The sequence below is a fragment of the Sorex fumeus genome, unplaced genomic scaffold, assembly GCF_029834395.1.
Source record: "Sorex fumeus unplaced genomic scaffold, SorFum_2.1 ptg000007l, whole genome shotgun sequence".
Lineage (NCBI taxonomy): Eukaryota > Metazoa > Chordata > Mammalia > Eulipotyphla > Soricidae > Sorex > Sorex fumeus.
In genome coordinates, this window is record NW_026606064.1 from 21,077,497 (window position 1) to 21,132,401 (window position 54,905).

General features: G+C 49.0%; 1 protein-coding gene across 2 annotated transcripts; it reads left to right on the forward strand.

The window, feature by feature from the left end:
- The first annotated feature begins 12,304 nt into the window (after positions 1-12,304).
- On the forward strand, positions 12,305-51,818 carry ELF5 (E74 like ETS transcription factor 5). 2 transcript variants are annotated; one of them, XM_056137158.1, is made up of 7 exons: positions 12,305-12,392; positions 20,400-20,524; positions 34,294-34,527; positions 40,931-40,981; positions 49,444-49,512; positions 50,711-50,906; positions 51,539-51,818. In XM_056137158.1, exons 2-7 carry the CDS (start codon positions 20,404-20,406, stop codon positions 51,633-51,635), a joined length of 768 nt encoding a protein of 255 aa, XP_055993133.1. In that variant the 5' UTR covers positions 12,305-12,392; positions 20,400-20,403; the 3' UTR covers positions 51,636-51,818. The 2 variants fall into 2 exon arrangements, with proteins under 2 accessions (XP_055993133.1, XP_055993142.1); XM_056137167.1 differs by lacking the exon at positions 40,931-40,981.
- Positions 51,819-54,905: the final 3,087 nt, after the last annotated feature.

Below are 54,905 nucleotides of genomic sequence, written 5' to 3' on the forward strand. Positions count from 1 at the left end.
AGCCTCTGCCTGACTGGATCGAGTGGTTGTCTGACCTCCCAAGGCCTCCACTTACCCTTCTATAAAACGGGGGTAAAAATATTGCCCTCCCTCGGCTGGGCGGCACGAGGGCCTGGTGATTACAGTTTGGCAGGGGGCGGTGCTGCTGACAAGCGCCCTCTGACACATTTCTCCTCGCCTCTGCCAGGGACCACAGACCCACGGGCAGCAGTCAGTGCCCGGGCCGAGTGAGCGAGCGAGCAAGCAAGCGTGTGTGTGCTCAGACTTCAGCGGGCGTGTCTGCACGGCTCTCTCTGCCGCCCTCCTCGCAGCCCGCCTGACTGTCTGCCCACGAGACCTGGGTCACTGTGGAGGTGGGCGACCCTCCTGCCGGCTGCCATTCCGGGAGCCTGCTGTCCCTGGGAGGCTGCTCCGGGCCGGGACACCCAGAAGGGGTGCCACCTGCCTGGGGACAGCCATGCGGTGTCCTCGCTGAGGAGGGACCCACCCGCCCAGGGCCAACTTTGGACAGGCTGATGACAACGTCAGAAGAGCCCAGCCCAGCCCAGCCTGGCGGGACAAGCGAGCTGAGGTGGGTGCTGCGTGTAGTGAGGGCATGGGGGGCTGAGGAGGGGATGGGGACAGGGGCAGGGAGAGGAAGGTGGGGGGTGTCTTCCTGTAAATGTCATGGGAACCTGGAGGGTCCTGATCCCGAGTGCCTACCAGGCCCCGTGAGCACACCAAGGAGGAGGACAAGCCTTCTTAGGTTTGACAGTGGTCCTGTACCCCTGTAATCTTCCTACCGGGCCACCAGGGTAGGGAATGTTGGGGAGACGGGGAGGCAGCAGAGAGCATCCCGAATTCAGGATGCAGTTCTTTGGGGACAGACAGCTCTGCAGGCGACAAAGGTGTTCATAGCCTCAGGTAGAAGGATCAAAAGAAGCCAGAGTTGGGCCCTCTGAGATGCCTCTGAGATGCCCACAGGGGTCTCTGCAGCTGGGAGTCCCTGCAGCTCAGGGTCCTGTCGTGTTAAGTCCTTTCCTTGAGTCCATTCTCCCCGTAGCCCACTTGCTCATTACGATGCATCTTGATTATTTGTATTCACCCACCTCAGGCTTGGCCTCAGAGCATTCTCTGGTGCTCATCCTCAGCTAAAAATCACCTACTCTCTCTCTCTCTCTCTCTCTCTCTCTCTCTCTCTCTCCATATATATTTATCATATGGTTAACTTATTTTATTTATTTGCTTTTTGGGTCACACCTGGCGATGCACAGGGGTTACTCCTGGCTCTGCACTTAGGAATTACTCCTGGCAGTGCTCAGGGGACCATATGGGATGCTGGGAATTGAACCCAGGTCAGCCTTGTGCAAGGCAAACTCCCTACCCGCTGTGCTATTGGGGCAGGTAGGAGGGCCAGTTCACATCTCCAAGTTCTTGACATTGTCAGTTTAAAAGTAAGATCTTGTTATTCCTAGATACAGAGGTAGGGGGGAGGGCATAGAAGTCCCCCCCCCCCAGGAAAGAGATCAACTGGGCAATGATGCCAAGACTGTCTCTCTTCGCTCCCTGCCCTCACTGTCTTTCGTTGTAGTGTGTTACCAGGTAACTTGTCGATGTCAGAGGAGCCAGGGAAAGAATCTTTGGCATGTCGTTAACCTCATTCCAACATGTAATTAGTCTCAAAGGCCTCCTCACGGCCTCCATTCAGCGTTACATCATAAAGAATCAGATATTTTACTCTTTGTAGGATACCATGAAGACTTTAAAGAGTTAATTATGGCTCAGTGGATCCCTTCCCCAAGAATCCAAGTTCTAGGAATTAAACTGTTTCTTTTTAAGTGTCAGCCTTCAAAACAGCCCTCAAGCCAACTTCCTCCATGGAACCTGAGATTGGCATTGGTTGGAGCATAGACTCGGCAGGTAGGCCCTGGTGGGTCGGAGGAGATCGTGTAACGCGGCCCTTTCTCCTCGTGTGGGCCTTGTGTTTCCAGAGATATCATCTGCAGAATGTCAGAGGGAAAAGGGAACCAAGGAGAGCTGGAATTCTACTTACCCTCTGGTTCCACGGGGCCAAGCCAGCTAAAGCCATTTGTAATCTCTGAGCTGGAGAGCCCAGCAGTGTGGTCAGAGTTCAAAGGGAGTTCAGCCCTAATCTGGATGTGACAATCTGAGCCCATCTAACCATGCAGGCTCTGAGGACATTATTATCAGTCAAGTGTAATTATAGATAAAATAGTTTTATTAATCAGCTTCCTAAGAGGACTGTGTTTATCTGATGACTGAGTGTATAATGAGTGTACGGCATGTGTGTGTGGGGTGCGGGGGAGGGGTGTGAGGGAGTGGGGGGAGGCAGTGCTGTGTGAGCTTGCTTGGTCCATAGGGAGGGAAAATGGCTCAAAGGAGAGCAAAGTAGATACAGGAGGTAACGTGGCTGGGAGGGGTGTCTGGGGATTAAGTGGGCTGTTTGGCTATGGAGGGGAGTGCCTGTGTTGGAACTGACTGCATGCAGTGCGTGCGTGTGCGTGTGTGTGTGTGTGTGTGTGTGTGTGTGTGTGTGTGTGTGTATGCACATGTACATGTTCAGATTTTCACAACTGGACTTAAATGTGTACCTTGGTTTTTTCATAGCTCTTCCGTCAAAGTAGATTTTTTTTTCCTGTTTGTTCTTAGCTGGACTCTCCATAGCTCCCGATTGCAGCCTCCAGCTGACACTGCCTTCTGTAGTCATTGATGACAGACAAATGTTATTGTCCTGTCTCCCATCTAAAGTACCTGTCACTTCAAAACAATTGGTCATTTGCAAGAGATCCTGAGAGTAGCACAGCTCCTAAACAGCTTTTGGCCTGAGTGCCCTAAAATCAATGCCACTCAGTTTGGGGCAGGTGAAATGAGCTTCTTGGGACCCAGACACCACAGTGTTCCCAGTTATTTAAACTTGATGGCCAAGTGGGTGTGAGATCTCATTCTGAGGACACACTCTTCCCAGAGAAAGGGGGAGCCACTCCCAGAAGAGGCACTGCAGAGCCAGTCCCTTGATCTCTGCCCTGACCCATCTCTACTCAAAGCTTAAGGTTCCTAGATCATCCCACTCTTAGTATGGTCTTTATCTGCTGGCCTGTGGTGGGACTCACCACTTGCTTTGGCTCGAACACTTGGCCCAAATGGACCATTCCCTCCCTCAGCACGCCTTGTGCCAAATTTGCCCTCCACCTTGATGCAGAGGTAGCAACCTGAATTTTGTCCAAAGTGACAATTGCAGCCTGGAGTGGAGACCATTTGAACAGATAGAAAGCTTCCCAGCTGTTTCTTCCTTGAGACCCAGCTGATATCCGTCTTCTCATGGACACTGAAGAAAGGAAAACTTGCCAAAGCCACACTCACAGGGCTAAGTGGAGGCGATGTAAAAGGGGCCAGCTGAGTCTTTATGGCCAGGAACCTGCTGCCCTATAAAGTGAGATATTGGTTGGGGTTGGAGGGATAGCACAGAAGGTAGGGCATTTGCCTTGCATGCAACCGACCTGGGTTCAATTCCCAGCATCCCATATGGTCCCCCAAGCACTGCCAGGAGTAATTCCTGAGTGCATGAGCCAGGAGTAACCCCTGTGCATCTTTTGGGTCTGACCAAAATATATAGATAGATATAGATATAGATATAGATATAGATATAGATATAGGTATAGATATAGATATAGATATAGATATAGATATAGATATAGATTGGAGTTCTGGTGCTTCTTTGACCCCAAAAGAGCACATTTCAAGCTCAGAAAGGTGTTCCTGGCACTTCTTTGAGACCAAAAGGGTATGATGGGGGAGATGAACATTTTGTAAAAGTATCATTCCAGTAAAGACAGTTAAGAACCATTGGTCAAATATAATGGACTTTCCTTAGCTACCAAAGTTGGATAGATTTTTTGATACCTGCCACATAAGAGACTAAAAATGGGAAAATGGGTGAATGAGTGTCTACAAAGTGTCAGACTCATATACCTGCATTATACAAATTAATCTAGCATGTAGTTAGTATTCTTCTTTTTCTTTTGAGAAAACTGAAGTTTGGAAATGTTTAATAACAATATCAAGGAGGTAGAGGACACAGAGGTGGTACAGGAGATGGAGGAGTAGCAGAGAAAAAGGAAGAGGAGGAAGTTGTAAAGGAAGAAAAATAGGAGGAGGAGGAGTGGGGGGAGGATAGAGAGAAGACAGAGGCAGGGAAATTGAGAAGGAGAAAAAAATCATATATTGAGTAATATATGTCACATTGACAAAGTACTTCTTACATTATATTAGCTCTCGTAATCCTCACCAAAATTAAGTAATTTCTCTTTAACCAGCTTTTTTAAATGAGAAAACAGACTTAGAGAGAAAATAACAGGCTCCCAAGTGATAGTACTGAGATTTTAGCATCCTTATGTATTTTTGTTTGTTTGTTTTGTTTTCTTTTGGGTGACACCCTGTGATGCTCAGGGATTACTCCTGGCTCTGCATTCAGGAATTACTCCTGGTGGTGCTCAGGGGACCCTATGGGATGCCGGCAAGCAAACCCGGGTCAGCTGTGTGCAAGGCAAATGCCCTATCCACTGTACTATAACTCCAGCCCCTGAAATTTGAGCAACCATCCATCCATCTTACTTGAAACCCACTGCTTTTTCTGTTACTGAAAATTTCCTCAGTTATCTTTGTGTCTGGTTTTGATTTAATAATATCATTATTTGTTTAGTTATTGTATCATTTGAAGACATTCCAAATCCCATTTGTGTTTTAGAATTAAAGGGATCAGCATAAACCATATCTGATATGCAGCCATCTTCCTGGTCCATTGAGAAGGAATTGAAACATCATTTCATAATAAGAGATGATGGAGAGATTGATGTCTAGGGCCCAAGATATCTGCCTTCACTTTCACTCCACTAGCTTAGCAATCACTTCCCTAGATTTGCCTTGGATACACACCTTGGGGAGTGGCAAGTTCCTAAGAAGAACCTCCCAGGTTTGCAAGTCCAAAACATAGATAATGTTGTGACTGGATTTGAGTTGACCTGAAAATCTTGGGGAGATTTCACAGTTTCCTTCTCCCCTCAGATTTAGAAGTACGAGGGTTTACTGAATTTCAGTTAGGATTCAAAGACAAACTCTGCAACAAGACAATGAAGTAGACAACTTCCCAAAAAGCTTACAAAACTTCCCATTTTGTAAGATGCACAATGCCTAAATTCTTACGCTCTTCTGTGTTTAGATTGTTTCTCTAAATTAACTTCAGAATACCGCCAACCTACAGAAATTTCAGACCTTTGTACTTTTAAAAGACCAAGTAAACTGTTGGAGACAGCTATCGAATAAAATAAAACAATGTTATTTCAGATTTTATGAATGAAGAAAATCCAGGAAACGATCTCCATAAGAAATAAAGTGATCCTGAAAGAAAACAAGGGAAAAGAATCATAGAAAAATCGGGGTTTGACCAATTCTTAAGTGAATGCCCTGCCCAAATTTATCCCTGAAGAGCAGACAAAATCTGAAGTTTCTTTATTCTACAAAACCCACTTTGTAGAGACCTCCTTGATCATAGGAACTCCTGTCCATCCAGCATGGTTCAAATTTGCCTGGAACTGCCATGTGACAACATCTGCAGACCTTGAGTTCTGAATAGTTTGGGCTTTCCTATATTCGTCTCTCTGACCACAACCTACATCTGTCCTCTGCTTGTGAACAGCCTCTCTGTCTGCTCACAAATAGAACCTAGTGAAAACAACCTGGCTTTGAGTCTAATTTTAATGTCATCATCATTAGCATGCCAGCCTCTAACCAACAGCGTGGAAGGGCCACAGAAGTCAGTGTCACCTGTTCTTCACATTACAGCCCCCAAAACACAGAAATGAAGCTTCATGCCTCACAGGGGGCAGACATTTGGTAGCAAAACAAACAAAAAAAACCTCTTTCTATAAGAAACCTCCCTCTGCAAAGGCATCCATGGACTGAGTTCAGAGCTATGCTCTTGTAGAGCATATTTAGGTTGATGAGAGAAAAAGGAAGGAAGGAAGGAAGGAAGGAAGGAAGGAAGGAAGGAAGGAAGGAAGGAAGGAAGGAAGGGTGGAAGGAAGGGAGGGAGGGAGGGAGGGAGGGACAGGGAGGGAGGGAGGGAGGAAGGGATGAAGGAAGGGAGGGAGGAGAAGGAAGGAAGGAAGGAAGGAAGGAAGGAAGGAAGGAAGGAAGGAAGGAAGGAAGGAAGGAAAGAAGGGTGGAAGGAAGGGAGGGAGGGAGGGACAGGGAGGGAGGAAGGGATGAAGGAAGGGAGGGAGGAGAAGGAAGGAAGGAAGGAAGGAAGGAAGGAAGGAAGGAAGGAAGGAAGGAAGGAAGGAAAGAAGGGTGGAAAGAAGGGTGGAAGGAAGGGAGGGAGGGAGGGAGGGACAGGGAGGGAGGGAGGAAGGGATGAAGGAAGGGAGGGAGGAGAAGGAAGGAAGGAAGGAAGGAAGGAAGGAAGGAAGGAAGGAAGGAAAGAAGGGTGGAAGGAAGGGAGGGAGGGAGGAAGGGATGAAGGAAGGGAGGGAGGGAAAGGAAGGAAGGCAGGAAGGCAGGCAGGAAGGAAGGAAGGAAGGAAGGAAGGAAGGAAGGAAGGAAGGAAGGAAGGATTAAGAAGACAAGAGGTTTACAACTCTTTCCCTTATTTTCAAAGATACTGCCAGAAACCCGAGAAGCCAAAGAAAATGGGTATCTCTTCAGATTAGATTCTGCCTGCACTAAAGATGCCAAATGATAGTCTTATAAACAAGTGTGGGACTCTGGGATCATCCCGCCTAGTTTCAAATCCTGCTTTGTGTTCTAGCTTCTATGGGATAATAAAAAAATTCAATGAACTCTATACCTGTTTCTCATTCATGAATTTTAGATAGTAATCACAGCACTTACCTCAGGGAGAATGATATATTAAATGATTTTATAGATGTCACATGCTTAGCTCATTCCTAGTTAATGCCTGATAAATGGTATTATGAATATTCACTATAGAAAGGGAACATTATCATACATTGTATGGCCATACTCAAAGATCAGGGATCTCAAATAACATCCATATTTCTCTCCCTAGACCATAATTGTTGCCATTTGGTGAGAACTTAGCATGTATATTAAGACGTATCATAAATAATTCCAGATGAAAACACTGAAGCTCCGAAAAGTTGGTGCCTCAACTAATTCATTCAGAACACCAGAATTTTATCATTACATAGACCCAAAGTCAGAAAACTTTTAATTTCTAAATGTTTTTAAATTTTTTATTGATTGAATTTCTGTGGTGTAAAATACCATTAGTAATAATTTCTCATGCTCATAATTTTAACCCCCTTTCTAAATATTTGAGCCAAGTGAACAGAGAGAAATGTCGTTTCTCCAATTAACTCTTTTTTCATTAAAATAGTATTAAGTCAATGAAAACAGGAAATCTAATCCAAAACTCATATTTTTCACCTTCACACTGCAAATCTCCTTCCTAGGAATGGCATCCTCTAGAAATTCACTCAAACTTGCTTTTAAACTTATTTTGTTTCTGTCCTGTGCTCCTCTTGGAGGTGGGAGTAAGCGGGCAGATTGGAGAAGAGAAGGAAAGGCTTAAGAAATGTTGGCCTGGATGAAAAGAGGCAGGTTCTAGGAAAAGTATGGAGGCTAGTACATAGTGAATACCTAGTAAAAAAAAAGTTGGGTAGAAGTCTCTGCTCAGGTGAGTTGTCTGTTAATTCATTCCCATGGTGCCTGCATGGATTGAATATCCCTTTTGTCCCAAGAACCATGCTAAGCACCAGGGATTCAATTTCCACTCTACACTGAGAAACAGACTGGACCAGCAAGCTCTTGAACCAACAGAAAGAGCAAAGTCCTCTCTGAGGCAAGTGCTGAGGTAAAGGACAGAAGCCAACTTGAGCTCCTGTGAGCACAGTATGGTCTTAGCAACCCAGTTTGATGCTTGCTGACCGGGTAACACCTGGCAATCTTGCACTTCTATTTCTTCATCCTACAATGAAGGGAGCACACGCTACTTCCCAGAGTTATTGTGAAAGACAGCCAAGGTAGACAGTTGAGCATTCCCAGAACACAGCTTGGCACACGTGTGCCATGTATGAATACCTGTGTGGGTTCTTACTTCCTATCCCCAAACAGCCTCTCCAGGAGCACCAGAGGCTAGTTAGCCCAGCGGTTAGGAGGATAAACTCTTGGGACAAGCAATCTGGACTACCATACTTGTTCTGCCACTTATTAACTGTGTGACCATGGGCAAATTACTTAACCTATCTCTGACTCAGTTTCCTCATCTATTAAATAGAGATAATAAGTAACTCCCTCATCAAAGTTTTGTGAGAATTTATGTTAAAGAATGTGCTCAGAGATAAACTGAGGCACAGATTCATTTTTTCCAAGATCTGAATAAATTTAAATCCAACCGAGCCAAACTGGAAGATGTGAAGAGCATATAAAAGCCAAGAGGAAGACTTGGATGGAGTTGATATGGAAGATAAGCAAGGCAGATATTTGAATGGCTATAGCTTAAAGGGTTACTTAGTTTAGGGAAACTTGGTTGATTCTTTTGTTTTAACTAAATATTTTTCCCAGATATAAATATATTTGGGCTGGAGCGATAGCACAGCGGTAGGGTGTTTGCCTTGCACGCGGCCAACCCGGCTGACCCAGGTTCAATTCCTCCGCCCCTCTCGGAGAGCCTGACAAGCTACCGAGAGTATCTCGCCCGCACGGCAGAGCCTGGCAAGCTACCCGTGATGTATTCAATATGCCAAACACAGTAACAACAAGTCTCACGAAGGAGAGGTTACTGGGCCCGCTTGAGCAAATTGATGAACAACGGGAGGACCGTGACCCGTGGCTGTGATAAATATATTTATAAGATACTCTGACTTAGGGGCTGGAGCAATAGTACAGTGGGTAGGGTGTCTGCCTTGCATGCAGCCGACCCAGGTTTGATTCCCAGCATCACGTATGGTCCCCTGAGCACCGCCAGGAGTAATTCCTAAGTGAAAATCCAGGAGTAACCCCTGTGCATTGTCAGGTGTAACCCAAAAAGAAAAAAAAAAAGATACTCTCGCTTAGTTTTCGGTTCGCTTACTTTTTGGTTACCCTACCAAAGAAGAAATGAAAGCCACCCCTCTCTACTGGTTTGCTAGTTTAATGACTTTAACACAGGTAACAGAGCAACACATAGATAATAGAGCACATACTTAGAGATCTCTCTGTTCCCCAGGTCCTAATTAATTTACCCAATCTGAATCCACCAAGCACTCCAATAAGAGCTGCCTTCCCCACCCCACCCCCGCCCCCATCCCACTCCCAACTTACAGGTGAAGGAAATGGCTTGCAAGGCTGTTGAGTAAGTTACCTATGTTTATCCAACCAGCAAATTGTAAAGCATTCATTCAAACCTAGGATGCCTCCCCTCATAATCTGGGGTTCTTCACTTGGTAATTCCATTTTTAATTGAAGTAACATTGTTTTATAACATTATATAGTTTCCATGTACAGACATATATCAATATCTGTCTATACTAGGTTGCTGTAGAAGTGTGTTTTGTTTTACCTGTTGTTATTGTTGGCTAGAGATTCTTAAGTGCTTCATTCCTCCTTCTCCCCACCCTGACACATCTCTTGCCTTCTGCTGACATTCATAATACAATGTTTATGAGTTTAGTGTTTGATAGTATCTGAGATCCCCACTCCAATCAAATTTTAGGTTCAATATGATGGTTACGCTTAATTAGAGTCAAATTCCTCTTTTATTTTGGTTTTATCTTAATCATCCCTTTTATCCACGGGTCCAGAGCCTGTAATTTCCCACAAAGTCACTCTGAGATGCCAGATTATACTATCCAGGACTATACATACATCCAACCAACAGAGTTAGTTGTCGTGAGCACCCGCAATCACAAAGCGTCCCCTCTGAAATTAAAGTCACTCTCAGAAAAGCTCTTCAAAACCAGCCACAGGATAGAACGCTTTCCCTGAAATCCTCTCCATTGGGAACACTTGCGTGCAAATCCCAGCCCGAGAAGCTTTTCAGAAACCCGTGTTGAAAAGGGGACAGCATGCTGTGTGGAAAGGCTGGAGCTGCCCAGACATTGAAAAGGAAGAGGCAAATCCCAGAATTTTAGCTCTTAAAGGAATTTCAAAAACCATCTAATCCAGTTCTTTGCAAACTCTTTAAGTACAGATTCTTTTGTTCAAATGAAATCTTACCCTGAAGATTTATGTCAGAGCTGAAATGCTCTTATTGTCTCAGGGAGGAGAGAATTCTAGAGCCTGCTCATTCCACTCCTATCCTCTCCCCCGCAACAGCCCTGGTAAGGAACCCCTGGGATTCCTCCAAGCACAATTTGAAAATCACTATTCTAATCCAACCTCATCCTTTTGCTCCCTCATTTTTATGGGGGATGGAGGTGGGAGCAGGGGAGATGGAGGATGAAGCTCAGAGAAGCTCCACTATTTCTCTGCCTGGCGTTAGACAGCAAGTCAGCAGCTAAGGTGGACCCTTTATCTTCCTGCAATTATTTCCCCACGATGACACCCTGAAACCCCTGATGAAGTCCCTTTTGTTTCTTCAGACTCTGTGTGTGTGTGTGTGTGTGTGTGTGTGTTTGTACCCATGCCCAGTGCTCCCAAGAAACCAAACAAACCAGTCTCTGATTTCACCCTGGAGCTTGGCGTCTGCAGTGTGGACACAATGTCCCAGCTGTCAAAGAGAGCGGGACACCGAGTGCAAAGAAGCCAGAGCCTCTAAGTGCTGTCCCAGGGGCCCCGAGACACTGCATTTTACAGCCTACATCAGGTTGGCTTCCTGGACCCTCAGAGAACAGCTACAAGAGTGGGTAGTTGTCAAATGAAGTACCCGAGAGCTGGCTTTGAGGTCAGGGTTCCCTCCCATTAGCTAGGGACACCAAAGTAGACAGTGAAACCTCTTTTCTGTGTAAGGGGCAGAAGGGAAGAGAAGACATCATGTGGCTAGCTATGTCCAAAGATGTTGAAGTGGAAACAATTGGATCAGAGAGAATGCTCACGGCGGCTAGAGCACGGGCCATGCATGTGGATCCAGTCTTGACAACTGCATGCCACCACCCAACCCCCAGCACCGGTGGGTGGGACCCAGTACTGCCAGACCCAAGCATTGACCCCCCCACCTCAGCTCACACAACAGAGCCAAGCATTGTAGGGAGTAACCCTTGGAGTTCCTGAACACTGCTTGGGAGGTAGGTCCCCTCCCAAAACAAGAAAGAAGCGGAATAAGTTTTGTGTCGGATTTCCCAATAGTGCCTCAAGTTAAAAAAAAAAAAGTAGAGGGGTATTAACTCAGGCTCTGTGCCCTGTCTTCTCCCTTCACCTGGTGTAAAGGCACAGATTGGAGGAAATTCTCTAGAAGAGAGTATTGGCTGAGCACACTTCATAGAGGAAAACACTCCAATCCTCCTAAGGCTAACACCTTACTAGGCACTTCACTGGCACTGTGGGTTGGTGCTGTTCCTTGTGGCAGAGGGTCAGCCTAGCTCTTTACCCAGGTGTAGCACTGTAGCACTGTCCTCCCATTGTTCATCCATTTGCTCGAGCGGGCACCAGTAACGCCCCCATGGTGAGACTTGTTGTTCCTGTCTTTGGCATATCGAATACGCCACGGGGAGCTTGCCAGGCTCTGCCGTGCAGGCAGGATACTCTCAGTAGCTTGCTGGGCTCCCCAAGAGGGATGGAGGAATCGAACCCGGGTCGGCCGTGTGCAAGGCAAATGCCCTACTGTGCTATCACTCCAGCCCTACTCCAGGTGATGCAGATAAAATTGAAGGGCCTGGAATGGGACTCTCCAGTCATCTCTCTGCAAAGCCTGCATGCTTACCCATTGCCCCATCCTGCCCTTTGTGCAGAGGGAAAGGAAACCTGGCATGCTGTGGCAGGTGTGCGGGACTCCCACCAGGCTGCAGGGTTGACACCCCGGCATTTCTGGAGTCGCTCCCCCAACCCCTCAACCGCCCCCCCCATACACACACCTAGCACAAACGAGAATTGCTGGTCCACGCAGGATCCCGCAAAGCTCCCAGAGGCAAGAACTCTGGGCTTGTTTACTGAGTCCCCTGGGCTCGGGCGGGGAGGGGGGGGGGGTGAGCTGGGCACAAAAGCAGGATAAAGGTAAACTTTCTGCATGTGAGAACCAGCACCCCCCCACCCCCCTCCAAGGAGCCGTGTCACACTGTATGTCACCGTCATCAAAGGGGCTGTGCGTAAACCTGAAAAACCAAACGGACCTGTCTGTAGGTGTTACTTATATCACAAGGCTACAGGTGCCTGAGTTCCACTGCGCGGGCCAGTGCTGGGAGCGCCTGCCTTCTCTTGCCTTCAGAGCCTCCTCTTTGGACCTAAGTCACCGCTGTCCTCACGTAAGCACCTTTTCTTTGCTCTTTTGGAGGAATTGTCGGGGGTGTCAGGGCGTAGCGGCAGGGCCTGGGTCTGCGAGCCCATCCTCAGCGCCAGAGGGCCAGCCGTCTGCCACTTTCCTCACCTGCCTCCCCGAGCTGTTTGACTGGGATTTAAATGCTGACCTGCAAGGCGCAGCTTTGCCTCCTGGGGCCCTGGAGCCCCCTTCCTCAGCATCCCTCCCAATCCCACCCTCCACCTCCCCTCTGCCCCCACTGACCCAGGGAATCACTCAGCTGAACCCAGAAGAATCAAGAGAGAATGCATAGAGGTACCCAGTGCGCAAGCTTTCCTAAAGACACTTGCTTTTATGAAGAAAGCTGGAGTTTTACACTGAAAAAAAAAAAAAAAGTTCAGCCGCAAGAAAAATGTTACCGGCCTCGGGTTTAACCCCTCCTTTCCCTTAGGCTGATTTGACATCATTGTCCCTACCTACTACCTCTTACCCCACCTAGTCTAAAACTGAGAGTTGCCTCGCTACCATTGGGGGCATTGTTTTAGGAATTTGCACAAAATCATTTTTTAAGAAATAAAAAATAAAATAAAAAACAAACAAACAAAAAAAAACCCACATTGCCTTCTCACAGCACCACCTGCGAATCGAATGTTTCTCGGAAAAGCAATGGCCAGGGTTTTTCCACTGTCTGCTCCAGCCTTTTCAAACCGGGCTTGTGCCCTCGCCCCCTGCTGGCGGTTCCGGGTAGCACATGCTCCCGTTTCAAGCTGGGAACCCGCTTTGGGAAGATGATGAGTTCACGAGGTTCAAGCTTTTTCTTTCCTACGTGAGGAAACAGAGAAATGGATACGGCTTTGTATTCTCGTCTAGTTCTGAAACTAGGGGCAGCGGTTGGTGCTCAGGGAAAGCTGCATTGGTCGCGCCTGTCTTCTCAGTCAGGATGTTTTTTGGTGATTCAAGGTGCTCTTGGCAGGAGTTTTCGCGTTGGACTTGCCTTTTTTTCTCAGAAGCCATCCAAGTAGCAACATTTTAGACACATTGGCAGCACCTGGCCAGTGGGGCAGGAATGGGTAGATGCAATGCGGGTTCTTTCTCTTGAAGGTATTATGGAATATTTTAGCAAATCCTCATGGGATTCTGAGGATGGAGTCTCACCACTCCTCATTTTAGAAATGCAAAAAGTAGACGTCAGCGAAGGTTGTGGGTTTTTATATACCCCATCTGTAAGGAATAACAACAAAAAAAAAAGCAATTCAGCGGGCTGGCTAGTAAGGAATGGGCTCTAAATCCCAAAACTGATGGATGGCAGAGGCAGGATTTTAAGCCCCCAGTGGATTTAATCCCAAACCAATGAGCTCTGCACAAGAGCCCCTCATGAAATCTGAGGCATCCCTTAAGGGAAGGTAGAGGTCTGTGCTGCTCCTGCAGGAAAACAACTTTTTAAAAAGTCAACGAGTACTCCCTAAGCAAGGGGAAGGAAGTGGAGGCATCACTTGGCAAAGCGTCAACAAACTCGTTCTCACAGCAGCTGTGCTCTCTCCCAGAAGAACAAATACTTGGGCACCCAACCCACAATTCTCCAACTGCCTGTGTCGAAACAAGCCACAGGGCTTCCCTGCATGGCTCCCTTCATCAGGAGGGATGGGGACCCCCATGGATATCATCTGGGTGTCACTGAGACTAGTTGACTTTCCCCGGAGACAGTGCAGAGAGAGTCAGGTGAGGGCAGGTCCCCTCTGGCCCTCTCTGTCCTGGTTTCTACCTCGTCCTGCCTGATCCTACTTGGGTGCCACATAGAGAAGGTCTAGATGCTTCATTGGGTGGATTTGTTGGTCACATGCCCAGAGTGAAGTTGCTGATCTCAGCCAGGGTCAGGAAGGAATTTTCCTCCACTAGCAAACTGGCCAGGGCTGGGTGGCTTGCTCCTTCTCCCCCACCCCCACCCCGCAGCCAATGAAGACTGAGCAGAGGTGCCCGGTGGCTCAAGGCATGGACACTGTTGTGATTGCTGCCTGAACCGTGTGGGGGCCAGAAGCCCAACAGGCCTGTGCCTCTGGCTCGGTGGACCCTTCCAGTGCACAAAGGGTGAGTGAGGCGGCTCTCGGCAGCAGGAGGAGGCCCCTGGAGGCCTCGAGGATGCAGCTTCCATGCCATTGCTGCTGTCTCCCTCCAAAGGGACCTACAGCTGGCCCTGCTGATGCCCCCTGGGAATCGTGCTTGAGCCTCTCCTACTGGCTAGGCAGGGGACCACCTTGCGAGTGGGCGTGGAGGGTGGAGGGGGTTGCTGATTCTAACAGCTGTGGATTCGTGGACGGGCAATGAGTAAGGATGCCGAGTCCTTCAAGGGCCTGGCTAGCCCCGGTGAGGCAAGTCCAGTGCCCCCACTAAAGACAATGGGCCAGGGAGGGGAAAAAGAGAATAGAGGTAATCGGGAGTTTTTTCAGAGCTGAACGTTGAACCCGTTTGGCGTGGTTAGATTTGATCTCACTTCAGTGCGTTTGTTTGACTGCAATATCCAAACAGAACCCGTGTACAGGCCTGTGTGCAAAGAATAGGTGTTGGCTCCGTCAGGCAGAAAACATGAAGCCAGGAGGCAGACATCAGAGCTCAGGGTCAAAGGTACATGCTTGATTCTATCCATGGCACCATATACCCCCAAAACTCCACTGGGGGTTCCCAAGTGCCACCATAGTGGTCATGGTGGCATCTGGTCTGCGCTGCCTGAGTATCACTGGGAGTATTATCACTGGGAGTATTCTTAAACCCCCCTCTTGGAAGACCCCCTGTACCACACACACACACACACACACACACACACACACACACACACAAGAAATATAAGATGTGGTGAGATGCAACAAGCTTTGCTAACTTTCTTCTAAGGAAACTTTTTTAAAAATCATTCTTTTAGCAAATTATTTATAACAAGCTATATAAAATAAGTGATTGAAAGCCTGCTATAGGGGTAGACTTAAGGGGTGGTTGGGAAAACTGGAAATAATGGTGGTGGGAAGGTGCAGTGGTGGTGAGATTGGTGTTGGAATATTGGATGTCTATAGCTAAACTGAGGACTTAACAAAGCTATAAATATATATATATGTATGTATTTAAAACTAGGACATGTAGGTCCCTAGATCTTCGGTCCCTGACATCAGTGCATTCACTGGATAGGTGAAACAGTGAGATTTGGAGAGATGCAAGAGATAGAATGGAGACCATCTTTCCTGTGATCCCCACAGGATAGACCTTTCAACCTCTTGAAAAACAAAAGGCCTGGCTTGAGCCATGGCCTGGGGCACTACCTCCAAGGGCCCTTTTGTCCTGCTGATTGCTGGTCGAACCCAGGGCTTCCTAGCATTTATTCTCTTTCCCACCCCCAGGAAACTTCAAGATCAACGTTTCTTGATTGCTTCCCTGGGCCCAACTGTCCAGTTTTATACCACCTCTGCTCCTTTGCAGCCTCAAAAAACATGGGGAGGTCTAAGGTTATTGGTTTTGTCTGTTTTGTTTTGTTTTTTTTTTTGACCCCCAACAACCAATTCTTTCCCCCTGGGAATCATGTCGCCCTCCCCTTTGGGGAAGGTATGTTCTAACTTTGGGCAGAGGCCTCCACATCCTGGGCCCGAAGGTCCCCACAGAGAAAGGGGCCCCAAATGACTGTTGCTTCCCACCCATGTTAAGAGCTAAATTGTCCGATTATTGAGAGAACTTAGAAGGCTTCCAGGGGCAGGGCTGCTAACACAAAGCCACCCTTATGCAGGAACCTCCACGCCACTGAGTGCATGCGACTGAGTGCCCCCATCTTTTGTGGAAAGCCCAGACTTAATAACACCCCATCCTACCGCAAGAGCAAAAAAGAGTAAAAGGGGAAAAAAAAATCCTGCTTTTCTAAAAGACATTTTCCCCAAAAGCTTGAAATAATTACAGAAGAAAAATAGCCCATTGTACAAATGGAGAGAGCCCTTTAAGAAAACTTAATAGATATAATTTGCCCAAGGAAGAATTACCAAAGGAAATCAGATACGTGCTGTGCTCGGTCTGACAGACAGACGGTACAGTACGGAGCCGGTGAGTGGGCTGGGGTGAGGAGGAAGAGGGGAAAGAAGCTGTAAAGGAGAAAAGACCTGATTGAACAAAAGAATTGCTAAATTTTGTATAAACCCAGAGACTTTTGAGAGCTCTTTGTCATGGAAGAGTGAGCTTGTGCCCACCGTGGGATATTTTTTTTGGGGGGGGGGGCGGGGGAAAGACACACCCAGGTGTACTCACGGTTTACTCCTGGCTCAGCACTCAGGGATCACTCCTGGGGGCAGGGGGGAGTGTGCTCAGGGGACCGTATGGGGTACCAGGGATTGAGTTCGTGAGACAAATGCCCTACCCACTGTGCTATCTGTCCAGCCCCTAGCGTGGGATTTTTAATTGCAGGGTTTTTACGGGTGACTGTTCTCTGTGTGCTTCCATTTGGAATCCACCTGGTCTTTTCTCCAAACTCACTGAAGGTCAAGTCAGAGGTGGGTCATCCTTCCCCCTCCGGTGGTGGGCTCAGAGGGGCAGGAGACATATTTCCCTTTCACCCACATCTAGAGGAGCTTTCAGAGGTCAAGGCCAGTAAGCAGAAAGAACTTGGGCAGCAGGGACCCATCCCTCCCTCCTAACCTCCCTGCCACTCCCTCCTCGGCTTGCCTCCTACTCAGGATATAAAACCAGCCAATCCATGGGAAAATCTGAGCCCAAACCCAGGCAGCCTTGACCTCTGCTTGATATGTCTCCTGGAGGGAGATGTGGGGGTATGATAGGGCACCGGGTGCTTTAACCCTCACTGGGCACCTGGAAACAGGCCTCCCCGGCAGTATGGTGACTCCCAAGAGGTGGCTCTCGCAAAAAGAGTGCTAATGTATAGAATTTAAACTCTGTTCATTCTCTGTGTAGGAAATGTGGTTCTGTGAGTTATTGGGGAAGGGGTTCTTGGACCATACCCAGAGGTTACTCCTGGCCCTATGTTCAAGCATCGCTCCTGGCAGGGCTCAGGGGACCATATGGAGTGCCACGGATGGAACTAGGGTCAGCCAGCTTGCAAGGCTAGTGCCTTCCCTGCTGTACTACCCCTCGGCCTCCTCTTTTCCTTTTTAACAGTGAAAATGATGATAGATTTGCAAACACTCTCCGAAGAATTGACCTTTGGTTCTGCAGTTGCACAATCCTCACCACCACCCCACACACGGTAGTAAAATGATATTTGAAAGGTAAATGTGCCTGGGAGGGTCTGTGGGAGAAAGTCAACCATGAGCGTGTCTTAGAAAGGGAAGCCAAGGGGCCAAGAGTTGGAAAACTAAGGAACTTTCTGCAAATGCAACACAGCTATCCTTGGTCTACATTACTGTGAACGAACTGTGCCAATTTCCCAAGACTTAATTTTCTTGACTGTAAAAGAATAGAGTGAAAGGAAAAATGGAACAAACTCCTTTTCTCCGTCTCCGAAATGCTTCTCCATCTACTCATAATAGGCAAGATCAATCCAGCCGGATATAAGCACACTTTTCCCTAAAAGGCCAGATAATAATATTTTCAGATATATAAAACCACAAGGCAAATTTTAGGATGTTATGTGGGACCTTACATAACCATTTTAAAATGTAACCATTTAAAAATGTAAGATGGTTTTTTTTTTTAGTTGCAGGTTGTTCAAAAATAGATTATGGGCTGGATTGGGCCTGTGGGTTGTTTGCTAACTGATTCAGGTGACACATGGATGAATAATTTTTATTTAAATGCTTGTGTCTTTATTTTCATGCATGTTAAAAGACTACTGCCCTTCTGGTGATTATATAACTTTTCCCCTTTTCAGTAAGTATAGTTCTGTTAAAACTCCAAGGGAGTTAGTTGAGCTTATGTTTTTTAGTATATTAAGTCAATTATTATGGCTGCGGGCCAATGGCTAGTTTGAGAAACACCAATCTAGATGATCGATAAGTTCCTGACTGTTTTAACATTCCTTCTGCTCAGTATTCCAACACTTCTCACCCAGTCTTTTCTCTGACTCTTACCAACGGTGTGATCTTGAACTGCTCCGTTTCCTTTGCAAAATGAAGGTAGAATCGCCCTCTTTCTGCTTCTGCTCTATCTTCTCAGTGCTCGTTGTTGCAATCACCAGTAAAGATAGGTGAAGTGAATCCATTTTTCAAATTCCCCCCGAGCATGCATCCTTGCTTTAAAGTTGGGGGAAGCTGGGAATCAGCTAAGAGGCAGTTGAAAGATGAGGCAGGTATGTGGGCACAGGGGTCCCTGGGTACCCTTAAGGCACAGGTCCTTCTGCCCTATTTCCACCCTTGCCTCAAGGCCTTCTACATAGGCATCCTGCTCAGTTAGTGTGTCTAAGGCATGGATCACCCCTTCAGGAGCACAGGTGTTGGAGTACAAGGAGCTTAGGTTCATCAGGTTGCACCCATCACAGTGCTCCCGAGTCATTCCCATTACTTTGTTTGTCCGTAACCACTTCTGTGCTCTTTTCCCCAATCACTTTGTAAGGTCTCATCCTTCTAGGACACTGAACTTGTACTGTAAGTTAATATTGCCTTTCTCCTCTTGAGGTAAATTCAAAAATTTTAAAGAAAACAATGTCAAAGACAAGGAGTCAAATGGGGCATTCCTCCTTTTTTATTTATTTATTTTTTAAGGGAAAGGCAATATTAACTTACAGTACAAGTTCAATGTTCTGGAAGGATGAGACCTTACAAAGTGGGTGGGGAAAAGAGGACAGAAGTGGTTACAGACAAACAAAGTAATGGGAATGACTTGGGAGCACTGTGATGGGTGCAACCTGATAAACCTAAGCTCCTTGTACTCCAACACACAGGCTTTTCTTATTGATTTATTTTTTCTTTTTGGGTCATATCCAGCGATGCACAGGGGTTACTCCTGGCTTTACACTCAGGAATTACTCCTGGCGGTGCTCAGGGGACCATATGGGATGCTGGGAATCGAACCCGGGTCAGCCACGTGCAAGGCAAATGCCCTACCTGCTGTACTATCGCTCCAGCCCATCACAGGCTTGTTTTAGATAGAAAGATCTGTCAACTGGGTGATTCGAAGCACATTACCCAGAGTCTCAGAGTATCGATCCCTTGTCTATGGGCAAGAGTGACTTCCATCACACATCCTGGAGTGATCATTCTCAGGGGACCAGACAGAATATATGTAAGGTCTCCTCAACATGCTCCCATGAAACCCACGTAAGCCCACGTAAGCTGTGTGTTGTAATCATCACAGGTTCTCACCCTTGATCTAAAACCCCAGGGCTAGATGTGCTTCAGAATTCAGAATTCTTTAGGTATTTAAAAGGCCATGCATACTGTAGGAAGGTGTATTCAGCATGGAATAGAAAATAGCCCCCTCAAGGTATTGATTACCGCAACTGTTTCAACACAATGTTTCTACAAGAAATCCTGTGAATATTCTCAAGTAGAATAAATAAAACGAGGAGTCACATTATAAAACCATGTGCACGTAGAGTTTTATATAAAGATAAATATGCCTGTAATGGATATGCAAATCACAATCTATATAGCTCAAGGACACTCATTTGGGAGTGGCTTTTTCTGGGCAATGAAATCCCCAACACACACTTTTTCCATGGAGAGTTTTCAGCTGTCAGAATTATGGTGAAGGGTTTGCAGGTATATTCACTTCTCACAAGCAATTCCTGCTGGGCTTTCAGCAACATATTGTTCAATGCTGTAAACTGGAAGGCAGATGTGGGCCAACTGGCAAAGGAGAGGAAGAGCTCCTGTTGCAGAAAGGAGCTCCCCCCCAGGTCCTAGCATCTCTGCCTCAGCTCTGTCCCCTCACCGAGGGGGAGATGCAGACCATGGCTCAGTTCCCCCAGCTGCCTGGAGGACACACCTGCACCGGCTCCTGGTTCTTCAGAGCTATTTGCTAAGAGCTTCCCTGAGGGAGGGCTGTCCGGGGTGGGCTGGGCACCTCGTCCACCTCCTCACAGCTTCTCCCTCCGTTCCAGGGCCATGTTGGACTCCGTGACACACAGCACCTTCCTGCCCAACGCATCCTTCTGTGACCCCCTGATGTCGTGGACGGACCTGTTCAGCAATGAAGAGTATTATCCCACCTTTGAGCATCAGACAGGTGAGCTGGCCTGGGGCAGGTGGGGCGCTGCCTCGGGAAGCATCTCTCTCACTGTGTTGGGGATGGAAATCCAAGACAAGAAGGGAGGCAGGGGAGCAGAAGGTGGGGTTTCTGCAGAGTCCTCAATTGTGGGCTCCAACCAGGTCTATGAGCCTGGCGGACCCCTCCGAGCCTCATTTTGTTAACAGACCAGAGAGAGACAATGGTGCCAATCTCTTGGGGTTACTCTGTGGACACTAGTGATTAGTGAGATGGTCCTGAGCCTGGATCATGTGACGCACGGTCATCTCGATTGTCTCTCACCGTGGTGGGATCATACTCTGCACTAGACGCTGGGTGAAGCCCATCCACTCTTGATGGAAGCCCTATGAGATGTAAACATCTCATGTGCCCCCAGTGTTTGGGGGTTTACTTCCAGCATGTTTCTCAGGGTTTGTTCTTGGCGGTGCTTGGTGGACCATGTGTACGGGGGAAAGAACTCAGGGCTTCCGCATGCAAAGCATGTGCTCCAGTCCCCTGACTGACACCCCAGCCCCAGTATCTCCATTTTATAGACAGGGAAACTGAGAGGTGAAATGACTTGCCTAAGGTCTCACAGTTGGTTGAGTCTCATGCAAGTTGAGTGGACTTCCTCATCCTCTGAAGCATCTTACAAGGTCATTCTATAGGAGGTGTTAATACCATGGATAATGCTAACGCTATCACCACACTAGTACTACTCTTGGTACTGAGGTGTTTCTCTGAGCTTCTGTTGGGATCCCTGCAGGAGGGCTGAGGAGAGATGCTGAGGGGGTAAGACAGCCCCAGCGTGTCATTGCTATGGGCTGACACAAAGCAAAGTGGTCAGGCTCCCTGAGTCCTCTCACGTTTCCCAGACCACACACCCCTCCCCCTCCTCCTCTCCTGGCCAAGTTTGCTCCACCTGAGCAAGAAGTATGGGGCCCCATGCAAATCTCATGCCAGAGGGAAGCCAGTTGAGCTTTGCCCCAGAAATGCTTCTGAGCGCCTGTCCCGGGAGCTTGGGTGAATGCACATCAGAGGCTGGCTCAGCCGGCTGGCTGCTGGGAGCAGGTGCACAGCCCGAGGGCGGGGAGGCCAGGGCTAATCTCACTGTCCATCCTCCTGAGCTTTAACCCTGTGAATCCTGGCCCTGAAGGCTCCTTGCTCGGCCTCAAGAGAGACGGACATGAGGATGCTGCCAAATGCCCACACCAGGACTCCCCTGGCTCCTAACCAGAAGGCAGGGCTGTGCAGGCAGGCTAGAGGCAAGCTAATTCCACCCTGGGCCCGTGCCCAGCCCCCACCCCAATGCACACAGCTGACACCTGCATCCCCTACCCCTCACCCTCCCACCCCCGCAGGACTTGGGACCTGAGCCACACAGATACAGATCACCATTCCCCTTTAGGCTGCAGAGGCACTGGGCTTTCAGAACGATAAGAAAAGCACACCCGTCTCTCATCTCTCTGGGGAAACTGGGTTGAGGGGGGATTCGGAGGGGGGGAGAACAGAGGTTTGTCCTACTTCTGGGCCTCTGGGCCTGTGGCCCATGTGCTGGGCCTTACTCCAAGGCCATGCATAAGCCAACCTGCCTCCATGAGAGCCCCCTCTTCCTGCCTCTTCTGCCATGGGGTAGCACCGGTAAAGGCTGCCAGACACCAGGGCTGGCCTCTCCCTCCTGCCCCGTACAATGACCCAGGTCTTGAAGAAGTAGACTCTCTCTCAAACTCAGGCTTCCCTATGCTCAACTGGCACCCTGTACCTCTGAGTTCCCCTCTAGAAAGTGGGTCTGGAGCTCATGGCTCCTGCCTGAGAGAGAGAGAGAGAGAGAGAGAGAGAGAGAGAGAGAGAGAGAGAGAGAGAGACGAGATGAGTTCACTCAGTCTCATGGCAAACACACCTGTGTTTTGCAAGGAAGAGTTCGTATTAGGGTAGAATATTCTGGACATGGATAATGGGAACTGTTGACAGTGGTGTGAATGAACTAAAGGCCTATGAACTCCACAAGGAAAGGGGGTTTAAATGATCTGTTTTACCTGACATCCATTGTACCACCAAGAAACACTGAAGTGATCACAAACAGGACAGGCAGCAGGAGTCTAAGTGACACCATGTTAGACACTTACGGCCTTCCTTTGTCTGAGGGCTCCTGTTTTCCAACAGTGGAATGAAGGTTGGATTTAGTCATGGTGAGGCTTTCTTTCCAGAAGCTTCTCTGAAGCCTACACTAAACAACAGCACAAATATAGCCTCATTCCCTCACTGAGAGAATAGAAGTTCCCATAGTGGTCTGAGACTGCTGAAAATTTTCATTTATTCCAGGAGGGGGCATGGTTCCTGGTATTCCCTGTGTGAGGAGTCAGGCATTAGCCTGGCCTTGCAGACCTCTGCGTTTCACAGGAAGCTGAGGGTCTCTGACCTCCAACAGGTTCCCATGGGGCATGAGGGGATAGTTCACACAAGTGCTTCGAGGTGAGCCTCTTGGGCCTGACCTCCCCAGACCCACCCGTGGGAGGAAGCCCAGCGGCACCTCCCACCCCTTTCTTCCTCAGAGATGCCACACATCTGTTGGAGGATGAGCAGAAGCCTTGGCAGACAGGGAGACAGGAGACAGCCACTCAGCCACACTGCTCTGCATACTCTCTGTCTCCCTCAGGAGAGACACATCCCTCCTTACCTTCAGCCCTGTCCCAATGGCAGCTTCCCCTGGGAGTCTTGGTTCAAGGCCTGGAGCTCGTAGTTCCAGGAGATTCTCTCCCTAACTGTCCCCGCATCTGCCTCATCTAGCTGCAAGGATGGACTCAGGGCTCTATGGGGGTCCCCCCTTCCAGGAACCCTTTTATGACAACCAGTAAGGTGGAAAAACAGCCACACAGACCTGCAGCTGCCCCATTCCAGTTCAGAACATTTGAAGGGAGAGAGAGAGAGAGAGAGAGAGAGAGAGAGAGAGAGGCAGAGAGACAGAGAGAGACAGAGAGAGGGATGTAAGGCTGCTGGGTGGGGGTGTATTGTGGAGGACAGGGAGGCCTGGCTGGAGCTAAGCCCTCGGGGGCTCCCCATAGCAGAACAAAGCTGCTCTTTGATGTGGTGCTTCTGCCTGGCTGCACTCCACTTAGCATGGAGCGTCACCATTTGCAAAGACTCTCGGATTCCGTCGGCTCACCCTGGTCTCCCGCAGGTTCTTTTTAAAACAAACAACCATGGGGGCTGAAGAGAGCTAGTCCAGGAGGTAAGGTGCTTGCCTTGCACGCAACTGATCCCAGTTTGATCCCCACTCCACAAATGGTCCTTGAAGCTCCACCAGGAGTGATATCTGAGCACAGCCAGGTGCGAAACCCCACCCCCCAAAAAACCCATAATAATAATAATAATTAATAAGTGTCAACACTGGGAAATTCTCTCCCAGTATGTGAGGATGAGGGTTGTAGCTATTTCGCAGTGATTGGAGAGGTTATTTTTTTCTTTTTTTGGGTCACACCCGGCGAAGCTCAGGGTTACTCCTGGCTCTACACTCAGGAATTACTCCTGGCGGTGCTTGGGGGACTACAGGGGATGTCAGGGATTGAACCCAGGTTGGCCACGTGTAAGGCAAACGGCTTACCCACTGGACTATCACTCCAGCCCCAGATTGGAGGGTTATTTTTTTTTTAAGTAAATAGATTTTATTTGGAGGATTTTTAAGGTGTGGAGTAGGGGGGGGGGGTAGAAAGAGAGAGAGAGAGAGAGAGAGAGAGAGAGAGAGAGAGAGAAAGTTATACATGAAAGCATGAAAGTACGCATCTCCAGAGGGGAGATGCGGGCGACACATGTGCTTGGACACCACGTGTGCTCAGCCACGTGGGCATAAGCACACATGGGCTCAGGCAGCATATGCGCCGATTGGAGGGTTTTGAAAGGTTATTTCTCCCCCTCCCTCCCCGAGTCCTAGTAATCAAGCATGAAGGGAGTTGGGGGTACTCTGACCTCATCCCAACTTTCTGAAACTTCCTCTGATCCTCTGCACACCATCACACCTCAATCCTGATTACTAGCCTGTGGAGTCCTCTGAACTTCGGGGTCAGGGTGAAAGTTCTCAGCAGAGGTCCCTAGGTTGGCATCGCTGAGGGTTCGTGGAGGTCCCTGAGGGCCTGGAGAGAGGTCAAGAAGGCCCAGGTTCCGACTGTCTCTCCCTCCTTTCCTCCCAAGCAAGGCCCCAGCTCTTACTCTGAGGCACTGTAGCATGCAGCGCTCACCAAGGCTGACTCAGGGGCCTGAGATGTGACCTAGCCACTCCTCAGACTGACCATGTGACCACAAAAGAAATGCCACCTGGCCTCCTCTGTTTACTCTGTAGAGGCAGGCCTCCTGGCTCTGTGCTGAGAAGAACAGGAGTACCCGCAGAGAGCAGTGTGAAACCTGCCCAGCCCGAGGGCGCAGCAGGTAGATTGGCTGTCATTACACACGGGCAGGTTTAGTTGAAGGAAGAGCTCTAAGGGGCTAGAGTGATAGCACAGCACTTGCCTGGCATAGGACTGACCCAGATTCCATCCCTGACACCCTGTATGGTCCCCTAAGCTCTGCTGGCAGTGATCCCTCAGCACGACCAGTGTAGTTAGCCCAAATCCCACCCACCCCACCAAAATGGGTTTGTTGTTGTTGTTGTTGTTGTTGCTTTTTTTGTTTTGTTATTTGGGCTTTTGGAGTCACACCCGGTGATGCACAGGAGTTACTCCTGGCTTCGCACTCAGGAATTATTCCTGGCAGTGCTCGAGGGACCATATGGGATGCCAGGATCCAACCCGGGTCAGCCGTGTGCAAGGTAAACGCTCTACCACTGTTCTATTGCTCCAGCCCCTAAAATGTTTTATTAAAAAAAATATATATATATATAAGACTCACTGATGTTGAGTATTAACGTGAGTTAAAATGGGCTTCAGATGACCCTTTCCCAGCAAAATCAGGTGATGGGTATCAAAGGTAATGAACAGACACAAATTTTCTAAACCAAAACCAGATTAAGTAAAAACAAAATTGCTGAGAATGTCACAGAGAGCCATGGGATGGGAGTCACATTCCAGGAACCCCTGAAGGGAGGGAACCCTGACCTCAGCCACCACCAGCATCTCCTCCAAGTGTCTGAGTCTCAGGACCACGCTCACTGCTCTGTTATAACTTTGCTTGGCCACGACCACAGCCACATCCTCAGTCAGGGCCTCAGCCACGCCTCTTTGGACCAAGGACCCGCTGCCCTGTCTTCACCCGGTTTCTTACACCTGTGTGATGTTCTGTTTTCCGTCTCATGGGCTATGTCCTTCCACAGGCGGCGAGCAAATCCAAGAAGGGTCTTAGAATGGGGCTGAGCAGGCCCTGGAAGCCATTTGTCATTTCCCTCGTAGGTTTTCCCTCGTAAGGTTCTCCCTTTCAATGAAAACCGCAATGAATGGGGCCCCGTGCCACCCCGTGCGTGCACCCACTCTCCTCAGGGCCGCCCTGGGCAAAACACTTTCCCAATTCCTGATGCTAATAAATCACACTAATTATGGTGTGGGACTGTGGCTGGGGAACTCGGTCACCTCTGCTCCAGACTGTCTGCCTCCCCTGGCCAAGCGCTGGCCAGCTTTGTTCTGGCTTCTTCTCTTAGCTGGACAGAGGCCCCTGTGGGGAAGACCTCATTTTCCAGAGATCTAACGAAGGTCTCCCCAGAGAATCACTATTGCCAATAGATTCTAGCTAAAGCTTACTGCTCCCCAGTTAACTCAGCTAGGTTCTTCGGGTGCCTTGGATCTTGTATCTTGTTGTTTTCTTTTTTTTTTTTCCTTTTGCTTTTTGGGTCACACCTGGTGATGCTCAGAGGTTACTCTTAAGGCAAACGGCCTATCCACTGTACTATCACTCTAGCCCTATATCTTGTTTTCTCAGCCAGCTTCTGAGAGGTCAATTTTGATACGATTCCTGTTTCACATGTGAAAATTCAAAATGGGGGGGGGGCTTCAGACAGGTTAGGAGATTGTGATAGGGTTGCACAGATAATAGGATGAAGTGTGGGGACTACCAATCAGAGACCCCCATCTCCACAGTTCATGTTCACATATTCCACACAATGTCGCAGCTCCCTTCAGGAAATGACAGAACTCCAGTCTGGAGGACGGGAACAAGAGGCACACTCGGTCCCTGTAGACGTGGATTCATCTGGCTTCACAAAGTTCCCCTCTACTCCCTGACCAGCATGAGTAAAAGATCGAGTTCTGCAGCAGAGGGCCCTACCCAAGTCTCAAAATTTAAGTGACTCTTGCCATCTGTCGATTTATGATTCTGCTGCATATCTATTTCATCGCAAGTTTTATAAAGTTCAAAGCCTCCCCTGACCCATCCTTGCTAAGGTAATAGAAGCTGCCAGAAGCTACATGAACAAGCCTATGAATCTTCAGTGAAGTGCCAGAGTGTGGGTTCATGAACCCCCCACCTCCATTCTGGCCTCCAGGAAGATTCCAATAAAATAAATGAGATTGGCTCCAGAATTTCTATAAGAAGGGCATGGAGGCAACCATTCAGTTACAGAAGACAGCAAGGAACTTGCTTAGAAATGTGGATGACATCACATGTCTTTAGCAAAGACTGGAGGTGGGGGCTTCATGGACCCACACTCTGGCATTTCACTGCTTCCGACACCCTCTAGCACCCTAGGAATCAGCCTTCATTTCACCCCAGTGTTAAAGCATGGGTCTGGGGGGGTATCCTGTTTACAGGTCACATAAACTCCCATATATTTTTGTTTGGGAATCATATCTGGTGGTACTCAGAGGACCGCACAGTACGGGAGCTCAAATCTGAGACTCCCGCATGAAAATCATGTGCTTCAGCCCTTTGAATCATCTTCCTATCCCTGTTCTCAAGTTTTCAATGTCCTTGGACAGAAACTCATGCTACCAATACAAGGATTCTTTAGCGTGGTTCAAAATAGAATGTCCTCATTTTTCCAATGTTCAAGAAAGTAACTCTATACATTCACATGCCAGTAACTTACCGGATGTGTTTGAGGATGCAGTTAAAATGGTATGAATTGTGAGCGATAGCACAGTGGTAGGGCGTTCGCCTTACAAGCGGCCAACATGGCCAACCCGAGTTCGATTCCTCCGCCCCTCTCGGAGAGCCCGGCAAGCTACCAAGAGTATTCGATATGCCAAACACAGTAACAACAAAGTCTCCAATGGAGACGTTACTGGGCCCGCTCGAGCAAATCGATGATCAACGGGAGGGCCTTTACTACAAATGGATGGTACTTAATGAGTCCAGATTGCGTGGCTGGCCCCATTCTAAGCACTTTCCATCTATCAACTCACTGGTCTCCTCTGTAGCACAATGAGGTGAGTCCAACTGGTCCCATTTTGCAGATAAGTCCCAAAGAGGCAAAACCACTAATATAAGAACACACACACCCTTTCAATTTTCATAGAGACACAAATAAAAGAAGCCCTGATCTCAAGTTCTAAAGCAGTGATTTTTCTAAGAGCCTTCAGAACTGAGGAGGGGGAAATCTCTCCATCTCCTTTCCCAGCTGAGAAGAGCTGCATCTTTCCAAATAAGTCTTAATTTGAAGAAAACACTATTCAAGTGACGCACAAAAATATGTGAAAAGCTTTAGCATGACTGCTCAGAATAATGATCTCAAAGGACATGGCTGTCCAAAAAGCTTGTGAGATTCTCTAGGACAAAGTAACCCCCAGGAGTAAGCCAGCCGGTGACAGTTTTGTTTGGCCCCTAATTAGGGTATTCTTTAAATAGTAAAAACATTGGGGTGCGAGATAGTACAGAGATTAGGGTGCATGCTAGTCCATTTTCAACCCAGGTTCAATTCTTGGCAGCACATGTCCCCTGAGCATCACTGGGTGCTGCCTGGAGGTCCCTAGCACTGTCCGGAGGGCCCAAGTATCCCTGGTACCACAGGGTCCAAGCAGTACCATATCCTCTAGGCCTTGCATTGAACCACCAGCCCACCTGGCCAAGAATCACTAGTAGGACTCCCAGTCTTCTAAGCACCAGTTGGGAGCACCTCACCCAATTAAATACATTGCCTGCCCTTCAAAATTATGAGACAATGGGGCAGAGCGGGTAGGGCATTTGCCTTGCACACAGCTGACCCAGCATCAGGTTCAATCCCCAGCATCCCATATGGTCCCCCAAACACCGCCAGGAGTAATTCCTGAGCACAGATCCAGGAGTAACCCCTGAGCATCATAGGTGTGACCCAAAAAGCCAAAAAATTAAAAAATTAAAATAAATTAAAATAAAGGCTTCCCAGCTTTCTGAATTTAGACTCATCCCAGGCAATGGATCACCACTATTGGGAGGATACACTCCAAACTGCTGCAAACTCCCTGGAACGCCTCAATTCTTCCCCAGGCAGCTGGTCCCTAACCAGTATTATGACCTACTTCCCACTTCAAAGGTCCTGGCCAAGCCTGCTACTTAACAGTGGCCTGTGGACATTCATGTGCAGCCTCCTGGCCCAGGACACTGTCTGACCCCACCTGGGAGATGCAGGCAGATGAGCCTCATCACAAATTGCGTTTTTTTTTTTATTATTTTTTGAGTCACCATGAATTACCAAGTTACAAAGTTATTGATGATTGCATTTCAGGTCGTGCTGGATAGAGCACCCATCCCTTCACCAGGGTCCCCTTCCCACCACCAATGTCCCCAGTTTCCCTCCGGCCCCCTTGGCCTGCCTCTGTGGCAGACACTTTCCCTTTTTTCTTTTTTCTCTGTAGGCTCTGTGGTTTGCAGTACTGTTACTGAAAGTGTGCAAGCGATCACTTCCCCAGCTCTTCGCCAGGAAACCCAGGGGCCGGAGTATAGCACAGCAGATAGGAAGTTTGCCTTGCAGGCTGCCCACCCAAATTCAACCCCCGGCCTCCCCTACGGTCCCCTAAACCCGCCTGAGTGCAGAGGTAGGAGTGAGCTCGCAGCACTTCCAGGGTTGGCTGGGAGACAAAAGAAAAGGAGAGAAATCCGTGCAGAGCAGATGCTTTACACTTCCAGGCAACATAGTCTGTGGAAGAGGGTCCTGCAGTGGGGATGAGCCTGTCTTTGATTTCCAAGGAGTAGAAAAAGATGCTTCTTGCCGATACTCCTGGGGGCTGCAGATACCTTCAGTGTTTGTCTCTCCATCCTCTCTTTGCCTTTTAAGATATACAATATGTATAATACATGTACATAAGATATCTAGATATTTGTGTATATTTAGACATCACTGTCACTGTCACTGTCACTGTCATCCTGTTGTTCATCGATTTACTCCAGCAGGAGCCAGTAATGTTTCCATTCGTCCCAGCCCTCAGATTTTAGCAGCCTCCCCTTACTCGTCTTTCCCAAGGGTGCCATATTGGAGGCTCTTTCAGGGTCAGGGGAATGAGACCTGTTATTGTTACTGTTTTTGGCATATGGAATACACCAAGGGTAGCTTGCCAGGCTCTGCCATGCATATTAATAATATCCATGTGCACATATAATATAGACTATTGTTTCTATCTTGGGATTTTTTTAAGTGCCTTTTTCCAAAATGTTTTCAGTCTTTGAAATGTATGCCCAACTTTATCCTCCTCACTCAACAGTGAGGCAGGATCGGATGGGAAATCTTCACATCCAAACAAAGAGAGCAGATTTGTGGGAATTGGGCCCAACTGCTTTATTGATGGGTCCTGTGGTCCCATCCTAGAAGTCCTAGACCTTCTTAGAGCCTCAGTTTTCTCATCTGTAAAAGGGAGACAAGAATCCTGGCACGTTCACTGACCGCACTATGGATGCTCGAGGCTCAGGCTAAGCAGAGCAGCGCCCACCTTGTTGGAGAGCCAGGTCTGGAGTGAGGGGAAAGGGGGTGGTCAGAAAGTCCCTTGACAGGGCCTCTGCCCAGAGGGGAAGATGAGAGATGGAGGTGAAGGGAGGCCGGCCTGGAGGTGTTCCAAGCAGGTGTTCCAAGTCTTGGGTGGACCTGGTTTGGGGGTCCCGAGGGAAGATGCCGGCTAGGAGACAGTGCTGGTAGAGTGATGGGGAAGGAGCTGGAGGGATGGCTTGGAAGGCAGGGCGGTGGGGACAGATGGCCACGGAAAACACCCCCTGACCTCCAGCTCTCCTGACCTGACAGGTCCCTGGGAACAGCCCCAGGGCTGCTGGAACTGCACACAAAGCCTGCTCTGTGGGGAACTGCTTCTGAGGAGAGGATTGCAGGGCAGGGAGGCCAGGGGAGGCCCAGCCAGCAACACCTTCAGTGTCGGAGCCCGCCTGACCCCATGCTTCTCTGAATCCTTTCGGCCCTCTTGGCTTCCAGAAATAACACAAGACCTGGTTTCAAGTGCCAAAGAAAATAGCGCAGGAGTAGGAGGGGAGAGGGGAGGGGAAGGGACACTTGGCCAGGCCTTTCAGCGCAGAAGAAATAAACTGTGTCCTCCAGCCGCTCCCGCTGATAGCCATCTCGGGCGGGACATGAGGCAGGACCAGGGGTGGAGGGATTTCCAGGCTCCTGAGCAGGTGTCCTCAGGATTCCAGGAAAGGCAGAGCATCCCCACCCCTCGCCGCCCCCAGAAACCAATAGATGAAAGAACGTACAGCACAGCCACTTCAGGAATGGGGCCCTGTTTGCCCAGGAGACCTGTAAAGCACAGCCTGGGACCCGCCAGTAGCCATGGAGCAGGACCGGCTGTCATCCACCGCATGGTCCTCATTTATCCTGGTAGAATATTGACTCTCATTCACCCTCAGACCTTATGCTGTGATGAGGGCGGATTAAGCCATTCTGTTTAGGTTTTTTTTGGGGGGGGTCACACCCAGCGATGCTGATGTGCTCAGGAATTACTCCTGGTGGTGCTCAGGGGACCATATGGGATGCTGGGAATCGAACCCAGGTCGGCCACATCCAAGGAAAATGCCCTACCGGCTGTGCTATCGCTCCAGCCCCTACTCTGTTTAATCTTGAACTCTGACCGCCCTGCCACACTCCATGGTGGAAAAAAGAGATTTCTAGACAAGTTTTGAAAGTTCTGGGTTTTACTTTACCTCCTTAGTGAAGTAGCCGGGTCGGGCCTAGAGATTTAAAACATTGGAAGGATGTGGGGAATGTGAGAAGACATGGATAAGGCACATGCATTATCCATGCATTATCCAGTGCACCCTTGGGGGCCCCTAGGGAGCAGCACCCAGGAGGGTAGAGACCCTATGTCCTATCTGGGGTTCAAAGGATCACAGCTTTGGGGCCAGAGCCATAGCATAGCATAGCTCTGGCCTTGCATGCAGCCAACCTGGGTTCAATCCCCGGTGTCCCATATGGTCCCCCCAAGCACCGCCAGGAGTGATGCCTGGAATAACCCCTGAGCTCTGCCCAGGTGTAGCCCTCAAAATTAACAAATAAAGGATCACAGCTTCATTTAGAGCGATGATACAGGGGGTAGGACACTTGCCTTGCAGGCAGCCAATACAGATTTGATCCCTAGTACCTCATTTGATTCCCACCAAGCCCCACCAGGAGTGACCCCTTAGTGCAGAGCCAGCAATAAGCCTTGAGCATCACCAGGTGTGGCACCAAAAATATTTTTTTTAATTTTTAAAGCAACATTTGAAAATAGAATGGTCATTGGTCAATCGCCTTTGCTGGGGAGGCTCTGTTGAGCGATTCTTTCGGTCAGGCACACAGTCCTGACCAGCCAGCCATGCCCTCACCGCCCTCAGCCATTCTCCTAGGCTCTCTGCTTGTCTCTAGCTCCACGGAGGCCTCTGCCTCACTCTCTGTGTTTCTTCTCTGTGCCAATCTTCTGAGGCCTGGGTTGATAGAACAGGGTTCAAGTTCAGACTGGGATGTCAAACTCCATCCCTCCCACCAGAAGACTAGACAATTCCCTGCACCCTTCTGTTCCTGGACTATGGCCTCCTGGGGGACGGAGACCCAACCACTTAGACACCATGAGACCTTAGCAGAGGATGTGTGGCTTCAAGCATCACACATGTTCTATAATAATGTTAAGGGGTCGGGGGGGGTGGGGGGAGAAAGAGAGAGAAGGAAAAAGCCTTGCCAAGGAGCCATAGAGGGAGGATGGGGGAGGGGAGGGTGGCGGGAAGGAAACTGGGGTCATTGGTGGTGGGAAATGGACATTGGTGGAGGGATGGGTGTTGGATTAGAAACCTGATCATGATCAGCTTTGTAACTGTGTATCTCACGGTGACTCAATTAAAAAAAAATAAAATTTATTTTAAATAAAATAAAATCTTCTGGGCTGCTCTAAGCACTTTTGCACCAACAGTCCCAGGTAAACCACAGAACAGTGACCTAATCCGGTACTATCATCATCCCATTTTACTGATGACCAAATAAAAGTTCATTGAATAAACAAATGTGTGCAAGGCAGTTATGAGAATCATTCATGCAAAATTGTTCAGATCCCTGGTACCTCGTCTCTTTGTGCCCTGTGCTTGTTCTTGTTCCTGTCGCTCCCAGCCAGAACAAGGCCGAAGAGCCCCGGGTCTGTGCCTGTAGGCCAGGATGGCGCCCACCTCTCTTCCCAAATAGCGGAATGAAATGCTGTTATTAAGTGATTCAATGCTATGGAAGCCCATTGGTCTTGGGGCAGACATGTTAGTACGGGGGTAGGGAACTTGCCTTGCATGCAGCCTAGCCTGGTTCCATCCCCACCACCATAGATTGTCCCCAAAGCCCTGTCAGGACAGACACATGAATAAGCCCTGAGCACCCTCTGGGTATGGGGCGGGCAGGGGGTGGGAGAGAGAAAGGAAAGGTCTCTGGCTTCAGGAAGCAAGTCTCTCTCCACCACCTCAAACCTACCAACTGCACACCCACTCCACCTCCTGCTCCCCTGCTGTGGCAATCCAGGTCTACTGGACCCTGGGCGATGTCTCAAGGGATGGCCAAAGGCAAGTGCCAACTGATCACCAGTGCTGAGCAGCTGGTGGGAGAGAGCAGGCGGCGACCAATGGGATTCCCTAGCATTGCATTCCTTAATAACGGTCCTTCATAACTGCCGTCGATAAGTCATCTTCTACACCCCACACAGCCTATTGACCTGAACCCCAAACTCCACACCAGCCCCAGGAGTGGAATTCAGCATGCCCTTTTGACAGATGCGGTAACTGAGGCCTCAATCTCTGTCGCCCAAATGACAAGTGGCAGAATCAGGATGTGAACCCTGATCTATTAAGAGCCGACCCTCTGCCCTTGATCCTGTCTCTATTTGATACCATTCCTGATGCTGTCTGTAGCCAAAGACTGCAAGCCGCTGTCTTTCCTTTGTCACTAATTCTCCTCTTTCTTGCTTTTCTTTTTTATTTTTGCTGGGGGACCCTCCCAGGGAACAAGTGGAGGGGTGAGGGAGTTGGGGGGAGGGGAAGATGGGCCAATGTTCAGACTTGGGGGTGAAGCACTGCTGGGGGCCAGTGGTGCCAGGGCAGGGGCCAAGGCCAGCGCCCAGGGTGCTTAGGCAAGTACCCAGAGCCCTGAGCCACACCCCTAGCCCCAAGTCACCTCTTTCTGAGCGCCAGATTTGGGCCTGGGCACTCCAGCGCCATGACTGGGTTTTCTCCCCTGTCCTTCCCTCTCCTGCCTCCCCCCAATCCAGCCCATCGTCCAGCGCCCTTTGGTTTTGGTTGCGGAACAGAGGCGGCCTGGACCCCTGCAGAGCAGCCCGCGGTGGAGGCCCTTTGCACCCCCCAGACCAGGGATGAGGATGTGGGTGTGACCAGGGCCTCCTTCCGGGGGCCCTCCTCCCTCGCTTCTCTCCCCCCTGCTGCAGCCTGTGACCCCTACTGGACGTCAGTGCACCCCGAGTACTGGACTAAGCACCACGTCTGGGAGTGGCTCCAGTTCTGCTGCGACCAGTACAAGCTGGACGCCAACTGCATCTCCTTCTGCCACTTCAACATCAGCGGCCTGCAGCTGTGCAGCATGACGCAGGAGGAGTTCATTGAGGCGGCCGGCATCTGCGGGGAGTACCTGTACTTCATCCTCCAGAACATCCGCGCGCAAGGTCGGTGCCACCGGGGTCTCACCTGGACGGGTCGGAGCTGCGGCGGGGGCGGGGCCAGCCACTGGGAGCGCACGGCTCTCAATCCCTGGCTGTCCTGCTATGCGCGAGTCTCCGAGCTCCCAGGCAAAAATTACAAGAAAGCCAGAGAGGAGCTGGAGAGATAGGACAGAGGTTAAGGCTCTTGCCCAGCATGGGGCTGCACCTTTCTTCCAGGTTCGAATCCTGGCGCCGTATGTGCCCCCACCCCTAGTTTTGCCCCTGAGCACCTCAGGATGAAAAACAAAAACTGGAGAGATAGTACAGGGATCAAGTTGTACAGTGGATCCCGGTTCTAATCCCCCATGCTGCCTATGGTCTCCCTGAGCAAAGCCAGGGATCACATCTGAACTGAGAGCCAGGAATAGACCCTGCGCACCCCTGTAGCCCAAACCCTCCCCTAAGAAAACATTACAAGAAAGTACGTATCTCTACAAGAAAGGGGGAGAAAACAATTTATTCAAAAGCCAAGGACAGCTAAAATATATTCACTGAACTCACAAGAACTCAGCTGAAACAACAAAAACGTATTGCTTTCACAAGGACTCCCGGCTACCCAGGGCTGGCACAAAGGGCTGTTGGACATTTTACTGAGCTGCAAAGAAAATGAACCTTTTGCCCTCCCCCCTTCTCCAAAGGAGTTCAATCAGCGTTTTATTTTAGCACTTTCCAAAGAGGGGAGGTGCGAATGGTCACAAGGTGGCGCTAGTAACTTCTTCTAACCCCTCCACCAGCCCTGAAAGAAGAAAACCTGGAGGGCAGGTTTGTATTTGTTTTCAGAGGATATAATTCTGTTCACCCAAGCCACAGATAGAGAAACAGAGATGCTGAGAGGTGAAGTGACCTCTCCAAGTTCACACAGTGACAGGGTTGCCCAGAGAAAGTTTGACACACAAAAGAAGGGGTTTTGAGATGAGAAAGTTCTGTGTTTGAAGCCTGGTTCCAAGTCCAGAGTCACAGAACCTCGTCACTGCCTCACCTCTACAATGACATCGTAACACCCTCCTCCACCAGTTAATTGTCAGGGACATATTACCTGGTACCGATGAACACACAAATACAGTCAGTGAAAGTCATCCCACAACCAAGAAACAGAAATTGATTTTTTTTTACTTTGTGAATCCTACTTTTGGGGTGCTCCTGGCAGCGTATGAGGGACCATACACAGCGCCAGGAACTGAACTGTCCAGAGCCTTCAGCATGCAAAGATTGCCTCCAATTGTTGAACTCTCTCCAGTCCCCAAGACAGAAAATGGAAAAGATAAATAGGGAAAATACAGCTCAGTTTTTAAGAAAGCTCTTTCTCCCTGAGAAGGGGGCTCAGGAACTGAGTCTGCTGAGAGATGTTTAGAAGGGTGACATTAGACATTGGTGGGGGGTGCTAACCCTGGTAGTCGGGTTAGAACATCAAATACCTTAAATTCCATTATTCACAGTATTGTACACCATGTCAGGTTTACATGGCTTACAGGTAAACCAGAGAGATGCCTAATTTTTTTTTTTTATTGAATCACCATGATGGAGCCTCACAATAACTGCATTCATTTGTGGGATATAAAAAAATAGTATGAGACTATTATCTAAGGTCAGAAAAAATAGAGGTTAGAGGACTGGTCAATGGTTGGAAATTACCACATGTGTGGGGGGTGCGGAGGGTATTAAGATAGAGGAGGGTCCAGTGTGACAATAATAGTTGGAAGTGATTACTCTGGACAAGAATTGAGTGTTGAAAGTCGGTAAAGGGATATACAGATAACCTAAATTTTTTAAGAAAAGATTTTTTTCATTGTTTGGATTTGAAAATCTTCGTCTTTATTTATTGAATAACTGTGAGATACAATTACAAAGCTTTTGTGATCGGATTTCAGTCATACAATGTTCCAGCACCCACCCCTCCACCAGTGTACATTTCCCATCACCAGTGTCCCCAGTTTCCCTCCTTCCACCCCTCACCCCCGGTCTGCCTCCTCTCTCTCTGTCTTGTCTGTCTCTCTCTGTCTGTCTCAATCTCTCTGTCTCTCTCTGTCTCCGTGTGTGTGTGGTGTGTGTGTGTGTGTGTGTGTGTGTGTGTGTGTGTTTGTGTGTGTCTCCTTCCTCTCCTTTTAGGCATTATGGTTTGCAATACAGATATTGAGAGGCCATCATGTTTGGTCCTTACCCACTTTCAGCACACATCTCCTATCCATCCCTCCCAACCATCATTGTCATAATGGTCCCTTCTCTATCCCAACCCTTTTTTTTATTTTATGCTTTTTTGGGGTCACACCCAGCGATGCTCAGGGGTTATTCCTGGCTCTGCACTCAGGAATTACTCCTGGCGGTGCTTGGGGGACCATATGGGATGCCGGGGATCGAACCCAGGTTGGCCACATGCAAGGCAAGCGCCCTACCAGCTGTGCTATCGCTCCGGCCCCTCTATCCCAACCCTTGAGGCAGGTTTTCAACCATTTGTGGACCATTTGTCCTGGCCCTTGTCAAGTCAAGTCAAGTCACGGTCCTCCCGTTGTTCATCGATTTGCTCGAGCGGGCCCAGTAATGTCTCCATTGTGACACTTGTTACTGTGTTTGGCATATTGAATACGTCACGGGTAGCTTGCCGGGCTTTGCCGTGTGGACGAGATACTCTCGGTAGCTTGCCAGGCTCTCCGAGAGGGGTGGAGGAATCAAACTCGAGTTGGCCATATTGGCTGCGTGCAAGGCAAACGCCCTACCGTTGTGCCACCTGGCCCTTGTAAGAAAAAAAATTTTAAGTGTGCTCCTACTTTCGGAAGAGCTGGCTGAGTGGGAGGCTCCCCGTCACTAGAGAAAATCAAGCAATTGAGTACCACCCCTCCCCCAGTGGAGATGATATGGCAGAAATTCCTGCTTAGGCAGGAAGTCTAGCAGAACTACTACTGAGTCAACTTCCCAACCTACTGCTCACTCCCATCCCAGGGGGAGGAAGGGGAAGAAGCGACTCTTCCCCTCATAGCCTGTTCTCCGAGCTCTGTGGGCGTCTTACCAATGGCATACCCATAGCTGGAGGCAGTGATCTGTGTGCAAATCTGAACAAATCAAAGCAGCTCAGGGAGATGCTCCAGCCTCACCCAGAACCCTCCGGAGAGAATACACTGCACCCCAACCCCTGGAACCCAGAAAGGGAAGCATTCTAGGCTGCAAAGAGGTGCAGCTTTGCAGTGCTAGTCTTAACCAAGTTTGTCTCCAGACCCCAGGTGCCTCTGCACTTAGCAGGACTGCTCTGTCCCCTAGGAATTGTTACATCAAGGCTGGAGCGATAGTACAGCTAATAGGGCACTTCCCTTGTATGAGGCCAACCTGGGTTCGATTCCCAGCATCCCATATGGTCCTCCGAGCACCACCAGGAGTAATTCCTGAGTGCAGAGCCAGGAGGTAACTCCTGTGCATTGCCAGGTGTGAACCAAAAAGCAAAAAGGAAAAAAAAGGAATTGTTATATCAAAAGATCCCAGGGGCTAGAGAGATAGAGTTCCGGCTAGGGTCTTGCACACTCCTGACCTGAGATCAGTCCCCAGCATCTTAGATGGATGCCCCCGTACCCTGAGCCCAGCCATAAGTGGTCCTACCAGAAGTGATCCCTGAGCAGAGCCAGGAATGATCTCTGGGCATGCAACTCCAGATATGAACCCCTCTGTGGGAAGCTGGCCCTTTAACTGACCAAGGCCTAAGTGCCTGTATGGTCATCCTGACCTATGACCCCACGGCAGGCACAGCCTGTGCTATGTATGGTCATCTTGACCTACGTGACCCCGCAACAGGCAAAACCAGTGCTATGTATAGTTATCTTGATGTATGGTTATCCTGAGAGAACATCTGTCATGGCTGTCAGTAATAACAAGAAGTAACTATCTCGTGTCTGGTACGTGATGCATGTAAATTTTATAAATCATATGGACATGGCTCTTTGTGTATCTACCTCATGTCTGGTAAATCATATGGACATGGCCCTTTATGTAATCACCTCGTGTCTGGTACCAGATACACATAAACCTTGTAATGCATGATAGGTGAAAACAAACCTTCCTAACCATATATGGGCACGACCTTTTGTGTAGCTGCCTCACTAATGGATATATACCCTGATTGCCCCCAATAAAGTCCTGTCCCTTTTTCTCTCTGTTTCTGAGCTGCATTCTGTCTCTTGTGTCTCGTGTTCATTCGGTCGGTCCTTCCCAGCACCTACGGATCCTAGGGCCACCTCCGCAGGCCGGAGAGTGGTCTGGCGGGGCCCCCCGCACCCCTCAAAAATCCCAGTGCCTGATGCCATTACTCCAGGGCTGTGCAGAGCCAATAGACAAAAATTGTCTGCTTGGGGAACAGCTCGCTAATTGGAGGCCCCCCCAAGTCCAGGGCAGACACATGATCACAGTAAATCTCTCTGCTTCCCTCTTCCACAATCCCTCTTTCCCAGCCCCCAGCGGGAGACTGGCCTGAGGGCTTAAGACACACGTGAGCCAGGTTTGTTCCCTGGGCACCTTGTTTTCCACCTGTGACTGGGACTGAGCCTTAGAACTGCTTTTTGACCTCCAAAGTGACTCTCTGTCGGCAGCAGTCACTCTGGTCATTGCCTCATGCAGACCCTCCTCCTCTTCCTGGCCCTCCCCCCAAGACCAGAGTTCTAGGAGTAGCCCCCAGGGTGGGCACAGTGCACAGAGTCAGATCAGAAGCAGGAAGAGGACACAGCATTCACCTTGTACACGGCCAGGCTGAGTTCGATCTCAGGCATATAGTTCCCCAAGTATTTCTAGGAGTGAATCCTGAGCAGAGAGCCAAGAGTAATCCCTGAGTATTCCAGGTGTAACCCAAAATGCCAAGAAAAAAAACAAAAGGTGGAAAGAATTGGCATAGGAGTCACATTTGGCTTCTGCCTATGAATTGTTCAGAATCAGAAACACACACACAGACACAGACACACACACACGCACACACACACACACGGGCTGGGTGGAAAATTGTCAGACTGAAAAAGCTGAGTCTTCTTCGGCACTGTGGATCCGCAATTCCTCAGCCTCCCACCTGCCCGCCCTACTCTTCAGAGAAACCAACCAGGACTCTGACACATCTCCAAATTTCACATGAAGTCCTTTCTGGGGTCCCACCTGTGCCCTGTACCCAGCACCTGGCCAGCTGTGTCTAAATTAGGGGTCATGTTGCAGAGGAGAGCAGAAAAGGACAGAGTCCTTGGCCAGCAGGGTGGCACCTTCATCTGACTATGTCCAAGAAGAGCACTAACAGAGAGGCAGGGGATGGATGCCAGCCTGGCCCTGCTCCCTCTCTCCAGGGGAGTCTTTAGAAATAAGGCAGGTGCCTTGCATGTGGCCAAGACCTATTAGATCCCTGGCACCACTTGGTCCCCTGAGACCTGCCTGGAGTAAGCCCTGGGCACTACCTGGTGTACCCCCCAAAAAAAATTTTTAAAAAACTAAATAAATGAATAAAACCAAGGTTGCTCTTTACAAGAAGAAAGTGATCACCGAAAGTCTCCTCCATTAGTGAAACTACCTCACCAAGGAGAGCAGGCCCCCCTTTCCTCAGATCCTCACCACCAGGCTGGGCTAGGAGAAGGCAGAAGTACATTTTATTGTTTGCTGATTTCCATTTGTTTTTCTATGTCCATTACTTTTTTATTGAATCACGATGAGATACATAGTTATGAAGTTGTTCATGATTTGGTTTCAGTCATACAGTGTTCCAACACCCATCCCTTCACCAGTGTCCATTTCCCACCTTAGTGTCCCAAGTTTCCCTCCCATGTCCCCAGTCACTTTTTTTTCTTCTCTCTCTCTCTCTCTCTCTCTCTCTCTCTCTCTCTCTCTCTCTATCTCTCTCTCCTCTCTCTATCTCATTTGCAATACTATTACTGAAAGGGTACCATGCATATCACTTTCCCTCCTTTCAGCACTAAATTCTTGTCCAGAGTGATCCTAACTTCCCACTCACACACTTATGGCAAGCTTCCAACTGTGGACCAATCCCCTGGCCCTTTTTTCTACTGTCCTGGGGCATTAGTCTCATTGTATTATTTTTTTATATCCCACAAATGAGTGCAATCATTCTATGTCTGTCTCTCTCCTTCTGATTCATTTCACTCAGCAGGTTATTCTTCATGTCTACCCATTTCTATGCGAATTTCATGATTCCATTTTTCCTGGTGGCTGCATAGTGTTCCATTGTGTAGATGAACCCTAGTTTCTTTTTCCAGTCTGTATAGTATTCCACTGTGTAGTTGTACCATAGTTTCTTTATCCAGTCTTTTGTTCTCAGGCACTTGGGCTGTTTTCAGATTCTGGCTAATGTGAATAGTGCTGCAATGAACACAGGAGTGTTTGCTGATTTCTTTTTCTTCCCCAGATTATTCCTTTTTCAATGACGTTGACAAGACCAAGGCTGCCATCAAAGACTGTAAGTGGCCACACCCACACCTGCAGCCATGCGCACACTGTGTTTGGGCAGGTGGGTTCCAGGTTCTTTGGGGATCAGGTGGGAGAGCTGAAGCAGCCACAGGCCAAGAAAGCAGCAGGAGAAATGTGGCAGGATGAGTGGGGGCTGGGGCCATGAATCCCCCCTGAGTTTAGGGACTTCTGATCCAGACTTCGTTTCCCTGTCTTTAAAGATGTGGGACATGCTCACGAGGAGAGTTCCCAAAACAGTGGCCACCCAGTGTCCATGGGCCTACAGCAAAGCTACTCCAAGGCTGGCATCCATTAGCAGGCATCATCACTGCCCCCTGCCCAGCTCTGGCCCTGCTGCTGAGATAGAAAGAATCTGAGCTCTCAGGAGGAGGGCTGGTGTAGAGTTACCTTGTGATGGAAGGTTCTGTTGACTCTGACGGTTAACCCTCGAGGTTCCACTGTTTCAGGTTTAGAAAAGGAAATGTTGGGAATGGTTTTTTAAGATGATGATGCTGATGATGGTGGTAATGATGATGATGATGCTGATGATGGTGGTGATGATGGTGATGATGGTGATGGTGATGGTGGTGATGATGGTGATGATGGTGATGGTGATGGTGATGATGATGATGATGATGATAATGGTGGTGATGATGGTGATGATGATGATGGTGATGGTGATGATGATGATGATGATGGTAATGATGATGATGGTGATGGTGATGATGGTGATGGTGATGATGGTGATGATGATAGTGATAATGATGGTAATGGTGATGGTGATGATGATGGTGATGGTAATGATGGTGATGATGGTAATGATGGTGATGGAGATGATGGTGATGACTATGGTGATGATAGTGATGATGATGGTGATGATGGTGGATGGTGATGATCATGGTGATAGTGATGATGGTGATAATGATGATGATGGTGATGATGGTAATGATGATGGTGATGAATATGGTGCTGATGGTGATGATGATGGTGACAATGATGATGATGATGTTGGATGGTGATGATGACCGTGATGATGATAGTGGTAACTATGGTGGCAATGATGACTATGAACTACTATGCCCCACACAAATGTCTTGACCCAGCTGTTCACCTGGGTTCCTTGCAGCCCCTCCCTCCCTGCATGTCCATTCATTCCTCTACTAAGGAGGACGGGGTGCGTGACAACTTCTCTGACCTCTGAGAGGTCCAAGCTGAGGGCAGACAGAGAGAAAACATTTCTTAGCACTGATTGTTCCTCTTCTAAAAAAAATTAAAGGGTTAGAGAAAGTCCAGGAGTTCATCCCTTTGCCTTGTACATGGCTGACCCCTGTTCGGTTTTTAGTTGTGCATAGCATCCCCTTGAACACCACCAAGAGGGGCCCTAAGCACAGAACTAAGAGTAATCCAAAGAGGCTGGAGAGATAGCACAGCAGGGAGGGTGTTTGCCATGCACACAGTCAACCTGGATTCCATCCCCCACACCCAATATGGTCCCTAGAGCCCACTAGGAATGATTCCTGAGCACAGAGGCAGGAATAAGCCAGGAGCACCACCGGGTGTGGCCCCAAAACAAAAATAAAAACAAAATAAATAAAGAGTAAGCCCTGAGCACCATTGGCTATGGCTCAAAAACCTGAAAGAAAGAAAAAACAAAACTTTAAATGAAATTCTCAGGGGCCAGAGTGATAGTACGGAGAGGGAAAGGTGTCTGCCCTGCATGCATCTGACCTGGGTTCGATCCTCAGCATCCCATATGGTGCCCTGAGCACTGCCAGGAGTAATTCCTGAGTGCAGAGCCAGGAGTGACCCCTGAGCATTTCCAGGTGTGACCCCAAAACAAAACAAAACAAAATTCTCAGAGTGAGAATGACTTGGTTAGTGCAGGGGGGTTGATCCAGGTTAAAACTCCTGGGCACCACAGACTCCAGGCTCACCTCTGTGAGCCAGGCCCTCAGCCCTCAGCTGCCCTCACCCAGCTGTTACCTTGGGGGTTCCCTGATTGGGGCCACACACTGTATCCCTCTGCAGCAGCCTCGGGGGAGGACCCCAGCTGTCAGCACCAGCCCCACCCAAGCAAAGGATCTTACCCAGGGAGGCCACTGAGGGCATCGCAGAGCATGTGTCTGAAGGCAGGAATTCACTGTCCTCCCAGTCCCAGAGACAGGCCTTGACCAACCCTTCCCAGGGTCAGTTTCTGCACCTGTAGCAAATGTCTCTTCCCCCCTGGGAAATGGGGAGATGGAAGCGGAGAAGGCAGGGAGAGAGACTGCACACCCACAGTGTTTGCAGGTGTTCCCTGCACATGGAACAGCCCAATTTGGTACAAAGCAGTAGTACAGTGGGTAGGCTGCCTTCCTTGCATGCAGCAGACCCGGGTTCAATCCCCAGCATCCCATACGGTTCCCTAGGAGTGATTATAGAGTGATTCCTGAGTGCAGAGCCAGGAGTATTCCCTGGGCATTTCCAAATAAAAAGAAAAAAGAACAGCCCAGAGAGTCAATGCTGCCACAGCAGTCAGAGGAATAAAACAGCCGGCATTTATTGCACCTTTCGGAGGAGCTTCCTATGATCCTGGCCGTTCTAGCACCTTTATCCACCTGGTCCCAAGCTGTCAGTCAGTTGTCTCAAACCAGGGAGACAGGCATGAGCTTCTCAGAGGAGGAGGGAGGGAAGCTTAGAGTTTAGGTAACCAGTGAGGCATGCAGATGGCTGCAGGGTTTTCTTGATCCCTTAATCTCTTCATTCTTTCTTGGGGATAGGGGGTTCATCTATTCACTCACCTCTTCATAGATTTATGGCGAGTCAAAGCCAACACTTACTGAGCCAGTGAGCCCTGCCATGTGCCACCCCGGGGGCTCTTTACCCTCTGTGGCTCATCGTGTTGCACCCCCAGGCCAAGGACCCCTATGATACAGAAGCCTCCTCCCGCACACCCAGCCTTACTCCCTCCACTCCCTGGTGGTGTTCAGAGGTAGGATCTGGCGCCCAAAACGTGGCAGGGATGGTCTCACAACTGTCATTCACCTTGATTGGGCCTGAGGTGACCTAGTTCCCAGCCGCGGCTGGTAGGATTATGCCAAGCTTGGGCTGCCCTGCCCAGTGAGTCTGTGTTGTCAATCATGGGTGGGAAAATGGGTCCCTAAGGGGCTGGGGTCAGGGCTGAGGGGCTTGAACCCAGGACTCGTGCATGCAAGGCGAGTGCACCACCTTCCAGGAGAAGGAAGTTTATCAGGCCTGCAGGCCACTAGCGTCAGCCATAGATATGCACCCCCAACCCTAAGAACTTGGGGAGTCTAAGTGGGAATCCAGGCCTTAGGCTTCACTCTCAGGCCTGTCTGCAGGCGGGATAGGAGAGGGTGGTGGGAAGAAGAAACAAAATGAAAGGGTTGCAGGAGCTGGAGTGATCACACAACAGGTAGGGCAATTGCCTTGCATGCAGCTGACCCAGATTCAATCCCTAGAATCCCATATGGTCCCCTGACTGAGTGCAGAGCCAGGAGTAACCCCTGAGCACCACTGGGTATGGCAAAAAAAAAAATCAAAAATAAAATGTAAAGGATGAGATGCTGGGGTCTGTCACAGAGTTTTGACTGGCGGGATCCCATGAGCAAGGATGAAGGGGAGAACCATCTTTCCTCTGGGATAGCTCTGTGATGGCTTCAGACCTATCTTGATGCCACTCCCTGCCCCTAACCAGCAAGGCCTCCAACGGCAGCCAACTATGAGAATGTTCAGAAGAGCCTCCGCAATGAAAACGAGACTGTCTCAGGCCAGACACCTCCTCCCCCCCAAGGATAAGAGCCCCTTAGTCACCCCGCGCCTCACTCTGCCTGTGCTGGGTTAATCTGTCAGCCCCAGAGCCAGGCCACAGAAGCATCTGAAGGGACTCGGGAGCAGAAAGGGCGACTATTCCTGTTGCCTTTGGCCTTTCTGCCATCTATTCACCTTTGTTTCTCTTCTGCAGCTGTGGGTCACTCTCCTCTTCAAAGGGGAAGTGGGAACAATGGCCAGGGCAGCTGTGGAGGAGGCCTTGGGTCACACAGATGGGACAGAATGCTCAGGGAGCCTTGGCTGCTGCCCCGCTCATCTGCTGTCATGCTGTGCACAACACTCACCACTTCCTCCACGCCTGATGGTACAGAGACAGACCCCAGAGTCAGGGACCCCCAAAGCTCCAGGTCCTCCTTCCCCTCATTCGCTCTCTTCTCAGGGTTGGAGTGAAGACAGAACCACTAGCAACTGGGCCCATATTGGGGTTGTGAACCCCCAAACATTCCCAGGGCTCACTCTACTCCTGTACCCCAGCTCTGATGCCTCCCTGTCAAGAGACCATCCTCACCCTATCAGCCACCCTATCAGTTAAAACTGCAACTTGGGGGCCAAAACTATAGGACAGTGGGGAGGGTGTTTGCCTTGCACACGGCCAACCCTGGTTCAATATCCGGCATCCCATATGGTCCCCTGAGCACCACCAGGAGTAATTCCTGTGTGCAGAGTAAGGAGTAACCTCTGAATGTCACTGGGTGTGACCCGAAAAGCAGATAAATAAATAAATAAACAAAAAATATTGTAACTTTGTTGGGGCCAGAGCAATAGTACAGCAAGTAGGGCACTTGCCTTGCAAGTGGCCAACCCCAGTTCAATCTCTGACATCACATATGGTTCCCTGAGTCTTTCCAAGAGTGATCCCCAAGTAGAGATTGTGGAGTAAGCCCTGAGTACTTCCAGCTGCATCCTCACTGCCTCACCTACACAAAGAGAGAGAGAAAGAGAGAGAGAGAGAGATAGTACAGTGGGTAGGGCGTTTGCTTGCATGCGACTGACCCAAGTTCAATCCCCAGCATCCCATATGGTCTGTGAGCAATGTCAGGAGTAATGCCTGAGTGCAGAACCAGGATTGTCAGGTGTGACCCAAAAAAGAAAAAAAAAAGAAAGAAATGGGTTTCAGAGCCATAGTACAGCAGGTATTTGCCTTGCACAAACCCAGTTTGATTCTGGCACGCCATATGGTCCCCCAAGCTTTCCAGAAGTAACTCTTGATCACAGAGCCAGCAGTTAACCCTGAGTATCACCAGATGTGGCCAAAAAAAAAATTGTGACTTTACTCTCCCACTCTCCCTTACTCTCTCCGTTGCCTCCAAATCACTCACCACCACTCAACATTTCTGGCTGGCTTTTCAATGACTGTTCCCCCGCCTAAGGAGACCATGCCCTGGGCTAGGACTTGTTTGGGGCTGCACCTCCAATCCCTCATACTGTGGGCACCGCAGAGCTCAGTTCTTACCAGCCAGGGGGTGGACTACCTAGCAAGAGCACCCACCCACTCCACACCCCCACTTTGTAACATGTAGTGGAAGGGGAACAGTTCTAGTTGTGCACCCCAAAGATGAGTGAGCTCCTGGGGATGGCAAACATGTTCCAGAAACACCCCATGTGTTTGCTGAGCACCTACCAGGAAAGACAGTTCAGCAGCTGTTGTTGACGCGGACTTTGAAGCCAAACTGCACCGGGCTCAGGTCCTGCTCCACCGCACTGGAGAAAACTCCAACTCTCTGTGCTTTGGATCCTTCCTCGGTACAAGGCAAACAGCCAGGCTCAGGAGATGGCTTAGAAGCCAGCCCCTGAGACTGATCCTCGGCATGCCTCGCCCCCAGCACTCTTGTGTATGACTCTGAAGGCCCTTGGGGCTCTTGGACCTAGACTGAAGCATGGAACCTCCGTTCCTGGTGGCCAAGTCTCCCCAGGAGTGATCCTGGTCCCCTGAGCATTGCTCAGGAGCTCCAAATAAATAGATTTACTTTCTTATTAATAAATAGCAATAGGGGCTGGAGCAATAGCACAGCGGGTAGGGCATTTGCCTTGCATGCGGCTGATCTGAGTTCGATTCTCAGCATCCCATATGGTTCCCTGAGCACCGCCAGGAGTAATTCCTGAGTGCAGAGCCAGGAATAACCCCTGTGCATTGCCGGGTGTGACCCAAAAAGCAAAAAATAAATAAATAAATAGCAATAAATCCTAATAATACAGGGTGTGGAAAGGGCTAAATGAGAACCTGAACGCAAGGCACTTGGTGCATACTTGGGCCCTTAGGAAGGCCTCCATAGATGTTGGCTCTTATGGGGGAGGGGGGTAAGAGCCCCAACTTCTGACACTAGAATGCCTCCTCCCACCACTGTGAGGTCAGGGTACTCAGGTGCTTTGGGCAGAGCAGGACCTTGGTTGCAGAGGTTGCAGAGACTTGCTGCAAAGGCTGAGCATGGAGAAGACTCCTACAAAGGTGCGGGGTGGGGGGTGGCACCCAGAACACAGAGCAGAGGCAGAGAGCAGGAGGAAACCAGCCCCCCGGCCACCCTCTAACCCTAAAAAAATAGAGAGCAGCTGGAAGGAAGGTAGGGATGCTGAGAGCCAGCCTGTGAAAGGCTGGAGTAAGAGGGGAGCTTTTTTTTTTTATTTTATTTTTTTTTTTTGCTTTTTGGGTCACACCTGGTGATGCACAGGGGTAACTCCTGGTTCTGCACTCGGGAATCACCTCTGGTGGTACTCAGGGGACCATATGGGATGCTGGGGATCAAACCCAGGTCGGCCACGTGCAAGGCAAACACCTTACCCGCTGTGCTATTGCTCCAGCCCAAGAGGGGAGCTTTCATCCTAGCATCAGGAGGGTGCCAAGCCCTAAAGGTTGTTCAGCCAGGGAGCCCCATGGTCTGATGGCACTAGGGCAGGCCAGGGGGCAGCTGTGTGGTAGCCAGACCACCTCCCTTTCCTCGCTGGCATACTTCTACCATATCAGAGCTACTGGACTGTCCAGTAGGTAAGGCTATTGCTAGGTGGCTAAGCATATCAATTCTAATGTCTACTCAGTAAGATCAAGTACCTACTGTGCACCAAGCCCTACACTGGATGCAGGTGGGATGCATGGGTTATCTAAACACAAGTCCCTCTTGAGATAGCAAAGTAAACCCATCGATATTTTATAGAATAGCTTGATAGGGCCAGGGAAATAATACAGTGGATCAGGTACTTGTTGCATTGCATGTGGCCAACCTGGGTTCAATCCCAGCCACCCCAGACGCTCCCCTAAGCCTGGCCGGGAGTGATCTCTGAGCAAAAAGCCAGGAGAAAGCCCCAAGTATAGTCAGACATGCCCCCCCAAAAAAAAACAAACATAAAAGGAATAGGTTCAGTAGAGATCAGTGTTATGGAAATAATCATAATAATGATGATGATTATTATAATAATAGTATTAAAATTGGTGTTGAGGATATTTAGGAGTATGTGGATGTGATCAGAGAATGTCAGAGAGCTCAGGCAATTAGAGAGCACCTTCATGAGAAGCAGAGTTTGAGAGGAGAAACAACACGCCAGGAAAGAATGCAGGTGCAAGGACCCTGGGGTGGAACGTGCTTGAGTTTCAGAAAACACCAGGAGGCCATGGGGACAGAATGAGAGTGCACAGGGGGACTGGCAGGGGACTGAGCCGAGCACCAACTTTTTTACATCTCAGGTTGCTTTGAGTTGAATCACTGTCTTGGGTGTCACTGTCTGTCATGTCTTGGGCGGGTCCTCATGCCAGAGTTGAGCGCCTGTGTGTTTATACCTGGCCTTCTCTGACCCAAACACCCTGGTCTCTTGCTTTTGCTTTTCCTAGCATTCTGTCCAGTAAGTCTTCCACACATTAACCAGATGCCCTTCTTAAAATGTGGGTCTTGTAAAACTCCCAAGTTCTATTTTATGCTCTGAGAAAAAAAGCCCCAAGTCCTTTCTGTCCCTCGCAAGGAAGACTAGTTGGACATGGACACGCCCCCACCCTCCACCCCAGCATCCCAACCACCACTCTCCCCTGGCACCAAAAGGGCCCACCCCACTTGGCAGCATGCCGTGGCTTTCCTCAGCTGGAACATTCTTTCCCACCTCCTCACTTGCTCCCTTGGCATCTTAGCCAAGTAGTACCACGCCCCTCCAGTCCCCACCCCACACACATACCCTTCCTTGAGTCAATATTTTCCTCACCTCTATCTAGCATCTTGCCTTCCTCCCCACATGTAAAGCAAAGGGTCATTTGTCTGTCATGCTTGTATTTAGCTTTACTCATGAGGCCTTCACATCCCCAGAAGCGGGAAACACATCTGCATGCTCACTCTTGTCTTCTAGCTCGGAGCCCAGAACCTGGCACACAGCAATGTTGACACAAACATCCTGATCACATTGATGCCGGCATATACCGCCGCTGGCACACAGGGATGTGTGACGTTAATCAACACAAATGGCAATATCAACGTGTTTTAAAGACAAGTGCCAGGACTTTGGCATCTTAATTTCTTCCCTTGACTAATTATGACCAAAAACACACAGCAGCATGCTTTCTATCCAAAAGGTGTTCTGCTACTCCTTGAATATCATTGGCACCTTCTTACCTGTCTCGTGGCCTCCTGAGACTGTCTGACTGTTAAAAAAATCACTCTGTTGTTGCAGATGCCGACTCCAGTTGCTTGAAGACAAGTGGCATCAAAAGCCAGGACTGCCACGGTCACGGGCGAACAAGTAAGTGCAGGAGGACCGTTTTCACTTTTTTTTTCTTTTGGGGTCACACCTGGCGTTGCTTAGGAGTTACTCCTGGCTCTGCTCTCAGGAGTTACTTCTAGCAGTGCTTGGGGCACCATATGGGATGCTGGGGATCGAATCTGGGTTGGCCATGTGTAAGGCAAATGCCCTACCCTCTGTACTATAACTCTGGCCCCTTCACTTTCTTTTTAAGTTTAGTTGGGACTTGGTGATTTGTCGATGGTTGACAAAGCCATAGTGGTGGGGTGACTTCATGCATGCATTTCATTGTCATCACTCCTATGTCCCAGAAAGTCCCCTGTGCACCTCTCTCCCGACACCAATTGGCAAAGTAGATTTTGATAAGTTTTGATACTACATATTGTGGGGGGAAGGGACCACCACCTCCCAAAGAAGGTGTTAGAGAATCGAATGCTCATGTACACAGATATGATCAAAATCAATTTCTTTTTCATTTGGAAAAGGTATCATCACAAGGGATGTGAGGGAGGAGAGCTCTCAGGAGAGCGCATTTCTCTTGGGCTGCTGGCGAACTGAGTTTCCCCAGGGTTGGCACTTGGGTAGCTACCCCCAAACCCAAACTCAAACCCGTTCAGAAACCTGTGGATCCAGCCACCTGCCATACATTTATTAAATGATAGCCTCTGTGAAAGAATTGGTACGTTGACTCTCTTTTAACATGCAAGGTCCCTAGAGAGATAGGGGGAGGGATATTGAAAAAAATGAATTTCGGGTCCATACCCGGAGGCTGTCATGAACCCCACAGAGGCCATGAACAATTGTTCATGGGAAACATAGCCAGGGGTGGGTCCTTTCAGATAACTATGCAGCCCAGGACCATCTGCCACCTGTGGAGGATTTCAAGGGTCCTTGCCCCAGTCACTTGACTCGGTTCACAGCAATGGAACGAGTCCATGGTTCCACAGAACATTCTGGAGCCCTGGCGAAGGGGGTCCAGGTGGCTGCCCCAGAGTTTGAGATCCAGAAGTCCCTTCCCAGAGGCTGAAACACCCCCAGACTGTGCTACCCTCCCAAGGACGGTGCCCTACCTTAACCATCGCAAAAGAATCCACGAGCAGCTGTCCTCTTGGCTGAGCAAGTTAGGCACCTCTTGTCTTAGAATTTAAAAACACCCCGGAAATTAACTCTTTTTTTTTTTTGCCCCCTTTGGCCAAAGGCCTCCAAAGTTCGCATCTCTGGGAATTTGTGCGTGATCTGCTGCTATCTCCAGAGGAAAACTGTGGCATTCTGGAGTGGGAAGATAGGGAGCAAGGCATTTTCCGGGTGGTTAAATCGGAAGCTCTGGCCAAGATGTGGGGACAAAGGAAGAAAAATGACAGAATGACCTACGAAAAGCTGAGCAGAGCCCTGAGGTGAGTGCCACCCCCTCCCCCGCCCCTAGCCCCCACCCCGGGAGCCCTAGCTCCCCACAGAGTTATATAAATTGGCCAACATCAGACAGTGATGCAGAGGCCACGTGATTGCCCAAAGATCCGAAGACAAAACCTTGGTTCTTAGTTACTGGTGGGATTATGCTTTGTAACTCGACAGTGCCTACCTGTTTGGCAGTATTCCCCACGAGATCACTGTAAACCCCACATAACACACACACACACACACACACACATACATACATACACACACACACACACACACACACACACAGCTTCCAGGGTGAAGCTTACCAGGTGTCATTAAAAGGGGTATGTGTGTGTGTGTGTATGTGTGTATGTGTGTGTGTGTGATAATGGTGGGGTTCAGAGTGATCCCACAAACACTCACTCCATATATGTTTTTAATGGAATCTGGTGAGGTTCAGCCTGAAAGCTGTCTGGGAAAGGTTTATGTGTAAGTTGATAATAGGGTGTGAAAATACCGAGTAAGCCTCAAGCTACCTGTCACCCGAGAGGGGTGAGGAGAGTGTGGGTTATCCTGTTGTTTCTCCGGAGTGCCAGACCCTCTTCTGCCCCTTCTTTCTCTTCTGCTCTCTCTTTCTCTCTCACAGGTACTACTATAAAACAGGGATTTTGGAACGGGTCGACCGAAGGTTAGTGTATAAATTTGGAAAAAATGCCCACGGGTGGCAGGAAGAGAAGTTATGATCGCCTCCCGGCTCAAGTTCCTTTTATGGATTTCTGTCTTTTGAAACAATCCGATTGCAATAGACATTTGAAAGTCTTTGTTTTGTTTTGTTTTGAAACCTGCAAACGTGCTGATAAAATTTCTCCACATCTCAGCTTACATTTGGATTCAGAGTTGTTGTCTGCTGGGGGTGGTGGTTACAACCCCTGAGACCGTCTTTTTTTTTTTTTTAAGCAGAGGGGAGGAGGAGATGATCTTTTGTGATGTCTCGATCAAACGCATTTCCCTAGTCAAGTGTTGCAGAACCATTATGCCAGGGGTGCTGCACAGAGAGAGAGAGAAAAAAAATTCCCCTTTCTGCCATGAGTCTCCTTCGGGTTTCCAATGCACAGGTTCACGTGTTCACGTGTTTTCTCACAGTTAGTGGCAGCAGAAAAGAGGGGGGACGTGAGTAGTTTGTAGTTGACCTAGTAGGAAGGGGTGAGATGTGGGTAAACCAACAAACTGTAGATGCTAAATTGTGAATGTCAGATTTCAAACAGAAGTTTCTTAAGTAATGAAAGAGCGAAGGCATCAAGGTGAGAGACTGGCTGTAACAGAGGTTCATTGTAAGGTTTTTAACCACTTTTGGGCCACTTGGCAAAAGTCCCGTGGCCCTTGTCCTATAGTGACATGCTTCATTGAGGCACATCACAATTCTGAGTTCACTGCCCTTCTTCTACCCATGGGCGGGGGAGGGCATTCAATATGCAGAAAGCCAATAGACCCAAAGCACAGCTCCTCGTGTGATTCTAGCTGTCAACACCATACAGTTGTAATTAGTGGATTTTCTCTTACGACCAAGACCTTAGGTCTTTGTAGACCTGGACACAATCTGCTGTCTTTGTAATGGCCAAGTCAACAATGAGTGTCTTTTATTGTGTCTTCCTACCTGATCCGTACTCATGCTCTCAAACACATATTTCCTTGACAAAAAGAGAAAAATAGCGACAGTGAACCATGTGAACTGTTCACGGTTAAAGTCTGCACTGACCTTTCCCTACCAGCCACCGGCGGGGAAGCCATTAGTGCCCTCACCTAGGTGGACAGCCTCCTGGACTCTGACCTCACGGGAGCAGGAAGTGCCACGTGTCAAGACTGAGAATGTCCTGCTAGAGTTTAAGGTCAAAAGTAACTTTTAAAAAAATGTGAATGATTGTAAAATAATCTATTTTTGGATTCATGTGTTTTCCAGGTGGATATAGTTTGTAAACAATGTGAATAAAATATTTAACATGTTCAACTGCCTCTGGACTGTTATCTCCATTCAAGCTGACTCAATAAACAGTCAACCCTGTGATGACCCTCTGTTTTATCTAGCAGTTGGGGATGGCCATCTTTATAGAGCCCCAAAGATAGTTGGAATATGGAGGGATTCTCTCTCCCACCTTTACACTGTAAAAGAAAGTTCGCAAACACAATGGGATCAAGTGGGATCTAGTAAACTTTTGCTTGGAGTCATACATGTACACAACTATACATGTAATTTGTGGTCCTGAGGATTTGTTTTGTTTCTCTACTATGAATTATTTTTGGGTAAGATTTGTAGGAAAATGCAGATGCCCAGCTTTTTTTTAAATGTAGAAGTACTGCTATTTATTCAGCCAGTGATTAAGCTGATTGAATTGGGCATGAACTCCACGCTACTTTTTTTTATTCAGAATGTGAATTTTATTTATTTCTTTATTTTTTATTGAATCACCATGAGATACAGTGACAAAGTCTTCCTGTGTTTTAGTCACAATGATCACATTGTGCACATTCCACCAGTGCACATCTTCCACCACCAATGTCCCCAGTATCCTTTCCCCATCCCACCCCTTTCCCTGTCTCTATGGCAGACAATCTTTACCATACTCGCTTTTGTATAGCTTGTTATGAATAGCATAAGATGTCCTGGAATTCTAAAATCTTAGATAATTAGGTTCTGGAGAAATCTCTTCAGCCAGCTGCTCGGTTCAGAGATTCTTTTGTGTGCCTCTGAATCATAGCCATTAAGGAGCTTAAGTAGCAGCAAGGAGGCAGTTTGTGGGCGTGACATCCAGGGTCCTATGGGGATGTGGGAATGAGAGGGACCAGCCCATCCCCTATCCCTTGAGGGCCTGGAGTTTGCCATCACTGAACCCGTGTACCTGCACTTCTCACTAAGTTCTGGAAGTTGTTGGCTGCTGGGGTTTTGATGCCCGGCTTCTTTGGAACAAACTGAGGCTGACAACCCTGGTTTCTTGGGGCCAGTAGCCATCATTTTCTGGAGCTAAGTGGACTTTACCGCTCTCAGTGGACCATTATTTGCTTAGACTGGATTCCTGCTCATACTCTCCAAGGACTCCCAGGCTCCTCCTGGGGTGGGGGAGGGCAGCTCTATGGCTGACCCTAGTGGCCTGTGGGCCTGTTGAGCGGTCCTACTCCCTTCCTCATGCTACCTTCTACTTGTTCAGTTTTACTCTGGTGCTATTGAGTCTGATTCTGCATGCGCTTGTGCTCTCTCTCACCCAACAATGCTCCAGGATTACTCCTAGCTCTGCACTTAGGAATTATTCCTGGTCATGCCCGGGGGACCATATGGGATGCCAGGGATTGCACCCTGGTTGACCACATGCAAGGCAAATGCCCTACCCACTATACTATCGCTCCAACCCAGTTCTTGGCACTCTTCTGGGTCAGATTGCTTTGGTTTGGGTTTTTCCATAACTCCTGAATGCCAGTACAGATTGACTGGGGACCCTGGTCCTGGCCATCGAAGGGGGTAAGTACCAAAAGATCACAGTGGAGTTGGAAGAGAAGACTAAGCAGGAATCGGAAATTCATAACAGAAGGGGATGGGAACTCACAGGCAAAGAACATGTAGTGAAAGAAAAGCAAAACACCGAAGTTCAGGGGAATGGCAGGGATTGTGAGGTAAAGAGAGGCTGCCTGACGCCCCCCCACCCCGCCCATGGAGCTTGTGTTGGGGGACCTGTGTGTGAGTTGTGTAGATCATCCAGCAATTCACAGAGCAGGAAAAATAAAACTTTAATACCCCCACTATTTGAGAAGTTTTCATTTTCCAAACCCAGTAAACCAGCAGCAGCCTCTTCGTATTAGTATCCTCGGGCTGCCAAGTGTGATAGCTGAGGAGAGAAATGTATTTTCTCAATCCAGGGCAGGCTGTCCGAAGGCAAGAGCTCTGGGACCCCGAACACGGCTCACTTTTGCCCCTTCTAGTTTCTGGAGCCTCCAGTTTCTCCTTAGCTGCTGGCTGTGCCTCACCT

What these genes read in the sequence shown, in the direction of transcription:
- ELF5 (XM_056137158.1), top strand. Translation starts at nt 20,404, where the DNA reads ATGTTGGACTCCGTGACACACAGCACCTTCCTGCCCAACGCATCCTTC. An exon ending in CACCTTTGAGCATCAGACAG is followed by an intron (nt 20,525 to 34,293) that starts GTGAGCTGGCCT and finishes CCCCTGCTGCAG; the next exon opens with CCTGTGACCCCTACTGGACG. An exon ending in AAGCTGAGCAGAGCCCTGAG is followed by an intron (nt 50,907 to 51,538) that starts GTGAGTGCCACC and finishes TCTCTCTCACAG; the next exon opens with GTACTACTATAAAACAGGGA.